The sequence below is a fragment of the Rhinopithecus roxellana genome, chromosome 1, assembly GCF_007565055.1.
Source record: "Rhinopithecus roxellana isolate Shanxi Qingling chromosome 1, ASM756505v1, whole genome shotgun sequence".
Classification (NCBI taxonomy): Eukaryota; Metazoa; Chordata; class Mammalia; order Primates; family Cercopithecidae; genus Rhinopithecus; species Rhinopithecus roxellana.
In genome coordinates, this window is record NC_044549.1 from 109,890,984 (window position 1) to 109,961,982 (window position 70,999).

At 45.0% G+C, this 70,999-nt stretch overlaps 2 protein-coding genes across 5 annotated transcripts; one reads left to right on the forward strand and one right to left on the reverse strand.

The window, feature by feature from the left end:
* Nucleotides 1–19,216: 19,216 nt before the first annotated feature.
* On the reverse strand, nucleotides 19,217–23,724 carry ZIC1 (Zic family member 1). Its single transcript, XM_010354622.2, has 3 exons — nucleotides 21,972–23,724; nucleotides 20,357–20,520; nucleotides 19,217–19,668 (listed from the first exon to the last, which is right to left on the reverse strand). The coding sequence occupies exons 1-3, from the start codon at nucleotides 22,951–22,953 to the stop codon at nucleotides 19,471–19,473; spliced, it is 1,344 nt and encodes a 447-aa protein (XP_010352924.1). The 5' UTR covers nucleotides 22,954–23,724; the 3' UTR covers nucleotides 19,217–19,470.
* Nucleotides 23,725–26,293: 2,569 nt separating this feature from the next.
* ZIC4 (Zic family member 4) lies at nucleotides 26,294–47,190 on the forward strand. 4 transcript variants are annotated; one of them, XM_010354620.1, is made up of 5 exons: nucleotides 26,294–26,746; nucleotides 30,301–30,385; nucleotides 36,724–37,341; nucleotides 41,994–42,309; nucleotides 44,387–47,190. In XM_010354620.1, coding segments are annotated over exons 2-5 (1,005 nt in total). In that variant the 5' UTR covers nucleotides 26,294–26,746; nucleotides 30,301–30,315; the 3' UTR covers nucleotides 44,388–47,190. The 4 variants fall into 4 exon arrangements, with proteins under 4 accessions (XP_010352922.1, XP_010352923.1, XP_010352921.1 ...); XM_010354619.1 differs by lacking the exon at nucleotides 26,294–26,746 and adding an exon at nucleotides 27,587–27,733; XM_010354618.1 differs by lacking the exon at nucleotides 26,294–26,746 and adding an exon at nucleotides 28,831–29,150.
* Nucleotides 47,191–70,999: the final 23,809 nt, after the last annotated feature.

The window sequence follows — 70,999 nt, forward strand, 5'->3', positions numbered from 1 at the left end:
TTTTCTGATTAACTTCACTCACTCAATCATTTGGTCAGTAAGTCAATCAACTATTATTTATGGAGTATCTATTATGTAACAGTCATGTTTGGGGCACTAGAAATATATCAGTGAACAAAACCGACAAAAATCCTCACCTGGCCGGGCACGGTGGCTCAAGCCTGTAATCCCAGCACTTTGGGAGGCCGAGACGGGCAGATCACGAGGTCAGGAGATTGAGACCATCCTGACTAACACGGTGAAACCCCGTCTTTACTAAAAAATACAAAAAACTAGCCAGGCGAGGTGGCAGGCGCCTGTAGTCCCAGCTACTCGGGAGGCGGAGGCAGGAGAATGGCGTGAGCCCGGGAGGCGGAGCTTGCAGTGAACTGAGATCCGGCCACTGCACTCCAGCCTGGGAGACAGAGCGCGACTCCGTCTCAAAAACAAAAACAAAAACAAAAACAAACAAACAAACAAAATCCTCACCTTCACGGAGCCTACATTCTTTTGTTTGTTTGTTTGTTTTGAGACGGAGTCTCCCTCTGTCTCCCAGGTGGAGTGCAGTGGCGCTATCTCGGCTCACTGCAAGCTCCACCTCCCGGGTTCACACCATTCTCCTGCTTCAGCCTCCCGAGAAGCTGGGACTACAGGCACCCGCCACCACGCCTGGCTATTTTTTTGGAATTTTTAGTAGAGACAGGGTTTCACTGTGTTAGCTAGGATGGTCTTGATCTCCTGACCTTGTGATCCACTCGCCTCGGCCTCCCAAAGTGCTGGGATTACAAGCGTGAGCCATGGCGCCCGGCCGGAGCTTACATTCCAATTCCATTGCATTCATGTTAAAAACAGGTAAATACAGAGATGGCGAAGAGTAGATATTTGAAAAAGATGAATATAGATAGTCACAGATACATCAACAGATGGGAGTGTTGATACATAATTATTCTGTATCTCCTAGGACACCCAGAATTATATAACTAAATAGTATATTTGGTATGAATCAGGCATATTGCTTTCCAGTTGTTTTCTTGTAACATTATGTCTGCATGTGATCTTCATTATGGGTTTCCCTTGGGCAGAAAGTATGTTCTTCACTTTCTTAGTACTATATTTGGGGAGCAAGTTGAACGGTGCCCGCAAATAGACTATGAGCTCATTAACTGACTGTTAAATAATACGTGGCATTTATAAAATGCTTTTTAACTTTTTAAAAGGCACTTTCCCTCATAGAAGTAAAAAGTAGAAGAGAGGTTACTGGAGGCTGGAAATAGTAGCGGGAAGGGAGGAATAGGGAAAGACTTGTACAGGGTACAAAATTACAGCTAGATAGGAGGAAAGAGTTACAGTATTCTATACTACTGCAGAATGACTGTAGTTAGCAATAATATATAGCTTCAAATAGCTAGAAGGAGGATATTGAATTTTCCCAACACAAAGAATTGATACATAGCAACAAAAAGAATTGAAATGATGGATATGCTAAAATTACACTGATCTGATCACTATACACTATATGTATTGAAACATCACTATGTACTATATATATATATATATGATTAACATATATCAATTTAAACTTTAAATATTTAGAGGCATGTTCATGTACATTATTATTATGAATAACATGTACATGTTCTCATTCTAATGCTAGATCAAAAAGAAGGCTATGGATTGCAGTAAGGGGCATAGTACAAGTAGTATGTTTGAGACAACCAACTTTGTTTGCTAAGAGCCCAACCAGAGTCTTCTTTTGCTTTTTCTGAATATCTAACAAAATTTAGACTGTAGAAAGTACAAGCATCAGGCAGTTTTAAAGCACAATATTAGGCAGGGAGCAGTGGCTCACGCCTGCAATCCTAACACTTTGGGAGGCTGGGGCAGGTGGGTCATTTGAGCCCTGGAGTTTGAGACCAACCTGGGCAACATGGTCAAACCCAGTGTCTACTAAAACATATATATATATATATATATATATATATATATATATATATATAGCTAGGTGTGGTGGTGGACCTGTACTCCCAGCTACTCAGGAAGCTGAGGTGGGATGATTGCCTGAGAAGTCGAGACTGACAGCACTCCAGCCTGTGAGACTGGAGTAAGACTCTGTCTCAAAAAAACATTAAATATAACTTATTAAAATGCAGATTTCTGATCACCACCCCTACCCCAGGCATTCTGGTTTATTAGACTTAAAGTGATGCCCAGGAATTTTTAACAAACACCTCCTAGGTGATTTGGATGCAAGTCCTGAGAAACACTGGTCTAGACAAATCTTAACTTGACTGCAAAGAATGGGCGAGGGAAGGTCAGTCAATTTGATGCCAAACTGGGCATGTTCAGATATAGTTTGGTACCAAAGCTCCGTTACGGCAGGCATAACACAGTGATAAGCCCCTTTTTCTGAGTTCTATAAGAAGAACCACTGCTGCTGGAGATATGTTTACCAGGATCTAGCTCCAATGAGGACAGAACTAGGATGCTTCTAATGTCCTAGTCTCATGGTAGGGTCTAGGGCTATAGACCTTAGAAGAGATTCAGGTCTCAGACAGTAAAACCTGGTTATAGCAAGTTCAGGGAAGAAAACTAAGACAGTATTACACTTTGTGAGCCAGAAAGATAATTTTGCCACTTTGCAGGACTTGCTTGTTCTCATCTCTAATATTCCATATCTGGTTATAAAATGGGGAACAACAATGTAAACTAAAAATAAAAGCCTACCATAAAAACCCAAATCCAAAGATTGTCATTTAATCCCACATTTCATAATGAATTATAGCTGAGCATATGAATGTGTTTTCAAACTCCAGCAGGAATGACCTGGAAATAAAGTGTAAAGATCAGCTATGTTATGGAAGAAGAAACAATGAAGCAGGAGTTAATTCTGAACTTCAAAACTCCACATTTCCCACCAGGAAAGTGAATGGCCCAGCATTATGCTATAGCAATAATCTCATTTCAAAATCTGTAACTATCATTATTTTTGCCACATACTGAGAGAAGTTTTGTCATAATCAATGCACAAAACAACCACTAGCAGAATGTAACAACTAGATATTTCCATAGATGTCAGAACAATTAGATAACAAACATTCAAGTAACTGCAAGTTTAAATTATTAAACAATATCATTTTCTTACAAGGTGTTAGAAATTGATATGTAATATATAAGAAGTCCTGGAAAAATATGAGTCCCTATGTAAACCACAGGGAGTATTTTTATACATGTGAAATTCAAGATTGAGAGAGGTTCACTGCTTTGTTGAACTACATATCTAGGTTGCCCAGGATGAGACAAACAAACTTGTAACCTTCAAATTTTAAAGTTCAAACATTTTCATTAAAACTTCTGACTTCTCTGCTGATAGATAAATGGATATGTCAACATTTAGGGGATTTTTCCTGTCTTTACATGTCATATTTAACAATTTTTAAGAAAAAATTTAAGCCTATGAAGAAGAGAAAATACTATCATGAATTCCCAAGTACCCATCACCTAGAAATGAAAATCTTGGTTCTTCTTACATTCACTCACTCCCTCCTCAACCGCACCTATTTGAGACAAATTCCAGGTATCATATCATTTCGTGCATAAATAGTTCAGCATAGCTCTCTAAAAGATAAGTGCTTTATTTCTTAAAAAAAAAAATAGCCACAACATATGGTTTTATATAATTTAATGAAATTTAAAAATTACATTTAAATCTCAGGCATAAACATATGAATTATTTTATTGATAATTGGGAGGTTGCTGTAGGTAGCTCAAAGCTGAAATCCAGTGGTTTTCAATGACAGTTTTTCATACCATAGTTTTCTTTATACCAGTACAAGTTCATATGATTTTTTTTTTCAAAAAACCCCACAAATTCTTATCATATCTTCTTACACTCAGAAACTTTTGAATGAATTATTTTTATTCTACCATACTTATTGGGCCCTGAGAATTATGAGATTTCCCACTTGAAGCTTCCATTTTCATTGATTATAATGATAATCAACTAAATTATCCTCTTCCTCTAGAGAACCACAGAGCTTCTTGATTCCAGAGGCTAATAAAGGCTCTGGTATCGAATGCAGCACTTTGTTAAAAGGAGTGAGAATAATGACGCAAAACCTCAAACCAGGCAGTGTTCAGAAAACATACTAGTTGTCTTTGAAAGCCATTTGCTTGGTAACAATCATTAACTATATATCAGTTAAATAATAAATAGTTGCATATAAATAATATGATATTTAGGATATGCTTCAAAATAATCTTGAAGGAGAATAGTGAATGGAAGTATAAACAAAATGAGATTGACCATAAATTGATAAATGTTGAAGCTGGATGATAGAGGTTTATTATATTATTCTCTCTATTTGCATATATGTTTAAAATTGTTCAGAATAATTTTTTATAAAGGGAACATGAATCACATGAAAATGACAAAATATACACAAAACAAAGTATTCAAACACTCTTTGCAAATGCTCCTGCCCAAATCCACTCATCTAAACAGCTAGCAAGTATTAATCAAACTGCTGTATGTTACACCACTCTCCAATTGAATCAAAGAACAGCAACAAAGGAGTGAAAACAGGAATTTATAGAATTTGAATGCAACCGGTTTCAGAGAACATGAATTATTCCCTGGTTTCATGAGGGTTACTATCGATGTTAAAAGCAGGACATAACATTTTCTTTAAAAATACTGCCAGAGAACAAGTCAGTCTCAGGGAAAGGAAAAATGTGACTTAATATTTCAGAATAAATTAAAAATTTATGAAAAATTTGTGAGTCCCAACACTTTTATAGTAAATACTTTAAGCTTAATAAAAATGAACAATTGAGTTATAATAAAAGTAAGAAAAGGCTTATTTGCTAGTGACAAGGAAATCTGTATTTAAATCTAACAAGTAATAAAAGGGGGAGGAATACTGCATAATTCTGCAAAGTTTAAGTGTTCTGATGGCCAAGCAGTGTCTTTTTTTCAAATCTTTTTCTGGAGTTGTTAGAACTTGATCTCTGGTTGGTCTGACACCCTTCAACCATGAAGTGGACATCCTGGGAGCAAAATGCTCTGACCAGCCCTGGGGCCCAGCATTCACAGAGCCTAAGCCCATCATGGGAGTCCAAGCTAGCTGACTGCAGATGGGCACGCTGACAAAACTGCCTCCAAAAGACAGAGGCCTAGCGAGGATTCAGACAGCGAGCTCACAGCACCTTTTAAAAATTTCATATTGCCTTAGGTTCCAGAGCTAGGATGAGGAGAAGAGAAGGAGGAAGAGGCAAGAAGGGGAAGGGAACAGGGGATGGATGAAGGAGAAGTTTGGGATATATTTTTTTGTTACTGAAAAGAACACGTGACACCCAGTATCTTCTAAAGGGAACCAAAAAGTTTAAAAATTCTAATTTCATGTATGCTTCTCTTATGGCAAATACTATATTTTACTTTGTATATGGTTTAACTATATATGTCTCTCCTGTTAAATTCCTGGAGTGAAGAAAGTATTTGGAATTTATTTTTGAAATGCCATAGTCTATATAACAATGGTCATATTTGTCTTTAATGTTTGTTAAGTTAATTAATTAATCAATCAATTAATCCATCCAGGTGCAGTCAGCTGATAAGTAAGTAACAAGCCACAGCTGCAGAACCTGTAGGTTGAATAATGTACTCAACATATTTTACTCTTCACACTGATCCAGCAGTGAGAATATGTAGAAGAGTTGTTACGCTTTCCTCTTATTTTTATTGGTTAACATAGTGAGATTTGTATAGCGTTCAGTGAATATAGCAAACATATTTCACATATATTTATGAATGTCCAGAACCTAAAGTTCACACTCTACCAAATGCATGCCCTTTAACAATTGAATTTAACATTGCTTCCGTCTTGTAGGTACATTATATCCCCGATTCGGAAAAATATTATGCATTATTATTCATATAAATAAAACATCAGGACAGTATTTTGTTTTCAAACTAAGAGAGAAAGGTAGGTTTTCTGTAATTTCCCTTGTTTAACAGAGTGCTTATTTCTGAAACAAGACTCTCAGAAAAAGAAAAATTTTAACAATGAGGTTTCACAGTATGAATTGTTAGTTAACTGCATTTATACCCAAGTCAATTAAGTAGAGTACCCTTATTTAAATGTTTTTATGAATAAAATACTATGTTTAAAAGTTTTTTTTTCTTTTAATCGATAAGCAAAATTAAGCCAAATCACTCCTTTCAGAACTGTACAAAAATTTAGAAAGCATGCTCTCCAGGAAACTGAAGTTCACAAGTAAAAAAGCTAAGAGCCAAGGACATCAACTGACTTGACCAGATTAGAGAGTGAAATCACAACTGAAACATCACCAAAAATCACATAACCCTGATAGAATATTGTCTAAATTGTACACATCACCTATTTGAAGACAAATACACATAATGACATTAAAATTTGGCACTTCCATTTAATTATTGGTGTAAATCTGTAAATATTTATTGATTTGAAAACCATAATAATATTAGCTGAATTTTTTAATCTAGTGGATTTCCTGGGAATTTTTCTGGCCAAAGTGTTATACACATATTCTGGAATATATCTTAGACCCATAAATTTCAGCCTGCTCTACCAAAAATATCAGAGTCCTCAAGAAAGATTTATAGTATGTGAAAGAAGTGGTAGATAAAATAGAAACACAGCACTGAAGTTACTGAATGCTGATTAACTGCTGCCCTCAATTCCAAATCTTTTTCAATCTCATTAACACATGTTTGGAATTTTAAATAAAAGTCTAGGTATTGCAAGCCATAAAAATAGTTAATAATCATTAAAGAAAAAAATTTGGATGCTGAACTTTTGCTTGTTTTTTATTTATCCCAAATGAAGTTTCTTTTCATTGTTCTTATTTTTGTGCAGGTATCTCTTTTTTTCTAATACTCTTAACATCTTAACACACCAACTCCTGAATGTTTTTATTGATGCATGTTTATGAAATTTTATACATGTATTATTGTGACCAATTTAGCTTTCTAAAATTCACCTTCATAAAGATTTAAATACCACAAATATATTATACTTTATATGAGAATGAGCTTCCTTTTCACTCCTATTTTGTAAAATAATTATTACACATTTCTGAGAAATCAATATATATGTGTTAAGTGTTTACCATGTAATTAATGGTTAAAAATAAGTCACTAAGTTAAGAATAAAATCATCACCAACATAATTCTGGATAAAAGACCATCTACAGTGATACGAAATTTCCTAAAGAAAATTAAAATTTAGTTCATTGATTTTTCTGTCTATTAAACACTAAACAAGTTGCCCTATAAAGTACGTTTCTGGATATTTGTACCTCCTATAAAATATAACTAAAGAGCTTTTTATTCTGACCCTGTAGATAACTGACAAATACATTTACATGCATACTTTTCAAGATAATCTTATATTTTCAAGAACTGCTCTTTACTGACAATATGCAGTGATACATGTGAGTTCTATTTTTTTACACAGTTTCTTCCAGGAGGAGTTTTTAATTCAGTCAGTTAATTTCAAGGAAATTAGTTATGACAAATGAGATAATAGTCAAGTCATTGGAATTTGCAGAGCATTGTTTCCACTTATATAAAAATTATCTAAATTTGGGTGGGTTTTAACTCTTAATTCTAATTTCTCTTTGTTCTTTTTCCAGCAAATCACTTTACTATCACCTGTGGAATTCCGTTATGAATGACATTTTTCTTTTTTTCCACTTTGCAAGGAAGAGCCCAAGAGAGAATTCACTTCACAATGACCCTGCTCTGTCCTGTATTCATTCGGCAATGATCCTCAGAAGAAGGATTTTGAAAATGCATTGGAATTAGAACCAAGAACGAATGTGATTTTGAAGACTTTATTGCTCCCTAAAATTCTATTTTTTAAGCTACTTCTTATAATTATTTTTAAAACAAAAGAAAAAAGGAAAGGTGCTTTTGCTGTAACAAATGAAAGGCTATGTTCCTGATGCCGAATTTCACTGTTCATTTCTTTTGGCCTTGTTGGTGTGAGGAGGGGCTGTTTTTGTTTCCTTTTTACTTAATAACAACAATAATAATATCAGATATTGGCTAAGGATCTGACCAAACGGAAGGGGTGATATGAACAAGATAAATCCAGCTTTAGGAAGCAAATACCCCTCGGCTGACAGCCTCTCGTGCTGGAATCTACAAGGAAATTGTAGCAATGCGGTTCCCACAAGAACAAATATTGACACTTCCACTAGGAATCCCCCACACCAAGTGGAAAGTGCGGAGCTCATACCTACAAAAGAGTGGACCCAAGGGGCAGACCTGGAGGGAGGAGGTTGAGAACTTAGTAACAACGCCTTAAGAAACCAAATCACTGTTTCTTATTGCATTTTACCTTTTCCTTTCCCGCTGCCTCCTGCCAGAAGAAAAAAATATATATATTTATCAGTTGCCAGCTGAATAGCTTGCGCTTTCTTTGCAACATTTCGTGTCTGATAATTAATGATGCCCACGCCGGGCGCCTGTGGCCTGGACTCGGGTTCCAGCCTCCGGCAGTCCCTGACGTCAGTGGCTGAGCTGTCTGCGTCAGGTCCCCAGCAGCCCCCGGGTGGCCTGGACTGGACCTCCGGGGGCATGCGGGGAGGGAGTCCTGGGCAGGGTCGGATAAAACCTCAGAACTGGCCAAAGGGTCTTTCCTCGCACTCTCCCGAAAGTCCTGTCGCAGTTAGAATGGCAGCGTTTGCTGCTCCGGGGGACTCACAGGCACTTTAGACTGCAACAGAGTCTGGAGGCCCAAACCCGTTATAGGCTCCTGGGATAAAACGGGGTTAAAGTTCTAGAAAAAAAAAGGACCAGGGAGAAGCAGGGCAAGTCTATGGACAGTGAGTGCTTCCTTCCCTCCACTCTTACATGGGTCAACGTAATACTGTTTTCCACTGACTCCAAAAACGTGGACCTTAAACGAAATGGACCCACCGTTTCTACCTCAACTTGACACAACTTGGAAGTTGGAGATCCCGGAGAGTTTCTCATCCGTGAGCTGGTGCTAGAACCCGCCACTAAGGGAAAATGAACTTGACCTCGCACTTAACTAACCACAGTCTTTCCTCTTTCCTTACTCTCCCACCCTCCTCCAACTTTTCCTTCTTTCCCCATTCTTCTCACCTTTTACAACCCTCCCACACTGGGGAGTTATCAAGATTACGGAAAGGTTTGATTTTCCAAGGGGGACCTTGGACTCTATCGTCTAGAAAAGTGTGTTCAATCCCCCGCAGTTGCCCATGTACTGAGAGTCGGGGGACCCGAGTTTGGGAAGCCATCGGCGCATGCTTGGGACTGACTCTACAGAACTACGTCTGGAAAAAATCCTGTAGCTCTCATGGGCCCTATCCTCTCTGGATTTCTTCAACGTAGGCTGTTGGGGAATAATTTCTCTTCCCTGGAATCCTCAGAGTATCTTTTTTTCATGATAGTGGTTGCCTTTCTCATTTAACTTTCCATCTTTTCATCTACAGCCGGAGGACAGGGGGGAGTGAGGCAGAGACTCCCTGAATAAAGATTTGAGACCACAACTGATTTTTTTGCGTTTTCTCTTGGAATAAATTCAGGTCCCAGGAACCGCGCCTGCATGGCTCCGGCAAAACCCGGCGGCAGAAAACAACACTCAGGTGCGGAAAATTGCCTCTGCCGCTGCGATCGGCACCCCAGGACAGCAGCTGAAGGAAGTCAGCCATTGGAGGGCTGCGGGGCTCAGAGCTAGAACACAATTTCGCTTCGCCCTCCCGCTTCCACCAGTGGCTGGGAACTCGGGCAGGAGTGAATTTCTCCCCTTCTCCTGTTGAAAGCAGTTAGCGGGCTCTGTTGTTGGGGGAAAGAGAATAAAAGCATTTTCTGCTAATGCGCTTTTAAAACTTAGTGTTTTAACGACAACTGAAGTAAAAGAACCCCTTTGCCGAGCCGGCCAATAAATACCGGGTGAGCCGCCTCACCCGCCAAGCAAGTGGCCTCCCAGTCCTGGCCGCAGCGACGTCTCAAACTCCAGCCCCATCTGTGAGGCCGAAACGCTGCAGGTTCAGCCGCAGAGCACCAGACCAGGGACTTAGTGGCCAGCCTGCCTTCCCTTTCTGAGCTCCAAAGTCTGGGAATAAGTCGAACCAAATTAAATCGAGACTCATCTACTTTCAAAAGGCTTTAAAAACCTGTGACTATCCCCTTTCCATGTGCCCCACTGCCTGGTGGATATAAATTGTCACACTCTAGTATCTCCAGCGTGTAAAACAAACACACAGACACATGAATCTCAAAAAAAGTATTGCCATAACTGTGACACTGTCTTCACAGTCTTGACTGGTGTTAGGATTTCTCAGAACATAATTCATTAAAAAGAGGTGATTAACCTTATTTATAAGCATTGCCTCAAAGTGGCGACGTAAAGGACTTTAGGAATTATTCAAAAAATGTTTCTGTTTTGTTGTCTTGCTTTGTTTTGTATGTTTGCTGTCGTTTTTATTTGGGGGGTTTTGTTTTGTTTTTAAGGAGCTAGGAATGTGTCTTTTACCCGGTGTCCTTCGCTGCCCTTTTCAGGGAGCAATCGGGCTGCCTCACACTTGAGTAAGCCTCAGGACTTAGAAAGATCATTTCCTCGAACACTAATTTGAGCGAAATCTGGATTGAGAGCGTAGGTTTACACGCCCAGCTCGAATGTCTAATGTATCAAATCCTCGTTAACGAACGGCCCGCTCCGTGGCCGTGTCAGCCAAAGGTCAGCCCCTTGCAACAGGGCACCGTGGTTCAAAAGCAGTCTTCCAGCGCCCTACCTCCCCCTCCCACCCCAAAATCCATCTTTCACATTTCAATAATAAAGCGTACGGAGCTCCAACTAGAAATGCCAAGGCTGTTTTTCTTTATTTACTTCTTTCTTCACATTAGTGACATGTAAACGACATGACCTAAGGTAACTATTGAAAAATTAAGTTTATTTTTTCCAGTGGGAAGGGAGTGCAGTTACTGGACAAGGTAATTGTGGAAGCATCCTCAAGAGGCACGTATATTTGAAAAGCTGTGACTCTTAGAAACCTTAACTTAAAATAGTAATACTAACAATTTCACAGAATTCAAATGGAAACCGCCCAGTAAACTTTGTTGGAGACCTTAGTGATTAGCAACTGCTTAGGGAAAGGGACAATTCTCTTCCCCTGCTCCCCCTTTCCTCTTTTAGAGACCAGCAGAAAGCTTATTCTTAAAAAATGGCTTTGGTGTCCACAGGACCAAGAGGATCCAGAAGAGTGGGCCTGCACTCTTTTCGCTCCCGCCTCACTGGGGGGCTCTGAGACAATCCTGACTACCCTGGAGTGTACCGCGTATAAACGTATACACCCCAGCGGCAGAGGCCGAATTGGCGCGGCAGTTCCAAATCAGCCCAACTTCTCGGCGCGCGCCTCAGGCCACGCGCGCGCACGCTGTCGCGGGCCGCGTCAGCTAGTAAGGTGGCGGGGAGGGGTAGGGGAGGAACGCGACTTACCAGGTCTGGGATCTAGATTTCGGGCAAAGTTGGTAGCTGAGAGACCAGCAGACAGATTCAGTCCTACCGGAGACGGGCAATTTGGGGAGGGCTACGGCGCGAGTGGAGGGAAAGGAAAGCACCAGTGCGGTTTGGGGGGGGTCCCCCTTCCCTTGGTCCATGCCCACGCTCCCGCCGCCGCCTCCACATACTAAGCTCGGCCTGGCCGGGAGAGGACCCAGAGCCCGCCTCGCCGCCATCGAGCCAGAGCCTCCGGGGCTCCCGGGCTCTGGCGCCGACCCTAGGGACGCCTGGGGGCGGGGGAGAGACGGCGCCACTCTCCAGCCCGGGAGAGGGTAACCGCGTTACCGGCACGGACGCTAGCTGCCAAGCTGAGCAGCCGGACAAGTCCGCTGCGCCCCGCCGCCGGCTTGCAGACCCCGACCTACTCCCGCCCCCGCCCCTCCCTTCCCTCAACCCCCTCGCCAAATGAAAAGGGTTCTTTGGGCCTTGGACTTTTGGGAAAGACGCGCGAACCCACGCTGGGTTTGAGTTTTCCGTTCAGAGCGAGCCCCACACAGGTCATCGTTAGCTTGGAGTCCGCAGAGTCTAAATAGCCCACTCCTCACAGTACTCAAACACAAAGGGACCCAAATCACGAATGGGTTTCTTCTGAGGTGGTCCCTGTGGCGGGGTTTTGGAGAAACAAGGGTTTCTGTGCCCCTGACTAGACGCTGGGAGCCCTGGCTTCCAGAACCCTGGGACAGAAGAACTCGAACCCTCATGCCCCGGTCACTTTCCTCCTAGTCATGAGTAGTGAGGGGTGAGTGGCTTCCGCCAGGCCTCTGTGGGCCTAGCACTCGGTAGCAGTGGGTGAGGGTCGTTGAGTCCGGCAAAGAGACCTGCAGCAGACGCTCTTCAGCCATCCTTGCGTTATTGAGCTCGGAGACTCGGGAGTTTGGGTAGGAAGAAAGGCACTGTCCTGGCAGGAACATTTCCAAAGCCTCCCTCCCTGCGTCCTCAGGTTCCACGCTGAAGGCTTGGGGAGTGCGGTTGTCAGGTGAAATGATATTGTGGTCCCCGTATTCCAGAACTGGCACAGATGGAGCTGGCCCTGGGATAAACTGCAGTGCGACCAGGACACTGACCTAGGCATCTCCTGTTCTCAGTAAGGGAAATGAAATGATAGCCTCCACAAAGTGGGTCTATCTCTTCAGTTGAAAGTAAAAATCTAGAGTAGGATTGGAATCTGTCGGCAACCACTTCTGTTGTTATGGGACCCAGGATGCTGACTAAAACACCCAAAGGTGTAGATGTTCGTCGGTCAGAGGTTGGAGTGACCCAGGGACCCTCCGTTGCCCCTCCTCTTTGTTTACAAGCGTTGGCCACTCCACCTAGACAGATTATACGCTCACTCTGGAAATGTCAGCACATTGGCCACAAAATACCATGCAGATCCCCAAGGACGTCACTAGAGAGGAAAGCAATAATCCAGCGACTGAATTCAGGTGTCTCTCACCAAACCCTACACTTTCTGGTCTCTAGGCCAGGGCAGATCCTCCAGTCCCGACGTTTGCACTACTTAAGCACGTTTGGATTTAACAGCACCATTTCAACTCCAAGACAGGCAAGCTGACTAGTATTATTTGCAAAGGGTCAAGTGGAAACCCTAGAACAGTCGTTCAAGCAAATGGCTTCTAGTATCCCAAAGGGGGCAGTGGGAGGCTGGGGAAATGCCAGAGAACAAGAGGAACTAGGAGAAAAGAGTGGGAGAAAGAGGCGGAAAGACAAAGACAAGCCGACACCCAGACTTGGATCTGGACAAGGGATGAGGGTAGGGCCTAGGAAACCTCCCCCATGCCGCTGCCGGGTCACCTCGGGCCTGAGCTCTGACTAGGGGCAGGCTAAGTCTTCTCCCAGGGGCTAGGGATATGAGAACAGCCATGGCGACAGCTCCGGCTTGGGAGAGGATAAGAGAAGAAGGCCTCCTTGGTGGGCCCGGTGTGAACCGGAAGCCCAGCCACCTGAAGCACTGCGGTGTGGCCGGCTGGGGCTCGAGCAGGCCGCAGCCCCCGGCCCTCGGCGAAGGAGAGGCCCTGACAGGCCCGCTCAAGTCGCCATTCCAATGGCAGCAGCCCCAGGTTGCTCTAGCCTGTGCTGTCGGCTCGGCATTGTGAACTCACTTAAACCAGTGCGGTTTGAAAACAAACACGTGCAGCTACCCCGCCGCACTATTTTGGGAGCCTAGCCAGCAACTTTCACAGGCCGGAGCCTCTGCGTGGTTCTCTCTCCAGCCCGCGAGGGCGGAGGAGTCTCATGCATATTCATCAGCACGTGGAACCGCGGGCCGCAGGCCGCGCATGCGCACATCTCGCCCTGCCCGGCCAGAGCCTGCCGCGACGATTTGGAAAGCGCCCTGCCGGGCTGCGGGTGGCTGGAGGCTCCCTCAAATGCTGACGACCCAGCTTTCCGTGGAGGTATTGTGGGGAAGTCTCGCTGTTGTACCCCCTACACCTACCCCCGAAGACTGTTTCCATGCTTTCAATAAATCCACCAATGCAAAAATTTCCCTTTTCGCACTTCATCTCACCCCTGTCCTTTCTCCACAACTTTCAGTTTTCTTAGAGGCTAGGATTTTCCCGGATGAACGGAACACGTTTAAAAAGGAATCGCGATGCGAGTTTCTCTCGCCGTCTACGTTCCCGCTTTCTGTAACTTAATGGACATTGATACACAAAGATGTAAAATAACAAGTTTTTAAAGTTTGCTAAGGTCGGACGGCTTGGGTTTGCTTGCTATTGTTGTTTTTAAAGATTGATTCCAATATGTTTAAACACACGTTCAATAGTTGATTCTTGTGTGTACTGTAGGTGAAAATGTCACTGTGTAACTTTCACAACACGTGAATTTTCCTGCATATGCTTACAGGGATGTCTCACAACCATCAGAGGCAACCAAAGTATTGTGGACAGTTGACACACTGTCAGTCTGTGGCATCTTCACTGCCAAATGATATTTCCACTCTAGATAGCTAAGTCCGGTTTTTTAAAAACTCACCTTTAGTATATAACATCAATTGGAAACTTCATACCGTTTTAGTTCTTCACTCTAAAATGGATATCAACTTTAGGAACTGATGACAGATCCCAGCTTCCACAGTAAAAATAGCCTCTGGTTTGGCCTGGTGTGTTTCCTCTTGCTAAGGAAGAGACTCTGGAGCAAACCAGCCTTGCATAGATTTAAGGAGAACATTATTCATATTTTGCACTTATTACGCCATTATATTTGCAATAAACTTTGAGGAAAAGGATTGAATGTGACATAAGAAGTTAACTTTTTTGTATTTCTTGCACCAAAATAGTGGTTATCATTTTTTAAAAATTGCTGTATGCTTACCCATAATAATCCTACTTTCTATATTTAACTAGTTTAAATGGTACATATTACAGAGGATGGACAGGGTGGTTAAAAAGCTGAAAGAGAGACTCTCATGGATAACTTGTACCTTTAGCGGCTTCACGGCACAGACAAGATCAATCCTTCCATTGCCACACTATTTTCAATAATTCTAAAACAGTTGATATCAACTGTGACTATCTTTATGAAAACGCTTTCCCCCCTCAAATATGAACACATAATTCTAAGAACTAACTACACTTGATGCTACAAGGAAGACAGAACTCTGTACCGAGAGAGGAGGAGATAAATTTGTAATCAGTATTTTAAGTTGGAAAAAGAAAAGAAATGAAAGTTAGGAATGTGTAAGAGCTGATGTCTTTATATCTAGTCCACAGCCAAGGGCACAAGTGCCTTTATTTTGAGTGTGCCAGACCACATAGAGTAACTCCTCATAACATCTTAAACTAAATCCTCTCTTTAAAGTCTAGGGCCTTCTCCAACTCACTTCCTGAAAAGCAGTATGCTCAGGTAACAACTCCAACAGCACTGACTCACAAGGGGTCCCAGACACTGATTTAATGTTGGCCTCGAAAAGAAAACTTCTGGAAGGTTTTGGGGCTAGGTGAGGTACTTGAGGGTATAATTCTCTGGCCAGCCCTTTAAAAGTTCTGAGAAAACTTCACAATAAAAACATCTAAATGCCAGGCCCATCAGCAAAGAAGGTTAGTGCTACTTTCATTGTCAGCAAAAAAAAAAAAAAAAAAAAAAAAAAAAAAAAAAAAAAAAGAGAGAGAGAGAGATAAGCAGATGGGGCAATTGAAAGGTTACATCTTTCTTTTGGAGGTGGTTTGCTTTTTAAAGGTTAACTTGAATGCTTGACTTTAAAAAATCAAAATCATCAGCTGCAAACGCTTAAAGCAGTTGGGGGTAGCTTTTGAAGAAGAAAACAAAGGATCTGAAATGTTTGAAAATTACTTAGCCCCCACATAAATGGTGCTTGTATATTTATATGCTTGCTCTATAAATGCACATACACACATACCACAACTCATTTCTCAAATATGATTGCTTGTACTCAGGCATTTTCTGTTGACACAACATAACTTTTTAATAACTTGTTAGCTGTTCTAATCATTTGATAGTATTCAGAATACAATGCAATTACAAAATGAACCAGGAAAGCATTCTGCCTAAGTCAGAATCTAGAAACAGGAAACAGGCCATTTGCAGCATCTTCAGCTCCTGCTAAACAGAGTCTAGCAATATATTTTGCTATTCACATTTGTGTATTTCAAAACCTAATAGTCCATGAAAAAAAGTATGAAGAATACATCTCAAGAAGCAAATATTAAAGGTACCAGCAAAATAATAGACTACATATAAGTTCGAAGCATTATTTTAGGCCACCTACATCATGAATGACTTTTTATTTGTGATAGGTGTTGGAAAAGAGAATGCACAGGAGGGTTGCCTTAAATGTTGGCTTCTATTATGTGTATTTGCTGTGAGTGAGATTATTCAAAAATGTTAACACACTACTCTTCAAATGTTTTCTTAAAAATTATTTGGCCTTCAAAGTCTAAATAGATATTTGAAATATGAAGTCATTTTGAGGTACACACTTACCCCTAAAATTTATCATTAAAATATCCTACTTAAATCATATGTCATAGTGTGATATTTAATTATTACACTATGATATTAAAGCAAAAGGGGCATCAGGTACATAACAAAAATTAGACACTTATAATTCCAAATTTGAGGTAAACTACATTTAGGAATAGGAATGTTCAAAGAAAAGATGAACTCATCATTTACTATTTTCTTTTAAAAACCAGCAAAATTACAAAAGTATCATTATTATCATGTTTGTCATTATCACACTCATATCAGGTTATCAGACAACCTGATCTCAATGAAAGTGGGCAGGATTATTAATTGCAGTGTTTTCTAGAGAGAAGAGATTTCTTTATTCCTCTATTTTTAACTCTTGTACTTAATGTCTGGAGTCACTTCAAATGCAACTCTGTTAATCAATTTCAAACTTCCAGACCAACTGGGACTAGCTTTTGCTTCACAAATTTTTGGAGCTAGCAGCAGTTCCTGGTTAGGTATTCAACTTCCATAAATCTCACTAAACCTTGCAAGGTGGCGCTCTTTTCATGAAAAAGCCAATAATATTGTTATAATCAGAATAACATTTTTAAAAAAGTTAAACACCACCCTCCCCAGTGTTTGATGTGCAGCAAAGTCCTTACTCAGCAAATAAGACTTTGTTGACTAACAGTGACAAATATAAATAGTAAGAGATGAAAAGACAAGTCAACAAAGGATTCTTAAAGAGAATTGAACATTTTTATCTTGTAATTGGCCAATGGTTTAATCTGAAAAATTAATTTCACTTTAAAATAGATGTATCCTAAGGGGTTATTGTACTTTGTGGGGTTTTTCCCCTTGTTTTCTTTCTCAGAGTCAAATATGGTCTGTGGCTTCCTGAACACATACAATATATTAAAGAATCAGGTCCACGGCCCTCCTTGCCCAGTGAGGTCAGTTTCTGCCGCCTGCTCTGCACCTCCACACCCTAGCAGCTACAGCCAAGGGCCTGATTTGTGATCCCCGGCTACGTTGTCTGCCTAATGGGGCGATCATGCAAGCTACAACCAGAGACAAAGAAGCCCGCGTTCCTACCAGCGCAGCTAACTTCATGGAAGCAGCATAGCTTGCAAATCTATCAAACTAAACTGCAAGAAAGACAATCTGATTTAGAGAAAAGGCGTTCTGCCACAGTCATTAAGCACAAGTAATTTAGATTTTTTATATTGTCTCCTCATTTACAAATTTACTGTATCAACGCCAACCAATGGAACGAATTTCTTAAGTAAATGAGAAATAAATAAAAGAGATAGAAAGATAATGAAATTACTTAAAATAATCTTCTTCCCTAGATGTATTTTTGAGAGAACTAATAACACTGGCAAAATCATAGGAATAATAGCATATCATAGGAAGTAATTAATTTAAATTAGCATCATGTTTGAAGAACATAAGTGAAACGCTTTATGGACATTTACTTTTGTACAAAGAAGGAAGGCCTGGAAAAGCATGCATCGACATCCTGAAAATTAGTTATGGTCATAAACGGTTTAATTGAAGACAGCAATTTAAAATATGATATTGTAAATTGGCAACTCGGTTTCAGCCCGGGGAATTTAATCTAGGGGGCAGCGGAACCCTCGGCTGCAAGTTCATTTGCAATGTTGCAGGACGAGCCCTTGAGCTTCTGACAATTCGTCTACATTAATATTGATGTCGCCTGTGCAATCTATTTCTGTTATTTTTATGGTTGTTATTCTACATCTGCAAAGGTCATTTAAATTATACCGCGACCGAAAATTTGTTTCATAAATTTTGATATAAATACTAATTACACTCTCTCGGAGAGCCAGCAGGGTAGCATTCATTTATCACGTTTATACGACCTGCAATGACAGAAAGGGAAGGCAAGGGAGACTGGAGAGCTTTTCCGGAGACCCTTTAAGACTGGCAGAAGAGGCAGCAGGTTGCTGGTTGGTGAAGAAGAAATTCCTACCACAATCACTGAGATTTAAGAATCTTTAATAAGGTACGAAAGGTTACCAAACAGTTCTGGAAACTAAAGTGTACATACGAGTTCTTCTAACCATAAATATTGAAGAGCTGTAACATGGATAAACCGGCCCTTTACATGCGGATAAATATGGAAACTAGGAATTATATACATTATGTGGTTGTATCTTTTGCCAAAAGTAACGGACAGTTATAGTTTATATCTTTTTTAATATCACTTTACAGAAACAAATGGAACAGTTTGACACGCAGATCCAGGCTCGTACTATACGAATTCTTGACAGGACGTGAAACAACATTTTACTGCACTAAAGTACTTAGACTTTGGGACGAAATGTTTGCACTTTATACAAAAAAAGCACATTAATACCAATAATATTCGGTTAGGTCGACGTGGAGACTGTAATCGTACAAAGTAATTCACATTTTGGTACACATTTACTAGAACATTCTTGCCATTCAGTACAAACAGTTGGCTTTCGGCCGCCTACCCCCTCCCCCTCCCCCCACCCGCCCGGCCCCTCCCCCCTCCCCCAATGCAAAGACCACAACGCCACAATCCCACCCACCCGCTCCAACCGCGATATAACTATTTACAGAATTCAACAGTACAGTTTTAAGCTAATAATTCTGTATTTACAAGAAAACAAAGGAAAAAAAAGGCCGAAGCCCCAGAGAGCCCGTACCGATCCGACAAGAAACTGGCCCTGGGGGTTGGCGGCATTTGGTCAGGTGGCCTCCTCCCCCTAGACCCCCTACCGCACCTTGGGTACCAAGCCTTTGCCAAAAAAGGAAAAATAATGAAAGCGAAAGGAAATTTTTAAAGGTTGATATTTCCTCTGTTACTCGTCCTGGGTCTATTGGCAGATTTTTTAAAAAGGATTGCGGGGTCTGTGTAGGGGGTTGTTTTGATTCGCAGGGTTCTTTCAGTAATGTTGTGTATACGTGTGTGATCAGTCTCTTAAATAGGGTTTTGTTCGGTGTTTTGTTTCTGATTTTAAACGTACCATTCGTTAAAATTGGAAGAGAGCGCGCTGTGGCCGGCTGTGTGGTGGACTGCGGAGGAGGAGGGAGATAAGGAGCTGGTGGTCGGGTTGTCTGTGGAGGGAGACACGATGGTGGGAGGCGTGGAGGATTCGTAGCCGGAGCTGGCGGCCGGCGAAGGCTGCGAGCCCTGCGAGGAGGATTCGTGGACCTGCAGGAATAAAGTCGCGTTTTTACGGACATAAAGAGCCAGCCAGTGTGGCGGCCGCCTAGAGTGGCAACGGCCGCGAGTGCCCTTCCTCCTGGACCTCTTGGAGCCCCCCAACACAGGAGAGTCCCGATCAGCGGGACTTTGGGCTTGGTTCCCCTTCACAGGCCTGCAGACACCGTGGTCCCGGGAAAGTCAGCGTCCCCAAGACTCAAAAAAGAAAAATAGGTCTCAGAAGGGGGAGCGTGGATTTGAGCGTGGATTTGAGGCTACAGACTGTACTTTCTTTCCCTGAACTTTGCTTGCCCGTGTTTAGGTGAGCTGGAGCTCAGGCCTGGGCGCAGGAGTCCAACTCTTGAGTCTCACCGGCCAGCAGCAAGGGCCGCAGTTTTGGCAGCTTCAACCCCCATCAAAAGCCCTAGCTCCGGGCCAAATTCAGTGGCGGCCTTGGCTCATACTCGCCTCTTTTAACTTTTATTATGAAACCAAGGATTTAAAACGGCCTTGATCACTCCCATCCCCTTTTCCAGGTCCCGCCCTACCCTCTCTGCCCAGCTCCACTGAGTGGAACCTTTGCCTTCCCGCTTCCTCTGGCTCCCGCCACCGCCTGGCTGCCACTCGCCGCTCGACCCCAAGCCGAGAGCCGAGAGAGCTCCTGCCTCAAAGGGCACGACAAGAGCGCGGCGATTACCTTCATGTGTTTGCGCAGCGAACTGGGATGCGTGTAGGACTTGTCGCACATCTTGCAAAGATAGGGCTTGTCGCTCGTGTGCACGTGCATGTGCTTCTTGCGGTCGCTGCTGTTAGCGAAGCGCCGGTCGCAGCCCTCAAACTCGCACTTGAAGGGCTTCTCCCCTGGTGCGAAAGTAGAATGAGAGGGGTCTAATTAGAAAAAAATCCCGCGGCCGTTTTTCAAAAACTAAACAAATGTAAAAAATAAAATAAAAAAATTTTAAAAAGCCAGCAGCCCAGGATTAGCACTTTTTGCAAGTTTAAAAACCTGGAACGTCAATAAATTCTTATATCTGCAGTTGAATTATAAATATTTTAATTCTATTTTAATCCCTAAGACAATTAGATCTACATTTTATTTTTAGGTTTAAAAAAAATAGTAGTAGGAGGAGTCAGTTTTTAGCATCAGATCTGGAAGCTCGTATTACCCAGAGTTATATACACGATTTCGAATTGCTTCCACCTGGCTCCCGGTTGCTAGTTTTCACGTTTGGGGCTTATTCTCCTGCCCTATTGCTTTTCTCTCCTCCCCCTGCCCCCTCCCCGACGCTCCGCATCCCCTCGTCGCCTCCTCCAACCCACCCCACTCCCTATATACGCTCGCATTTTATAGCGTAATCTGGGCCGTAGAGAGCTCAACGCCGCAAATTCTTCCCTGACTCGGGCGTTAAACCCGAAGTCCCAAGCACGGTTCTCAGACCTCACCCGGGAAAATCATAATAGGAAAGCAAACCCAATTCCTGGCCTCGTGGGGGCAGGGGGTCCAGAATTTTTTGCCTGATGCCAGGCTACAACCCTGAGCTCGCGGGAACTTTTTTTTTTTAAACTGTTCCGGCCCTGTGTCTTGATTATTTTTAAAGGCAAAAACGGGGAATCCGGTGTTTTGAAAACCACCCTCACGGAGTCTAACAAACAAAAAGGTCTTCCTTGCCTTCCTCGGACTTTCTCCACCCCTCAAGCCCACTCTTAAAACTAGTCACTACTAAAACTGAACTCTTCAAATGTGCATAAATCTCCAAAAGTCTCCTCAATCCCAAATTATTTCCTTTCCCCACTCTGTCTCAATTCTTTCTGTCTCTATTTTGTTTCTTTCTACGCCCTTAATCCGGCCTCCTCAATTTCCTCAGCTCTTTCCTTTGGCAAAGTCCTCAGTGAAGTGCACGGAGAGAGATGTTGGCAGCAAGCAAGCGTCTAGATTTGTCTGCAGCCTAAGCAGCTGGCGCCTCCGCGGCTGCCCGGAGCCAGCCACTTTCCCCGGCTTCGAAAGCACCAAGGTCTCCGCCAACAGGTTTGGCTTCCTGTTCTCCGACCTTTTATGTTTCTCATTTAAAAAATCTGTATCCCCAGATCCTTCTCGTCCGCCCTGTGTGGTTTTTTTATATATATATGATTTTTTTTTTCCCGTAATTTCAAGCCCCAAACTAAAAATCAGCGCACACTTTCCCTGCCCGCCTGCCGGAACCTGACGCCCGGGATCCCACCGAGGCTGCGTTTGTGCGACCTGGCCGCTGACTTTCGGTTTGGGTCCCAGGCCCAAGTGGGAATGGGTAGGGGTCCTGCAGCTGTTTCCGTACCTGTGTGCGTCCTTTTGTGGATCTTTAAGTTCTCGGAGCGCGCGAAGACCTTGCCACAGCCAGGGAAGGGGCAGGGAAAGGGCTTCTCGCCCGTGTGCACGCGGATGTGGTTAACCAGTTTGTATTTGGCTTTGAAGGGCTTGCCCTCGCGCGGACACTCCTCCCAGAAGCAGATGTGATTACTCTGCTCCGGGCCACCTACGTGCTCCACGGTGACGTGCGTGACTAGCTCGTGCATGGTACTGAAAGTTTTGTTGCACGACTTTTTGGGGTTGGCCAGCTGCTCGGGCTCGATCCACTTGCAGATGAGCTCTTGCTTGATGGGTTGGCGCATGTAGCGGAAGAAGGCGCCGGCGCCGTGATGCGCGGCCATGTTCACGTTCATGGGCCCGTAGCCGTGCAGCTGCGGCGCAGCATAGTGCTCGGAACGCGGGCTGGTCACCTGGCCGTACTGCTCCGGTCGCGGGTACATGTCCCCCGAGAAGCCGAGCCTCATCTGCCCATTGACCACGTTAGGCGACGCGTGGCCGGCAGCCTGCTCGTGAAGCCCGGGGAAGAGGAGGTGGCCCGCGGCGTCCGTGTGGCCGTGTGGGCCCCCGAAGCCCCCGGCCGATGCAGCAAAGAGGCTGTGCTGTGCGCTGGCTGCCGCCGCCGCGTCGCCAAAACCCCGGTTGCGGAACAGAAAGTCCCGCGTGGAGTTGAAGGCTGCGCTGGAATAGGAGCCGACGTGGCCCGGGTGATGGTGATGGCCCAGGGCCGCAGCAGCCGCGTAGCCTGGCGCCTGCGACGTGAAAGCTGTCTGGCCGGCCGAAGCCAGTTCGTGCGAACTAGGGTTGAGCTTGAAGGCGCCCATGCCGTCGGCGAACGGGTTGATGCCCAGGCCCACGTCTCGCTCGGCCACGTCGCCCGCGGAGTGGTGGCGGGACGCGCCAAAGGTGGTCACGCCGATCGCTGGGTACTGGGGGCCGGCGTCCAGGAGCATCGTGGCTGCTCGGGGCGAGCCCCGGCCTCCCCCGCCCCCCCCACCCTCGCCAGCCGAGGAGGGAAATTCGGGAGGAGGAGGAGGAGGAGGAGGAACAAGAGGAGAAGGAAGAAGAGGAAGAAGAGGAGGAGGGAGGGGGAGTCGACCCACCTCGCGAAGTCCTAGCCTGCAGGCAACGGCGCTGCGCGCCCGGGCGCTGGCCCGGCCAAACGCAAAGTAGCCGGACGGCTGCGGGCCGCGAGTAAGACAGGCTCCAGCGCCCGCCAGGCAGACCCTGCCGGTCCGGCTCGCACTTTCTCGCCGCTTAGTCTCTGCCGAGAGGGCCGCGCGTCAAGGCTGCCCGGGGAAAGGCATGGAGCATCTCAGCCCCCCAAAAAAACTTCCTCCTGGATTTGTAGCATAGAGGAATGTGAGCGCCAGAGCCGCGACAGCTTCGCTCTCTCTCCGCCTCGCGCCGCGCGCCCCTCCTCACTTCTCCACTAGCCCCTCGCTCTTTCTTTTCTCTCTCTCTCCTTTCTCTCACGCTCGCCTCCTCGCTCCTTCACTCTCCTTTTTTCCCTCTCTGCTTTTTGCAAAAAAAAAAAAAAAAAAAAAAAAAAAAAAAAAAGTGGGTGGGGGGAGAAGAAAGAAAGAAAAAGCCAAAGAAAAGGCGCAAATCATGCACAATATTGTCTTTTGCGGTTTATCTTCCTGGGGAGAAACTTTCACCTCCTCAGCCGGGCGGTGAGCGCGAGACTGATAGCAGCAATCATTCCTGCAGATAAATGAATTGAAAGGACGACACCGTCCCCCCCTTGATGAATGGGAGCAGGGGGAGGTGTCACGTGCTGCCGACGCTGGCGCCCATTGGTGCGTTCCCACTCCCCCCCGCCTGCAGCCGCCGCGCCAACGGAGGGCGCGCCGAGCCGCCGCGCGCAGCTCATTGGCCCGCCCGCCTCATCAATCCCAGGTATTGTAAAGCGCTTGACATCCCCTTTTGACAAACCAGGGCTGCCAGGAGTAGCAACTTTTTTTTAGCCAAATTTTTTCCCTCTTCTCACGGAAATTTTTTTTCCTTTCCTTTTCTTTTTTTCTTTTTTTTTTTTTTGCCATGATTTCTTTTCCTTCTCACAGTCATATGCATTCCTCCTTCTCCCTTGCCCCCACCACCCCGGCGTGGCCCTTCCCGAAACCTACTCTTCGCTGAGCGATTAGAGACTTCGGACGTCTCCGGGTGCAGGAGGCGGGGATGGGGCTGGTAAACACAGCAAAGGCACTTCCAGAATGTCCCGATTCAGCAACTTTCTTTTCTTTCTTCCCCCTTCCCCCCGCTTCAAGGGCAGCAAAAGAGGCTTTTGTTATTTGCTCCTTTTGAAGTTTGTTTCCCTCTTGCTTGGTCCCCCTCCTGTTTATAATTTAAGATCTTGGGAGCACACGGGCACTATGCTCTCTTTACAAGAAATGTAATTTCTCAGTGTAACCGGTAGCCTCTGTATTTCTCGCTTTTATCTAATCAGACTTCCTGCACCACCGCACCCCCTCCCAAAACACACACACACACACACACACACACACACACACACACACACACACACACACACAGGTGGATGAACGCTTAAGTTCCCAGGTTGTTGAGGTTTGAGTTTTTTAATGGCAAATTTGAAACGTTGTTGTCAGTGTCCTTTACTTTTTCCCTGTCTTGCATTATTTTTCTCTTTTCTCCCTTTCCGTTGTCTCCTTCGACTGCCCCCGCTAACCCTGTCTCTCCTCACTCCTGTTCCCTACTTGGGCCCCTTTCATTCAGGTAAAACTGTAAATTTCCCAGTGCGCCATTGTTCCCTTGGGCTGCCCAAAGCTCCCTAAAGATCCCCGAATACTTTTTTGGTATTTAAATCCCCAGTAGATAGGACCAATGTAAATTTTGTGACATTCAAACCTTTTCTAGTTCACAAATCAGTCACCCTTGTCACAGTTATTGAAATTCCGCAACTCGCCACACCAGGACGGTGGAAAAAGCGGGCGCGGTCTTTGTTGCCGACCAGGCTTTTGATCGCCAGAGAAAATTTACTTACCTTCAGATGAGTGAGCAGAAAAAGAAATAACACTCCCTTTGATTTAGTTAGGAAAATGCAGACATTTGGATTCAGTGCAAACATACAACACTCGCTTGTTTTCGCGATGCGGCCCTCGATTAACCTGTCTTTGCCTAGCGCAAAGTCTATTCAACAACTGCGCGTAGTTTCTTTTTGTCCCTTCCACAAAGAGCCATTGACTATATATTAAAATGATTGTTGAAAGGTAGGGGAGTATGGTACTTAAAAGCAGGAAAAAAAAAATCCCTGTGACTCAATCAATTAAGCGGAGCAACATTTATGCATTTCAAAAAATGCACGCGGATGCGGGGGGTTGTGGGGATGAAGGTTGCATTTCTCCGCAGCTCTGTTTAAAACCCAGCAGTCCTGGCCGAGGGTTTAGCTGAAGCGTCTGCATATTCATTAGGTCTAATTATTTTCTAGTAAGGAAAACACAAAAAGCCAAGAGTCGGAATCCTTCAATTTACCCTTTGTTTCTAACTTCATTTGGCTTCTTTGCAGCTGAATCAAAGCCCTAAACTCTTTTTTCAGACAAAGAAACCTCAACTCATCCTTTCACAGGCGGCCCGGTTAGGAAACTCACCAGTGCCCCAGCGAGAGGAAAATGAAAATGAATATATTTTTTGCCCTGACGCCAGCGCTGACTTCACGGGCTGGAGGAAGGCAGGGTCAGCGTCCGCCGCTCCTCGCCTTTCTGGTTTTCTCGTCTTCTCACCGACTAGATTCTCGCTTGGGGCTGGCCGGCCGGACTGCACTTTCCATGGGCCGTGCTTACTCAAAAGTCGGCTTGGGTATCCGGGATGATTTCCCGGTGCCTGAAGGGACCTGATTGAGCATTTGTGCTTGTGGTGGGAAATAGAAATTCGAGAAAAAAAATCAATTGTCCTGTTCCCATTAACAAGTCTGAGTCTAGCAGCCCAGCATTTCCCACCAACTTTGAGTGGAATGGAATGAGGAGTGGAGGTAAAGAAAGGACTGAGGCATTTTTTTAAATTATTATACACTTCGTTAGAAAAAAACTATATATATATATATATATATATAGGAGCAACTAAGTCTTTCTACCTACAAGGGGAATTTGGATCCTACTTCCCCTGGAGTTGAGAAAACCTCATCTGCAAGAAGTTTTCTCTAGAGGCTGTATTCCTCTCACTAGGGAGTACAGATATTGAACCCACCTCGCCCGCCTTTCAGGAAACACACGCGCGCGCATACACACACACACAAGGGAGGGGACCTAAGGGGGAAGGGTAGCTGTTGGGAGGGGGAGAGGGAAAATAATTCTTCAAAAAAGAAAAATCAGTCTTCTCCTCTCCAGTCCGTGGAAAATCCAACGGGGACGTTTACAAGAGGATATATTTAGGAAACACATCCAAACATACAGGGGTAAGAGTGAATGTGAGAGAAAAAAAAAAAAAGTTGTGGGTTGTAGAAGTTATCAAGTGGGATTTGCGGCGCTCTCTGCAGGAAACGCGAGCGGCTCCAGTTCAAAGCCACATGCACCAACGTGACATATAAGCCATTAAAATATCATCCTGACGGCTCATTTCTGCTTCATCATACATTCCCTAACTGCTTCCCGAAAGCTGGAAAAGGAGAAATGAAGGATGACCGCCTCGCTGGAACCACAAAAGAGAGGCTTGGAGGGGTTTGTGGTCCCCTCTCAGCCACCCCGAAATGATGTGCAGAAATGAGGCGATCCTGGCAACAGGTGGAGTGGGGTAAGTGCCTGAGTCCAGGGGGCAGACAGATGAGACCTGTACCTCCAGCGACTGGGTAGCAAGTTCCCTCAAGCGGGCCACTGGCACCCAAACCCCAGTGGGGGAAGAGGCCCAGCCAGTCTTTCTGCCCCATCTCCTCCTTCATCCCCCCCCACCACAACCGTGGATACAGGCCCCACCCCACTGACAATGAGGGGAGGAGGGGGGCCCTTCTGCAAAGGGGCAGCGCCTAGGATGAGTCCATCCCTTCTTCCCAGGAGGAGGGAAAAGGGGGTCAAATGGGGCTCCCACTGGTACAAGAACCAGGAGCAGTTTGTTGCCTGCCTGTCTTCCCTTCTTTCCTTGTAAATTGCCTGGGTGCCCCACCGTGGGCACAAGAATGGAAGTCGTAGCCCAGAGCTTCCCTCGCGAAAAATGAACAAGGCGGGTGCCGGGAGGGGGGCTTTACAGGCGGTATCTCTGCTCTGCCCCCAAGGGGATGGCTAGGAGGGTCTCTGCTTCCCCTCTCCAGGGTCAAAGAGCCAAGTTAGCCCAGATGGCAGCAAGACGACGGAACTTCTCCGCCCCAACCTGATGGCAGATGCCGCCTGAGTCCACCTCCGGGCGGTTCCTAGCCCTCCCTCATCCTGGTCCTGCCTCAGGAAGCTGACTGCTGGGATCTGCTCTCTGCGCGCGGCCAGCAGTGGGTTCGGGACTTGGCTTTCTTTATCTCCAGTGCGAACAAGAGCAGCAACTAGCTCTCTGGGGAGCAGGCCGCAGCTCCTAGGATTCTGGCCCCTAGCCTAGGCCCAGGGATATTGGAAATTAGGGGCAAGTGAGGAGGGAACAGAGCTGAGCTGTGAAAGAAAGCTAGGACTGGCTCAAAGGTTGGATCTGAAAGTTGGGGTTGATGGATGGCCCATGGCAAAGTCTTAGGAAAGCGGAGGGGCTTTGGAGGGTTGCACTTCGACCGTCACCGTCTTCAGGAAACTCTCTTTGGATTCCAAGGTTATGTTTTCCCCGCTTTCCGACAGTATTGGCCTCGCAGCGACCCACACCATTGCACGCCGCTCTTTTTTCTCCTATCTCAGCCGCTTGCAGGTTGGGGGAGGGGTGATTCAAAAGGAGGGCTAAATGCCAAGCCTGATCCTGCAGGTGATCTACTGATACAAACTCTATTCTGGGCACCCGGAGGCTGCCCACACTTACTTCAGCCCCGAGCTGGGAAACCCAAGCTTCTCCCTCTAGAGAATAGGAGAATGAGTAAAAGCCCCTGCACAACCCAGTCTCAGCAAACTCCTGGAGCTTGAGGGTCGAATGGAGGGAAGCCAGGATGGTGCGGGGTGCAGATGGGGAAATCAGGCAGCGGACAAAGGCCGAGATCAGTTTCTTCTCTGGCTCGGAGCTCCCAGCCAGCTTTCAGGGTTTTTGCTCTGCGCCCGCCAGCGACAAGTTGCAGCGGAGAGGTGGGCATGCCTTTCCCGCTGCCGGCTAATCAGTAAGGAGCAGCTCGGGAAATGAAGTCTCTAACTGCAGCTGACCTCTGACCTTGGGTAGTCCTGCGCCGGCTAGGTCAGCCCCACAACTTGCAGCTTCCCTGGCTCCCCCAAATAAAAATGTGCTTTTTGCACCTACCCGCTGCCCCACCTTCTTGGCTCTCCTCCGGCACTATCAATCACTGGAACTCCCTGGCACCAGTTCCTCTTCTCAAGGTGGAGGCAGAAGGGCAGATTCCAAAAAGTCTCCAGGACGTGCTATGGACTGGTAATTAGGAGGCCGTGGTTGATTTGGGGTGCAAGCCTTTGGGGAAAACGAAACTGAGTTTCTACATTCCGTGGTTGTTTGAGACCTCAGGTCCAGGGGCCTCAGGATTGCTCCCAAATTTTCTCACCTCTCCTTCAGCAAGATGACTGGCTGGTTTGCTAAGCGGTGTCAGAGTTTGCACGAAAGGAGATGTTTACCCTGGTTCCCTGTGTAGGCTGGGTGATGGAAATGCTACAGAGAGCCTCCTAAGGTCCAAGTTGCCTGCCCTAGTCCGACCTCTGCAACATTTGTTTGCATGTCTATGGGTCTGCAGTGCACAAAAGGCTGACAAGACCTGGAGCAGAAGTGATCCATACCTCTTAGAAGTTGGGTTGGGGCAGCCCTATGGGTGGACAGAGATCTCTAGGGAACCTCACACCCATTTCCCCCAGAAGCAAAAGAGTAAATTCTATTGTTGCCAACCAACCAGGACTTTTCCATGCCAGACATCCTGCCATGAGGAAATTTCAGAGCGAGGACGCCCAGCATGCCGCCCTTCTGTAGGAATGCAAAGTTAGGCCTCCTTTCTTTCCTGATTTGCACTGGAAGGAGCTTATTACCTTTGGGGAAGAATGCCTTTTGGTTAGAAATAATTGAAAATAATAATACCCTCTGGGAAAAGGTGAGTCTACCCCCCTGCCTCCCAGGCCTGGACCTAGAAAAGAGGGGAGATGGAAGGGTAAAAGCTGCCAAGCTAGTTGGAATTCTTGTTGGAGGTTGAGGGGGAGAGAGAGAGAGATCTTTGTGCACAGAGAACTAGATACACTTTAAGATAACAGAGTCCCACTTGGATTTGGCCTGTGGTTCAACAAGTTAAACAACTGCTTGTTCTGTGGGCAGACATCCCCATTGACAGAGGACTTGCTGTGTTTGTCCAGCCTGAGACCTTTTCAATGACTGTTTTTCTTTCTAGGCCAAATTGAGGGTGGGGGCCGGGTAGATGCTTCTGTTTGGCTGCTCATCTGCCTCAGCCTTGCCTGACAGATGCAGAGGTCCTCAGGATGGCTTTAAGTATTTAAGGCGGCCAATGGCTTGGTAGTTTTAGCTGCAAAGTGAGTCTGATAAGTAATGTGTACATCATATGGGAGGTGTTATTTCTACCCTTCTCAACTATGAAATGTGGATGATTTGAACCAAATGATTAAAATTATACCTTTTTAATCTGACAAATTTTGTATTAACTTTAAAAAGTCAACCGGTGATGAATCCCAAATGGGTCTGGGGTGTGGGAAATGTGAGGCTAAGGAATTCTGCACCACCACAGGCAGAGCAGGATTTGAAAACCTGCAAAGAAATTCCTCTCTTCTTGGTTCCAACAGCTATAAATCAAATTTTAACTGCTAACCTCTCAGAGTTCAGTAGACTCTCCCCACCACACCTCACTAAATTTCAGTTAATAAACTTCAGAAAAATAATAAGATTTCTTATACAATTAATTCAAATTCGAGAAGCTACAGGTTTTTGAGCACTGACTGAAAGAGAGCTTACTTCTGATTGCAAGGCAGAACAACAAAGGAGTTTCAAATAAAAACCTAGCTGGGAAGTTATAATTTTTCAATGTTTTTATCACCAAAGATATATTATTTTGCAAAATGGGCAGTTCCCAGCAGAATCCTTTTCTTTAGCTTCAAAATTTGAAAATGATCAAAGAAAGACCGAAAGATCTTCAGATCAACACCTTCTTTCATTCATACATTCAAGCCACAGAATGTTGTCACACAGATGTATAAAATTGTTTAACTAGTGACTGTCACTCTTTTCTTCCCAAACAGGCTCAAAGTCAGAAAATGAGATACAAGACATCCTTGGTGATGAGGAAACGATTACGGCTTTACCGAAACACTCTGAAAGAGTCAAGTAAGTTAAAATCCTCCTTTGAATATTGGTTTGCTAGTTTCTTTTCTTCTTCTTCTTTCTTTCTTTCTTTTTTTTTTTTAAGTAGGAAGTTTTGTTTTGTCTTTCGTTTATGTTAGGTTGAGAGTTTGGGTGGAGTTTCTTGAATTCAAATGAAACTTAGAACACCTTGGTGTTCAATACATTTGCACACAAATCAATGACACAACATCCCACCAGCAGCCGGCTAATCCCCCTCAATGCCTACTCATCTGGACGTTCCAGAATTAATATTTGACGATTCTCTCATTGAAACAACCACCCCTGACCTTCTGCAATTCCACTGTCACGTTATTCTATGACATATTCATCTTGAATTCATTTCCGGACAATTTGATTGGAATGAGGTTTGACATGTATTGGCTTCCATGAAAGAAGCTGACTTTGATCTGGATGATGGGGTTTACATGATATACATCATCTTTACCAGGGATACCAGCCTTGTGCAATGTGGTAGCAACGAGGTTTCCACAATGTGGTGTCTGACCAGGGAGTGACTGACAGCTGCTCTGTCAGGAATACCTTCATTGTGAAGAATTTAATTTAATATTCCATTTAGAATAAGCATATGATTTAGGGTTGGGTGTTTTCCCTTCCAGGCATCTAGTTTTCCTCATTTCAACTATATCACTAGCTGATGGTTGCCTCCAAAGATGTTCCCTCATTGGTAGGCAAAGGAACTTTCTTAACCAAAGTCAAATAGACAACTCAGAAAATGGCTCTCTATATTATTTGGGGATGATGTGATGGCAAAAGTCTCAAGAGAGGTATGAGTTATTATGTAAATTCAGTTGTTTCAATTCCTTAATGCTGTTTTGGAAGATCCAAAAGCAATGTTTCCTAAGCTTTTGTCACAGGATGCTTTGTAGAATCCTTGCTTGGAAATTAAAGCCAATCCAAGCATATTTTCTTCCATACTCAGTTCCATTAATGATGTTTAAAACTCAAATTTCCATAGCAGAGGAGAAGAATATCCTCCTTTATTGCCAAAATCCTAAAAGATCTCATCTCCTTTGCACAATTTGGGCTTAGAAATATGGATGGGCTCCTGGGGCTTAAGTTATTTCTTTGCATAAGAATAGAGACAACCTCCCTCTGTAGGAATCTTGAAGTCTGTCTGTGACTAGCCTCTAAAGAAATTTACTTCTGTGTAGGATTGCAACCTGGACAGAGACAGGGAAGAAAGAACTGAACAAGTGACAATTGATTCAGATGCAGAACATTCAAATGATAAGACTTGTTTCTAGCCAGGTTCTATAGAGTGGCCCTCAGCTGAGTAGGGCCCAGCTGCTGATCTGGGCATAACTTACAGCAAATAATCATCATTTAATTTAGCATTGTTTAAAACATTAAAATGGAAAAATAGCCGAGCTGTTGATTTGAAATATGCTCCTTTTTTTCCCCCCCTTTCCAAGAGAGTGAGATCAGACATTCAAACCAGCAATTTTAGGAGCTCTGGCAGATGGTAGGGCAACCGAATGTTCTGTTTCTAGAAAGTAGAACTAGGAAATCACTTGTTTATGCCATTATATTCATCTGGGAAGGGTGAGCAAAAGTGCTTAGGGCATGATTCTGGGCACTGGTTTGCAGAGGCTCTGAAGATTGAGAGATATTTGGGGTCTAGTGATGGAATATACTCCAAATAGGTCCCCATGAAAACAAGCTTCCAGTGCTTCATTTTGACATCTGCTAAAGATCTGTGGGTTGTGAGATATTCTTTTTCTCTACAAATGAAGCAGAAAAGTAGACTTAAGAATGCTATAGCTCCAGGCATGGGTAGGAATAGAATGCATCAGTCAAACATTTGGTGCTGGGGACATGTATAGTGAGATGTTTCTGGAAAAAAAAAAAATCTGAAGACCACTGAGGAGACACCATTCCTTAGCCTGCTCAATTGATAATATCTGTAGCCTGGGTTCCCTGCTTCCCGGGCTCTGGAAGACTCAAAATAATATCTCTAAAGACTAAACTATGCCTCTCAGATGTTGATGCCCTATCACCTTCAACTAGATACTGCTTTGGGGCTTATTTCAAAGATATAAGGAGGTCCTTGAAGACCCTTATGTAATTGCCCAAAGTTCCTTGTCTGTAAATATTAGTTGTACAATTGGTTTTCCCTTATTGCTGTCTCTGGGGAAATGTCCTTCTAGGAGAATGTCTGGTTCCATTGCTGGGTTTAGCCAACCAAGATATAGACCATATGCCTCTAAGGAACTTCCAAAGATCAGGCAACCTCAGTGACCTGCAGGTCTACTGACCCCTGGCTACTCAAGCAAGAAGCAGCTACCCAAAATAGGTCCAGATGTTTTCAGCTTTCAAGAGAAGGCTGCATCTGGGAAGGAGCTCCATGGGGCCAGCCTACTCTCCATGATTTTGGCTGAATCAGATGTGTTTGCCCTTTTGCTGCTGGCACAAAAAAGTCATACACAAGTTCAAAGCTTTTCAAAGGCAAAGTGACTAACAGAGAGTGTGTAGTATGCTAGCAGACTATGTGTATGAAACCTCTGTTTCTTATCCCTGGAGTCCAGAGAGTCAGTGGTTAGAACTCCAGAGGGCCCATAAACTTGGATGAGAAAAAAATGCATCTTTATTTTCACAACCTTCTATTGGAAAGTTAGTGTTTTCTTCTATGATGAATATGTGCAGCAAATACTGGACTATTAGGAGTTCAACAGACTCACCAAGCTTCCTAAGGGTTTCACAGCCTCAAACAACTAAAAACCCTTCTTCTCCTGTCTGTCTATACTGTTATTCAAAGCTTTTAATGGAGGTGGGGTCACAGTGTATATATTAAAAAATCCGGCGGGTGCAGTGGCTCACGCCTCTAATCTCCCAGCATTTTGGGAGGCTGAAGCGGGCAGATCACCTGAGGTCAATAATTCAAGACCAGCCTGGCTAACATAGTGAAACCCCGTGTCTACTAAAAATACAAAAATTAGCTGGGCATGATGTTGGGTGCCTGTAATCCCAGCTACTTGGGAGGCTGAGGTGGAAGAATCACTTGAACCTGGGAGGCAGAGGTCGCAGTGAGCCGAGATCACGCCATTGCACTGCAGCCTGGGTGACAGAGCGAGACTCTCTAAAAAAAAGAAAGAAAGAAAAAAGTCCATGTTTGTGCAAATTAGAGTCTTAAAGCTAAAGTGAATGAGTTTGACAAACATTCTGAACTGTTAGTTGTAGATTACCTAGGTTCCAGGGGAGAAAAAATATTTTAATTGCCGGACTATTGCAGAAGTGCCCTGCACTTAAACCTGAATACCACAGAAGCTGAATACGTTCAGTATTAAGATGTGGATAGTAAAAACAGCTGGGCAAGGAGTCTCAGAGAAGAACACACTCTGTCTTTTGTTTTGCTTTTTGGAGCCCTTCATGGGTTCAGTCCAGAGTTGCCTAGACAATTGCATCATTCAACATACACCTGTGAGGTGGGGAGACGTGAAATGACTCACTGAGATGTGGAAACCTTTCACTGGAAACCTGGCCACACCACTGCTTGGATGAAGGGAAGACAGGGGAAGGATCAGAGAATTGGTGCCTGGTGGTGGAGGAGTAAACCATGGGAGAAGGTGAAAGCCAGAGAGGCATATCCTGAGAGTCTGGTCTCAAAACTGCTGTGTGGAAGTCCTTGGTTTTGAGAGTAGGGAGTGGGGGTCTGGCAGTCAAATACTCTTCTGTTTTTTGTTTTGTTTTATTTTTAATACTGACAGAGTATCTATTGGTAGAGTTATCCAAGCTCTTCCTGTAGGAGGAGCAGAAAGACCTGGACGTGTCTAAGTGGAGAGAAATTGTTGTGGAAGTTAATCCCTCCCTAAAGTGCACCCGAGGGAGGAACAATGCATTAAATGAAGGTCTCAAAGAATCTGCCAACTGTTATACATCAGTTAATTATTTAAAAAAAAAATTTTTTTAACCCTTATTTACCGACCAGGAAATGTAAAAGAATAATCCTTGGTGCTGGTGATGGGGGGAGGGGCAATTCAGTCCATTTCTATTCAGCATTGCTGGTAATCTGCCGGAACTTCTAGCCTCTGCTAAGGGGTATGGGATATTTAACTCAATCTTTAAAACTTTTCTTAAAAATACAAGCCTTTCTCTGTTTGGGGAGCACTATTTATGGCCGTCAGGGAAGCCCAAGCACTTAGGCTGGCATTTTCGGCTGCAACGACAAGGCAGGAGTCCAGGTCAGCAGCCCTTTAAATCGCCGGACGACGCAGCTGACCTTAGCCGGTCTGCTCAGACAAAGGACTCCCGCCCGCCCCCAAAGCCCCCCAATTCCCCGCCCTTCGGCTTTTGCCACACTCGACTGGGCCAGAACTTAAGTTTTATTAAACCGACCGCCCCCCCTCCCACCAAAGTGGGCCCCCTAGCACTGGAGGGCATCTTGTGGGAGGCGGCCTGCAGGCCCTCTCAGAGCCCGGACGGGGAAACGCGGTGTGCACTCTCTAGAGAGGCCTAAGACGAGCTAGGAGGAAGCAGAGGAAGCTTGCTGAAAGTGGAAGTCACCCTTAAACCCCCTTTCCCAGGGGCTCCTTACGACTGCAGGGTATAGCGCTCAGGATCCCTAATTGGCGCGGGGAGATCCCGGAGCGAAAACCTGTTTCTCCTGGATGCACGCCCGACTCCTTTGTTTCTTTGGAAAGCCGGCCCGCCGGTGGGTGTGACTTGTGGAGGGGAGGGTCCTTTCAGGAAGGCATGGGTTCGAGCCCAGCCTTTCCAGGCCGTCACCACTTCCCGCTTAATCCCGTCCCTGGTAAGGGCCAGATCCTTGGGTTTCGCGCGCCTTTGAGCTCTCCAACACCGGGGAGGAGGGGCCTGCAAGGCTAAATGGGAAGAGAGTATAGAGGAAAAAGAGGGGGAGGGGAGAAGCAAAGAAGACGAAGTGAGGTAGAGGGTTTGGGGAAAATAAGAGAGACGAAAAGAGCCAGAAAGATGAGGGAAACGAGACATTTCGGAGAAAGCCAAAAAATAAAATTAGGCTCAAAGACTGCTAGCCTAGGAGTTTCTCAGCTCCTGGCCCCCGAGTCAGCAGCTTCCTTTGGTCCTTCGATCCCGACCCCCTCCTCTTGCAGGCTACAGGGACAAACTGCCCAACCAGACCGCCATCTCTGCGCACACTATGCTAGCCATCAGCCCCGACTGAGGTCCCGAGAGGACTTTAGGAGCAGCGCAATGCTCCCTCCCCAAAGTTGTGGTGAATGGTGGCATAACCCAGTCCCGAGTACTTCCAGGAGCCCTGAGTCAAAACTGATCCACTCAGCTTTCCGGAGAGGATGGGGAGGAGGCTCAAGGAGAGAGAAAAGGATTTGTGCCCAGGTCAGAGCGCATGAGCAGTAGAAGCGTGAGATGCTGTGGGGGTGGGGTGAGGGAGGGAAGGAGGGTGTGTGTTTGAGGGAGAGGTGTGTGAGGGGGTTGGGGGTGGAGCGAGGAAGTGAGAGAGAGGGAGACAGACCGCGTGCGGCAGGACCTGTCATCACTGACGTCGGACCCGGCCGCTGGCCAATGGGCGACCCAGGCAATTGTTCCTCTCTGTGGGTCCGGGCCACGGCGCTGAATCTCTATTGACTTCCTAACGCGCCCTGCTGCTACTTCTGTAGTGTGCAGGATTTCGCGTTGGCATTAATAGCCAAGGGGGTAGGCGCGCCCAAATCCAAACCTTGAGAAGAAGGAGAGAACGAAAGAAAGAAAAAAAAAACTTTACAGAAGTTTTTTTGTGTGGTTTTCCTTTCCCCTCCCCACTGTCAGGTGGCAGTGGTGTTAGTGGCCCGGTAAAGGGAGCTCCGGTCAACCTGGGCCGGCATGCAGCCGGTCGCTCTCTCCTAGCCAAGCGTGGCACTGAAAATATATATGGCTGGGGCGCTTCCGAACCACTACCACCTCCAACACCATCATTTCTATCATCTCCACTCCCCGGCGGGGTACCGTGCCCCGGAGCGCCCCGGGGTGTTGGCCGCCAAAGTGCGCTTGGGGCTCAGGTCCTACCCCTCTGGAGCAGAATCCCCAGCAACCCACAGACTCAGCCCTGCGCCTTCCATTACCCCTTACATCTACTGTGCCGCTACCATCCCTCTCCAGCTCATGGCACGGCAGGGGACCTGGCCGAACAGCAATCCGGCCCAACGGCGGCGAAAGTGTTTGGCCTTGCTCTGTCCACCGGGTTCACTGCTGGCGCGGTCTGGCTCTGAGTTCCACGGCTGACTGCAGAGTCCGTAGTGCGTCTGGGCTGGGCCTGCCCCCCGGGGCCCAGGGAAGAGCGTGCAGCCCACCCCACCGGTTCTCATGCGTGCTATTTGTTTCGACAACAGGTAGCAGCTCTGGACACCATGGCCCCCAGCTCACCGCCGCCTCCAGCCCCTCGGTGTTCCCGGGCCTCCATGAGGAGCCTCCCCAGGCCTCCCCCAGCCATCCTTTGAATGGACTCCTGCGTCTGGGGCTCCCTGGAGACATGTACGCGCGGCCAGAACCCTTCCCGCCAGGGCCTGCGGCCCGCAGCGACGCCCTGGCAGCTGCCGCAGCTCTGCATGGCTACGGGGGCATGAACCTGACGGTGAACCTCGCTGCGCCCCACGGTCCTGGCGCTTTCTTCCGCTACATGCGCCAGCCCATCAAACAGGAGCTCATCTGCAAGTGGCTGGCGGCCGACGGCACCGCGCCCCCGAGCCTCTGCTCCAAAACTTTCAGCACCATGCACGAGCTGGTCACGCACGTCACCGTGGAGCACGTCGGCGGCCCGGAACAGGCCAACCACATTTGCTTCTGGGAGGAGTGTCCGCGCCAGGGCAAGCCCTTCAAAGCCAAATACAAACTTGTAAATCACATCCGCGTGCACACGGGCGAGAAGCCCTTCCCTTGTCCTTTCCCGGGGTGTGGGAAGGTCTTTGCTAGATCAGAAAATCTCAAAATACACAAACGAACTCACACAGGTCAGTATTCGGCGCTGTCTGTCGCGTGTGGACCCTCTGGGGAAGCAGGCCCTCAGGTCTGGATTTCCTCAAGTCCCAACTGAGGGGAGGGGGAAGATATTTTGGTGTTGTTACCATGAGCCAAGGCCATAAAATATTAATTATGCGCTTCTATTCTTAGAATCACAGAAGTTTCCAGAGGCTGTGTGTAGGGAGGATAGTGAGGGATTTCTGTTCTGGGGGGACAAGGGTGAACGTGCCTAAGACCCTGTGTGTGCAGACATGTGATCTCTGCTTAAGAGCTTGATTTTGAGATATTTAAAAACAGCATTATTCCCCAAAGTCGTAAAGACATAAGAACAACTGTCTAACTTGTTTCCTGGTCCCTTTGGAATTGCAGGGCAGAACTCTTCCACCTGTCTTCCTGATAACCTGGCCCACCTGGTCTGAGGGTTTACCAGTCCCTGGAGCCTTCTTTAGGAGTTGGGAGTCGAATGGGCTAACTTTGTGCCTATTTTTGAGCCTTGGTGGCCAGACACGAGGGATGTTTGGTGAACCCTCACTTTTGCTTTAGCACAGACCTAATAGGACCTAGCCACCTTAAATATCATTTACCAAGTTGTTAAGGGAAATGGGGACATGTGTCAACTACATCTGCTATTTCTAGTTAACAGAAAAAAAGGAGTCCCGTTTAAGAGCCTGCAAAATTGAACTCCTCTGGCCAGAGCATCTCTAATTAACGCAACTGCAAGGAGAAAGTTTTCACACTTCCAGGATAGCCTGTGAAGTTACATTAATTAGTTTAGCAGCCATTGTTTGTACTCTCCTTAGTTAGGGTTTTCTCGCTCCTCCTCCCTGGAAGTTTAAGAAATCAACATTTTCTCCTCTTCCCCATTTTGGGGGCAGGAGAAGGGGACTAGTGGAGACAGGAGAAAATAAAATAAATTCCAGCTTGGTGCCCCACTTCTCCTACTGCCCGGTGCCGTACCTTACTCGCCCCTATTCTTGCTGGAACGTCGACAATTGCTGGAGTCAAAGAATTGACTAAGGCTAGTTGTGCTAAAGCCTATCTTCTCCCCAAACTCTCTCTTCCCGGGGAAGGTCCATGGCCCGGACACTGGCACACGCGGAGACCAGACCAAAGTCCACTTGGAACCTGACACTTTATTTCTAAAGCTTGTCTGGAAGTGTACAGTTTCCCTGAGCTCTTTTCAGGGTTTCCCACAATGTCACAAGGATCTCACCCCCTCACCCGAAGTTTTAGCTCCGGGAAGGGGTGGTAGGTCACTCTCGAATCCTGGTCCCAGGCCTGCTACTCCGGGAGCTGGAGGAGGACACCCGGAAGGTAGATTCGCAGTCCTGAGCTGGAGAAGGAACTCATCTTTAATGACAGAGTTGTTGTTTTTTAAAACAAACAAACTTTTACAGCTCTTTGCCGACCCACTGTTTGAAGTCTGTGAAGCAGAAAATGGTTAAATTCTTAGCACAGTCGACCTACAGCAGAGAAGCAAGTTCAGTGCGCCACGGCTGGCTCAGGTTTTCGTCTTTTCAGGACAGAATTTTGTGCGTTCTTTCGGCTCCCCTGATTCATTCCTGGTGGGGGTGGGGGTGGGGGGAACAACAAACAAAAACAAACAAACAAACAAAAACACACACCACCAACAACAAACTACAGAGTCTGGCCTGCTCGGGCATTTCCCTCAAATCCGCCTCCTAAGTAATAAAAAGAGGAAAGAGAGAGTGAGATAGAGAGAGAGAGAGAGAGAGAGAGAGAGAGAGAATGTTTCTCAAATGGCAATAGACCTCAGTACAAATAATTCATGAAGACAGTTCTCGATTCAACAGGAAAATAATTGCCTTTTCAAATATTAATGGCGTTTCATTTCCTCGAGTCGCGGAAGTGGCAAACAGGAGCAAATTTCTCAGGAGTTGAGATTCTCCCTGACCTGAATCCGGGGCCTGGCTTTGAAGGCGACTGTCTGCACCGAAAGGATTCACTTTGCGGCGGTCACAGCGATCCCGGAACAATGGTGCCTCGAGGAGGGAGGCGAGGGCCAGCTACCGCGGTCTGCCTGGCCACCGCCACCCAGCTTCTCTCCTGGGACCCCTCGGCCGGGGCCGGGAGCTCGTCACACCTTCCCCGGCGTCTGAGGGCGAGTCAGAGCTGGGGATCCGAGGTAGAGGAGAAGAGACCGCGCCGGGGCGCAGTCGCCGGGACAACCAGATCCAGCCACAAGTGCGAGAAAATGGCGCTGGCCCAGCTGCCCCGAGCTTCCGAACTTTGTCCGGTGGACCCGGCGCAGGGTTGGAGAGGAGGCCTTTCCGGGCTGCAGAGCCTCTGGGATGACAATCTGGGTGTCTCACAGCTCAGCCCCAGGCCTAGGACGCTCCGGGTGGGCTGCAGGGGCCTAGCCCAACGCTGCCTCTTCACATTCACCCACCCACCCAGGGCGCAGTGCAGGGAGCTGGAGGGAGGGGGAAGGACTGGAGGCCAGGAGTTGGCGGGGGGCGGGGGTGATGTCAAGCGCGGAGACCAGGGCGCCTCCTGCAGCTCCGGAGCAAGCTGGGGCGCAGCCTCACCTGGCCTCCTAGGGGCCTGCGAACTTCCCGGCTGCCAGTATCACTCATTGCACTGCTGTTGTCTCCTCTGCTCCTCGTCTGGAGCGAAATAATTGTTTTTGTTTTACGTGAATGTCCAGCGAGGCGCTCACCAGATCGGATAAGCGTTTGGCGGGATTTTTGTGGCGCGGGGGCGGGGAGGGGTTGTTGGGGAGGGGCACCAACTTCAAATTCCATTTCACCTCTGTTTTCTTAAACTAGCCTTGGTTTCTCTTGCAGGCCTTGAATTGTACGTTTTTTTTTTTTTTTTTTTGTTTTGTTTTTGTTTTTGTTTTTGTAAGTTTTTTTTTTTTTTTTTGAAAGAGAAGGAAGAAAGTTTTGGGTTTGCAAATGCTGGCAGGAATCAGAGGAGATAAAACGAGGGGCAAATAGGAATACTGATTTATTCCGCACCTTTCTCTCACTGTTTTATAAAATGGTGCCTGTGTTCTGCTAAATGGCAGGTGCCAACACCTTCCAGAGGGTTCAGTGTACTAGCTGTGCTCCTGTAGGGTGGGAATCCAGTGACCGGGTGGTGCCAGAGACCCGGGCTCAGGAGGCGCTGATTGCGCAGAAGTGCGGGTTGTGCGCAAACCTCTCTGTCCGAGCCTCGACAGGGCTCGGAAACTGGGGCTTTGTTTGTTTTAACCAGCCCCAGGAAAGCGCCTGTCTTTCCTGGATGCGGCGGGAGAAGCAGCTACAAAGGCAGCAGTTCTCCAACTGTGCGTCTTCCTCCTCAGCTAGATGCTAGGTAGCCGGTCCCTTAACTCATAGCGCTGGGAGGCAGCCATTTGTTTAAAGCGCCCAGGAACCTTCTTCCCCCATTTCCGCAGCACTTGCAGGTCCGGCAGGAATCTAGGCTTCTGGATTCTCGGGATCCTTTCCTCTCCCACACGTCAGCGAGTTCAGGTGGCCGTGAGCTCCCCGACTGGGGCTCAGTCCGGCCAATATTATCACTCTAACGTGCACTCGCGCCTTCCCTCGGCTCTACAGGGCATCGCAGCCACCGATCTCAGCCCCTCCCAGGCCTATCCCAGCCTCCCGGTCGCCCTCCAGTCTGCAGAGCCGGGCCTGCCCTAAGAGCTGCAGCTGTTCTCTTCCCGAAGCCTCAGCGCTCAAGGGCGTGGTTGCGGTAGAGACCTCGGATCCCACTCGGCCTGTGTGGACCCTACTGCGCCAACCCCTCGTCTTAGGCCCGAGAGACCCGACAGCCAGGTGGGGGTGGTCTGGGGAGACTGGTCGACATCGCACGTCATTTCGGACTGGGAGGGCCAGCTGCCCACAGCAAGGTCTCCAGGAGGCCTCTGGAGCAGCGTAATAAAATATTATTGCTGGCGAGCGTATCTGGAGGGATCCCGGACGGTTTAGGCAAGATTTGAAGAATGCTGCTAAATGTTTGCCCTCGGGGGGTAGAAGTGGAGAGGGAGGGGGCTCCACATCCAGTAAAAATCTCCTCTGAAGTGGATCATTGCTCAGAATACCTTTCCCTGCAGCACGAATCCACTTTATGCACACACCATGTGCATCGGCTGCGCATCCTTAAATTATCTCATCGCTTTGGCGTTTGCGCAAAACCTACTTTAGTAAACAATTTGGGCCAGGATGTGAGTGGGGGCGGGGGGCGATGAACGGCTGGGCAGGGTAGGGGCAGAGACGTTTGGCTGAAACGGCAACTTTAAATCGAGCAGATGTGAGCTTCCCCGTTAACTATATTGTGAGCTCCTCCGTTAATGTATTTCCAAACAGAGGTGCTTCTGGTTCCAAGTGGAGAAAATTTGGAGGAAATAATCAGAGTGGAATAGGATTTTCGAGGATGAAAACTCGACTAAGATGGAGTCACTGTCGCTCCTCCTCCCTACCCTCCCCTTGAGCCCAGACCAGGAAGGCGGAAGGGATGCAGGAGCTCAGGAGAGTGCACCGGGGGCGCTCTCTGCACGAGAGAATGGGGTGCTCGACCTGAGCACCTGGAAAGAGATTTCTGAAAATCTTTTGCAGTTCTTTTCCAGAAAATGAGAGACGAATTGGGGGGAGGGGGAGGGTGGCGAGCACTAATGTCTCTGCGTTGCCTCCGCCAGGCGAGAAGCCCTTCAGATGCGAGTTCGAGGGCTGTGAGCGGCGCTTCGCCAACAGCAGCGACCGCAAGAAGCATTCGCACGTGCACACTAGCGACAAGCCATACACGTGCAAGGTGCGGGGCTGCGACAAGTGCTACACGCACCCTAGCTCGCTGCGTAAGCACATGAAGGTGCACGGGCGCTCGCCGCCGCCCAGCTCTGGCTACGATTCGGCTACACCGTCTGCCCTCGTGTCGCCCTCGTCAGACTGCGGCCACGAGTCCCAGGTGGCCTCCTCGGCGGCGGTGGCGGCGCGTAGCGCCGACTTGAGCGAATGGTACGTGTGTCAGGGCTTGTGCCCCACCGCGGCTATCCCCGCCGCGATCCTCAGCCAAGAGCTACCACCTGGCCCTGCTGCTGCCGCCGCTGTCCCCGGTATTAGGGCTGCCTCTGTGGTTGCTACTTCCGCACACACCGGATGCAGAGTAGGCCACGGTTCTGAGGCATGAAGAGGGAGAGGGCGGAAGGAAGGAAGGCCGGCCGGCCACCTGTAATAGTTGCTAGAGCTCACTGAATACGCTAATATAATGTCCATTATTTTAAAAGATAAATATGGTCCCCCTATTTATTCTATAGTCACACTCAGCACCATCACCCCCACACGCGCCTTCATGATTGAGTATCATAAAACCAGTGTTAGGGGTGAAAAGAGACAGGGAGATGGAAAAAAAATTGGAGAATTTAGGTGCAATCCTGGCCACTTCAGATGACAAAAGTAAAGCCACAAATTTCCCGCATGTTTCGCAGGATGGGAAATATTTTTCTGGAGAACTGGGCCTCTCCCACCCCCACTCTAACACTTCCCTCCCCCACATTAATTCCAACCTCAGAAGTTCAGATAGATGGAAGGAGGCAAAGGGAATTCCAGAGCCGTTTTCTTGACTCCAGTTTCTTTCCTCTTTGCCTTCCTATGGTTTCCCCGTCCCTAGGTATCCTTTGAAACAAAGTGTACACAAGTCTTAATTTTTCCGACCTCCTCTATAAAGGAGATAAGGAAGATTCATCCTCTTTTCAGCAGGGGATGGGTGGGTGGTGGTTACACGCTGCCACCCCTATGTAGTGGCCTGGGCACACAGATAAATATCTGCCTGTCATCCACAGACTCGATATACATTGTATACGTGGGGTGGCGAGTCAATTCAAACAACAAGAAATACAGACAAAGGAACACCAGAGAGGCTTCAGGATTCAATGCTGTGAGGCCTCCCCGGGTCCTTTTCCCACCCCATCCCCTGTAGAGGCGTTGCCTGTGAAGTCTTGTAGGTTCTTGGGCTCCGGGTGTAGAGCGAGCTGATGACGTCACTGAGTCGCGGCCTCTAAAGTGGAGGGACCTGACCTAGGCGGCCGTGTCTGGGTGAATCGCGTCAATTCGCTGACGGTCTTTGTCAATAATTGCACAATGTTGGTTTTATTTTTAAAAAGGTGTAGAAGAGACTAGAGAAATGATCAACAGTAATAAATATTGTAAAGGCAAACAACCAGTGAGTCTAGATTGAATGTGTATTTGATATGCTGCGTATGAAGTCTCCAGAAAAAAAGAACCAGATGTTGAAGGAGGGGGGGAGAAAGACCTTTGCAATTGTTGCCAAAGGGAAAAAAAAATCAGGTCCTGTTCCCCCCCCCCCCCCCCCGCAGGGAGAATAGGGCTGCCCCCAAATCCTAGCTACGATTTGAAGAAGTAAAATAAAATAAAATAATAAAGCTATGGCAGACTCATTCCAGTTCCCTAAGAATTTGAAAATCAGTATGTGTGTGCTGGGGAGGGAGGTGGGTTTTCTCTCTGGGGAGGGCCCCACAAAAGAGCTCAATTTTAAAATCTGAGCCCAACAAACAAGTCCTGGCCCTGTCACTAATGAATTTTCTTCTGCTCTCTCCTCTTCAGACACCATTAGACAATTAGCACTCCTGCTCGCAGTCCCCACAACTTTCATCAGATGAAATAACATCCTAACTGGAGTGGAACTATTTTCATGACTCCAAATAAAAAATGCCATCTTCCAAATACACCCTTAGTGAATCCGTCCTTGAGAAAGGGGGACTGAAATTCCTGCCTCCCCCTAATACAATAGGGCCCAGAGGCTGCCTGACCCAGCGCGAGCAGTCGGCAACAAACAACTCTTTCCCATAGTCAAACACCAACCCCACCACTAAGGTACAGAGGGCATTTGCGGAACTTACTGCTTCTGCCTATGTTGAAAAAGTCCCCCTTCCTGAAGTAGGACTCTTTCCTTTCTCTTCTGTTTCTAAGCCCCTCCCCCCCATTTTGCCTTCTATCCTAATCTAAAATAATGAAATAAAACAAAAATGTTTGGTCGGCCACTAATCGCCTTTAATTTTTCATTTGCTTGTTACAGATGTCCATCGCGTTGCTCGCAAGGTAATCTCGCTCCGCGCAGCTGAGCGCCCCGCATCTTGCGCCTGCTACATCAAAGGGCCCGCGCACAAAGCAGTGTTTCTTCGCCACGGTGCATCTTCATGGTAAGTTAGGATTTCTATGGCAATGGGCAAGTCGCACTGAAATCCTGAAAGGCCAAGCCTGGAGCCCGTCCAGGCTTTTCATTAAGGACATAATATTTACGTCTAACAGACCTTTTTTCTTGTGTATACAAGTATATATTTTTGTTTGACGCGGACTAAATCATTTTCATTTAATTTCCGGTAAACAAAACCCACGCGAATGGGCACTTGTACCCGATCATAATAAAAATGGATAATAATGTGAAGGAAGAAAAGAGCCGCTTGAATCGCCGCTCAGCCCTCTTTGTTTCTGCTTTCTGCGGTGATCAGAGGGCGCATTTGGGTTTGATGGCGAGTTTCTAAAGGCGAGGAAATGGTTTGTAAGAGGGGAAAGAAAAGGAGAAAGGTCTAATCAAGCTTGGGTTGTTCAAAGAGTCGGGTTTTGGGGTTGAAAGTGTGAGTTTGACGGTGCATCAGCATGCCGCGTTTGGCTCGCCATGGAAATACGCGCGGGGAGCGGCCGCTTCAAAGGCGGCACACTTCACTGCAGACACTCTATTAAGATACATTTGCGCTGACCTTTGCTTTCACGCCATTTAATACTGTCACTGCGCTCTCCAGTATATACTTCCTTCCTAGAACCCGACTTGCCCGCTTTTAGGGATTCACTCTGCACCCTGATATGGGAGGCTTTGGAGCAGGGGACACTTTCAGGAAAGGGAGGAGCACAAGGACTGTGCATCTTGACTGTCCACCAAAGAGGCTCCAAGATCGGGAGTGAAAGATTTTAAAGCAGCCTCCGAAGCTTAACAAATGAGCATTCCAAGCTCAGTTTTGTGCAAATCGCCTTTCTGACTCTTGAGTAGGATGGAGGCTTAAGTTTAATGGGGACTTGTGGGGAAGGGAGCCACCCTGGGGGAGTCTGAGGAGTTCAGACTGTGCCCTTGGGACATTTCCACTCTGGCTTTCCTTACCACTCTTCTTCCTCTCCATCCCATAAGTCTCTTGCAGCCCCTCAAACTTGTTTCTTTCTAAGGCAGGGTGTGTGGTACCGTTAGGCCTGGACTTGTCCTAGATGCAAACTCAAGAGCCCAAGGCCAAGGGGATATGGGGAAGATGGCAGGAAAGTTAGAAGGCCATGTTCCCTTAATTGTCTTGTTGTTTATTTTATCCAAGTACCCCAGTGAATAGGGGAAAAATAAACACAGTGAAAAAAAAATCAAACAGTGGAGTCTTCTTTAGTGCCAGTCCTTGTGGTTAAATAAAAAGGATGGTCCGCTTTCTATTGAGCTGAGAAATCTTTGAAGTGGGAGTTATTATCTGAGACATTCCTGCTTGTCGTCCTAACAACGCTGATGAAACGTAAAAGGTTCTTTGTCAGCGATTTGTTCTCCTCTCTGTCAAACTCCCTCTGCCCCGTTAGTTTCAAACCGTTTCTAAAGAGATAAAAATCAAATTTCTTTTAAAAAAATATCCACACACTCCACCAATACATAACTTTCAGACTAAGTCTTGCTAAGTGATAAGCAAAAGCAATGCTAGACATCAGGGTCAGGGCTTGGCCTGGTGAAGTATGCAGAAGTTGGGGGACCCTCGGGACAAGCTTTGGGACATGAGGAAAAGTATGCAGAGAGGGTCCAAGTAGAATACATACCCTAAGTCCATAATTGTGTGTCTGCTTCCTTCTGCTCTGACTTGCACTCAATCAGCCCAAGTTGGTTCACCTGGATGGGTTTCCTTTGGTACCCCTCAGGCTGCTATATTCTTGCCCAGGATCCTTGGAACTTAAGACTGCAGCCAAGCAATTGTTAATATCTCCTGCTCCTTCAAAGCCACTTCTGCTAAAAATAGACCCATTGTGTATTTCTTCTCACTAGCAGCAATCAACAAGCCCTTTCTGCCATTAATAAGAAGGAGAATAGCTGAAGGAGAGAGATGTTTTATTAATTTCCTGTTTCCTTCAGAATCTTGGCAATTGAAGCTTAGAAGGTTTGGTCTACAATATAGTGATCAAAAATGCATGCAAATGCCCATCCTTCCCCTCATTCACATGTGCAGTTGTTCATTTTATATTGTGCCCAGGAAAGAAACTTTCACCCAGTTCAGGTTTCCCCAAAACTCCTGTTGTGGTTTTAAAAGTGGTTTAAATAAATAAGGATGTGCTGGTCCCCCTACACTGTGTGTGCTGAATAAATGACTTGTAAAGTTTTTCCAAGCTGTAACCCATGCTGTTACTATAGTTGCTGCAAAATGTTGTTTCTGATATTGATTTTATTTGTTAACTGGAGGTCTCCATATGTTTGTTTATATTGCTAATTTATGAGAAAATGTAATAATCGCAATGAATGTGAATTATACAGACAGGCAAACATTTTGTAATCATAATTCACATATACACAAAAGCCTGGCCGAAACCTTAGACTATTTGTACCCTCTCTACCCACACTGTCTGTGATTTATCATCTGTCTCTTTAGTGTCAGTTAAATTATGAACTAACTTGAAGATAAAAAGTTGTTTGACTGAAAGTGATTGTTGAATGAACAACAAAGTTGAAAGCCATGGCTTGATCTTGTAAATATGTAAATATAAATGATATTAAATCTGTGATTCCTTTTCCCTCCAAAGGCCTTTGTGTACATGGCACTCCATTTGGCTATTTTCTTTGGAAATAAATTATGTGATGTTTCCCTTCCTCTTTTGAATCCTGGTGTCCTGTTATTGTTTCTTCATCTTGGGAGAGATTTGAGGCCCTCCAGAAGCCTCCAATTCTCTCCTCAGTCTTTCTTCACTGCTTCACACAAATATCTCTGGGGGCTTAGTCTCAGGACAGCAAAATGGAGGGACCCCCTAAAGAAGCCATTGTGACAAAAACTTCTCTCATCCCAATTTCACCCTAATGACACTGACATCATCAACCAATTTATTAATACATTATAGAATGGAAAAAGTTGAAAAGATGCTCTCAGTGTCTGCCAGGAAAGGCTACCTTTCTGCATTTCCAGCTCAGAGCAACATCTAATAAACCACGTCTGAATTCCCAGAGAAAAGGCCAATAGCTGGTGGGAATGAAAACAAGGAAAGAAAAAGACAGGACAGTTCGGCTTTAAGACCTGACTAAGCGCTGGTGGAGTGTCTCAGGCACAGTTGCCCGCAGAGATCTTCCTAGCTAGACCCTGCCCCATCTGGGAGAAGTGATTGCTCAGACCTCAAGGCTCTCTTCAGATACCTGCGAAGGTCTCTATGCCTGAAGACTGGGGGGCTACAGCCCACATGACACTTCCCTGGGCCGCGATTGAGATATCTGGTGAGTTTCAGCATCTGATACACGCACATTGTTACCTGGCCCAGCCACTGGGAAACTTATTTCAAATGAATCACCAGAGCCATTTTCCTTCCTCCACTGCGTGGCCACTGGACCTCTAGATACCCGCATACCTTGTTGCCCCTGCACCTACCGCTCAGGAGGCTTTCGCCTGACACTTTTTTAACTCCTGAGAAGTTGGTTCCCGTGGGTTTGGTTGGGGCAAGCGGCTGGATGGAGTGGGAAGACAATGACTCCTAGGGTGGGAATGCTGGGTCTCCTTAGAGAACACCTTGTAGTCTCAATTCGTAGGGCAAAGGCTGCAGTCCTGGGTAAAACACTGGGAGAAAGGACCCCAGCGCGCAAAGGCGCGAGAGAGACGCACGGGTGTGATAAAGGCGGCCACGAGGGGAAACCAAGACGTGTCCCAGTCAATGGGATCCCTGAGAAAGGAGGTCCCTGGGCGTTAACACTGGAGTTAGCTCCCCCTCCCGTTCCTTTCGCGGAAGGGCCCCCTTCCTCCGTCTCAGGGACGGATTAGAGGGGCCTCTCCTCAACCCGGCCTTTTTGAGAAAGAGCACTCATTAAAGCCCTTTAACCGACTGAGCATTGTGGTAAGGAGCAAGTGGGGATTAGGAATGAACTCGGGACTTCCAGTCAAGGCTTTTCTGGGGCTCGGAGCTCTCTGCTCAATCCTGCTGCCTGGAGTCTTCACAGCTGTTCCTGCCCATGGTTCCAGAGAGGATCCCAGCCTTTCTACCCACACCTTCCCATTTCTCCCAGGAAAGCCTTGCATGAGAGGGCACTCAGGAATTGAGGTCCGAATCATTCCCTAGAATGCAGAGAAAAGACAGGGTGCCCAGGAGGCTCCGCTGTCCTTGACATTCCTTGAAAGGGTTTTGGAGAAAGAAAGGCCTGTCTTCGAAACTTTCAAGTTCCAACTGTGAGGCAGTAGAAGAGGAAAGAGACAGTGCTCTTAGACACCTCAGTGCCCCAGCCACTAGGAGAGCTGAGATTTCCTTTGAGTCATTATTGTTTGGCAGAGTTGAATAGTGTAACCTTTGACAGAGGGTTGAATTTACTGGTCCCCAAGTGCCCTTGGCTAGCCTCACCCTAGAATTATCTCACTTGCTCTCTGGGGAAGTTACCCACCTCCCACCCTGAACTGACAATGCTCAGAGAAGCTTGGGTGTGCTTTAGTCATCTAATGATCCCTCCACCTCATCCTGCTCTCTTCTTCGCTATTCCTCATTAGAGCACCAGGTAGAAACTGTGCTGGCCTGGTGAAAAGATCTTGGATAAGAGGACGCAGTCTGCCCACTTGTCCACCTACTGGCCCTGTGCCCCTGGATAAATGATGAAACCTCTCTGTGCTTTAGTTCCTTCATTTGTAAAATGAAATTAAAATGTACCTCCTTTGCAAGTTTGTTTTGAGTGTTAAATAAGATAATCCTTTAAACATTTAGAATGTACTTGCTAGTGCTAGTTGCTATTACTATTACTTATCTTGGGATTCTGTCTTTCAGAAACATTCCCCTAGCTCCTCATTGAATCAGGTGAATATTTTCGGTCCCTAGCAGAAATGGTGGCACCCTCAGGGACCCTAAACTCTATAGCAGTGTGCACCTCCTTCAGGCAGTCCGAAGGATAACAGAGAGCCCCGATGTCACTTTGTTTTCTGAGATCAACTCTCTAAGAAGTTGATTCTCTGATAGTTCCAGAGCCCAGGGCACCCAGGCACTGAGGCAAAAATGTAAATTAGTTTTTAAAGACACAAGAAAAGTTAGAAAGAATTGAGTTTATTTTGGAGAGGAAAAAAGCTGAAGAAACCAATTGCCTTAATGTCACCTCTATGACTTGTTAAGACTGGCATTGCAGTAGACACAATGGTTCAGTCTGCCTTGTGTCAATTTATCTTATCATAAGCCTCTGCGGTTTGGGCTTTTCAAGTCTTGGGTGTGTAAGGTGGGAAAATGTGAGTTGAGAGAGGAGACAGGCAGCTAGGGGTCTGAGGACAGGGTGTTTGGGCAAAAGTCACACAAAAGTACTTTTTTCTCAAGAAGACATCAGGACCTTTTTCACAATCATGATTTTTTTCTTATTAAATCCTCATTTCAGAAAAATTAATAATATCTTGATCAACAAGTGACTGAAGATCCCCAAATTACATACTTTACCAACTTCATTTCTAGGCATCAGGATAGGTTTGCCTTTTCACCCAAATATCTCCAATGAGAAAAACAAGCGGGAGTTTCCTAGGAATGTTTTGGAGCTCAGAACCCAAAGTCCTTCAGGAAAAACAGAAATTCAGTAGACACTTTGGGGAGGTGTTGAGTTTTGTCCCTGAATTGTCCAAACTGTCTAGTGGCTTTGCAAACATCCAAAGCAACTGCGTGGATAAGAAGAGAACAAAAAAAAATACCTTAGGACATGGGTACAGGTCCATCTAGTGTAAATGTGACCATGAGGATACACTTTGAAACTTGTCCTGCCTTCTTTTTTTTTTTTTTTTTTTTCCTCATTTAGAGCCAGTGTAGACTACGTGAGCCAAAATGCAGGGCAAAACAAGGTGAGCAAGGCTGTACATGATCTTGAATCTGAACAGCCTTGGGAAATGTCTACAGAGAGAATAAAGCAAAATTAGAGAATTGTCTATCATTATAGCTGTGACATGTAGTTGTAGAATTGCAAAAATAAGAAAAAATAATCTACCAATAACATTAGATGATGTATATAGGCTATCAGAAGGATGATTTAGTTTTCCCTTGTCTATGACTGAAGGCTAGCCCATGCAAGACCAGATTAGCCACATGAGAATAGTATTCTTTGCCAAAACTAAGGAGAAACTGCAGACACCTCAAGGTCCTTGCTTTGTGTCATTGCAAGGTCTTACTTAGGGTTTAACAGAGGCCTCTAGCTTTTGAACTGATTAATGTATTCATTAATCCTCTAAAGAGTACACCCAGCATCTTGGTGAAAAACATTTTTCCTGAAATGTTCATATTTCTAAGCCATGAAAAATAGGCATCTGCCCCCAAAAGATTTGCTTATTTATTTCCTCTGAGAGAAGTGAGTTGCCTGATACACATAAGCAGTTCCTCATCACACTTTAGCCACTTTCACCTGAGAAAATAGTTTCAAACACACCACAAATTTTTCCCTACATTTCCCCACTGCATTTAGTGAGTAAGAAATTTATAGTGAAATGTTTTCTATTGCCCCCAAGGCTGGAAAGCTTTCTTTTATATAAAAAAAAATTAAATAAAAACCTGTTGTAGAAAAACAGCCTTTTAAAAAGTGTAAAATATCATTTCATTGTAAAAAGTAAAAAAAAAAAAAAAAAAAGGAGTGGTAATCCAACTTCCGGAAACTGTTGTGAATTATTTCACCAGACCCTTTTAAAAGGGGATTAGCAGGGCTTTGGGAGCAAAATCCTTCTGTTTTATTCAATCTCTGATTTTATGTTATAATTACAAGCTGTAAAGACTCTGGAATTAGTATGCAGGCACTGTCAGGACCGATGCAGGTGCTATTCTAACGGTTCAGCTTTTTAATTAAGAAAAGAGGTAAGAAAATCGAATCATAAAAACACTTTTGTGAGAGCTGAGAACATTGCAGCAACTGCATGAATAAAGCCTTTATACCTTCCCCTGACAGGTCAGCTACTGAGGCTCTGACTTACGACCTTTTCAGGGCCAGACAATAGTTAACAGCTTTCTCACCTTGTCCCCACAGAACCTTTTCTTCTAGGACGGATCTTATGGAAATTGCCTTAAGTAGCTTCACTTTCACAAAAGATATTGCAGTTAGAATGGATAGAATGGATACATATCCATATTGAAATGCCTGCTCTTCTGTCCCAACTACAGATCTCTTGTTCTCTGAATCTCTTCTCATGGGTGGGGGAGGGTGGTGTCTAGGAGGCACAGAAAGTAGATGAGGGAATAAAATCTGCCCTGAAATAGGCATACAGGGGCACACAGAACCAAGGCCAAAATGAACACCCCCACCCCTCCACTCCTGAGAAAACAAAACAGAAAAAACTCAAAACAACAACAGCAAAAACAAATTAAAAAAAAAAAAAAAACACCCAAGTCATGGGATGCAGGCTGTTCTGGGCTTTTCTGAAGTGGACTCTTCTTGCAGGAAGTAAATTTGGCCTGAACACTCCATAGTGGTTTTGGAGGCAGCCAAACCCAGTGGGGGTGGCTTAGTTCTTTGTAAGTTTTTCGGCTCCTTAGTTACCCCGAAGTGTTCTTCACCTGTGAGTAAAATTATTCTTACTCACAATACTTCAAGGCAAGTTCCCCAGCTGTTCCACCATAGTAAACCTAGAGCTGCCTCAGCCTTGGAACACTTGACTGTGTTAGACCTGTGGAGGCCCTAGAGCCCCCACTATTCTCCTATCTCCGATTTTGCCAGAGTTCGGATCCCAGATCAGGACTCTCAGGGAAGACCTCACTCTGCCTTCCTTGGGCGTCGCTAAAGCAGGCCCCACCCATCACCTTTTCTTCTCAGACCCTGACAGGGTGTGTGATTGGGGACCTGATCCACGGCCAGCAGCCCAGGCCTTGCCCTTCCTAAGGAGGCTGGGCGCGCCTGGGCCAGGCCCAGACAATGCAAGTATTAGGATATCAGCCGCCCTCGCAATGATCACGCGTTCAACGATTTTGCTTTCACTGCTGAGGGGGCTTTTTTCCAATGTAAATCAAGCGCTTTAGTTATTAGGGCCGAACACTAATCTCCAACAACCTTGACATAATGTGGCCGGGCGCGCCGGCCCACTTCGCACCTGCAGTCTGAATAGGACTCCTTGTCAATGGGGGACACGCTTGTTGCCCTGGCTTGCAAAGGAGGGAAGTGAATAAGTCAAGCTTTGTGAATGTCCATGCGTGCTCTCCCTCTTTCCTTTGATCACGGAAAATGTCTTCTAATTTGTCCCTTTTTCATTGTAACAACGTTTTCAAGGCCCTTTCTATTTTTCCAAACCACATTTTTATAAAGGACATAAATCGCCCCCCGAAAACAAAAGGGGCGCGCCCTGGCCAACTGGCGCTATCACGCTTCAGCGTTTCAGGGCTCCAGAAAGATTGCTGGTTCTTGAGGCTTCCATCTCAGCAAACACTGGGCTGGAAGGCCCCAGTTCTCCAGAGCTCCAGATCTGGGCTTCTGGGAGGAGGATGGCGGCTGGGCTCCTTAAAGGGAAAAGTAGAGGGGCCTCCTTTTTAGTGGGTGGGGGATGTAGACACTCAGAAGGGCAATGGGGCTAAGACTCATATACTAGGAACCCAGGGGAAGATGTGTCTTTTAGGAATGTGATGCAGATCCCCTGGGCTAACTGGAACTCATCAGGCAGTTTCTGGACTTCATGAAAGTGGAAAGGAGTGATCCACCTTTCTTTCACAAGGCAGGTGCTGGCACTCACTGCACTCTGACCACAGCGTTTTGTAAACTTTTCTTCCTATTTCACCTCACTCCCTCAATTGGCTGTAGTCCTGCATTCTCCAAAGAGCCAAGGGAGTTGTGGGGGCATATGGAGGAGCTTCCTGCCCACAGACAATGCCCCAGATCTTTTGTGGGGGGCCACAGAGTATTTTAGGAAAACTCTCACCCCATACAAATCCTACAGGAAAACAGAGGATTAATACGATTTTATACTGGGTGGAGAAGCAACCTCTGTTAGATCTGGCTTTCACTCCGGATGGGAATTCACTCAGTCTCTCTCTAGGAACACAGGGACATTAATGACGTTGATGTCTCATTTGGTGGATATTAATTATCAGGTTGCAAATCAATGAGCAACCACTGCTCTTCCTCCCTCACCTCCACTCCCAACATTGATTCAGTTTGGATTGTCACATGTTTTAAGGACCCTCTTGCCAAAAACACTTTTCTCCTAGTGTTTTAACTTCTTCCCTTTATCATAGAAGATCAAATAATTTTTCTAGTATAGAGATGTCTAAGACTTCTTTTTTTTCTTCCTCCTTGGTTATTACTTTAGATCAGGCTCTGGGAAGAAAACTAACATAACCTACTAATACAGTATAAAACACTTTGATGTCTTGCCAAGAAACACACTTCCTTCCAGAGAGAAGTCAACATTTGTTTTTCACATTAAATGGCATGAGTTGCCAGTGGAAAAAAAAATTCTAAGGACCACTTTTTAATTCGATGGATAGCAACCACAGGGGTCTAAAAGAAAATAACGAGGATAGCTATAGACACAAATAACTAAATTACCAAAACGTTAGTATATCTCCCAGCTTCATTAATATGTAACAGACTCCCCAGTTAATCTCCAAAAGCTAGTGTTCCCCCTGTAAAATAGCACTCTGGGACGAATTGTACATGAGATCAATCACTGCTAATGCAGGAAGGTTTACTGCAGGAAAGGAAAAAAAAAAGCTATTTACACCTTCAAATAGAAGCTTTTCAGATTTAGGAGTAAGAGCCATACATCACCAAGAATAAATGATTATGAATTGGTAAATGCGCCCTCCAGCGATTAGCTATGCGATGCTATTTATCATTTCTTGGGAGGTGATGATGGTGGAGGGTTTTTTCTTCCTCTCCTTTTCCTTCTTCTAAAACCATCTGACTGTTTGGAAGGAAAGGATTGACAAGTAGAGGGGAAGAAGAAGAAGAAAAAAAAAAACACTGAGGGAAACTTTGTTTTTGCATATACTGTAAATCATCAAAGCATGGAGGTGCAGATTTAGGTGGGGTCACGTACAAAACTTAATAGGAAACAATGCAGCCATTTCATTGTTTCATTTATTATTAGGAGATTATTTGACTATTGGTGTTGACATCTCAGCAGGTATCATTTTTCCCCTCTCCTCTTCTCCTTTTACTCAACACTCCTCCCCACTACATTTCCCCCTTCGTGGGTAGTTTACCAACTGAGAAATGCATTCTTGTATCTATTATTATTCTTTGCCCCCTCCTTCTTTTTCTCCTTCTCCTTTTCCTCTTCCTCCTCCCTCTCCCCCATCATCCTTCCTTCCTTCCTTCCTTCCTTCCTTCCTTCCTTCCTTCCTTCCTTCCTTCCTTCCTTCCTTCCTTCTTTCTTTCTTTCTTTCTTTCTTTCTTTCTTTCTTTCTTTCTTTCTTTCTTTCTTTCTTTCTTTCTTTCTTTCTTTCTTTCTTTCTTTCTTTCTTTCTAGAGGGAACTTTCCTTTGTATGCGCGGGGCGCTGTGTGTCTGAGCTGGCGTCCTTGCGCGTGGCAGTGTGTCTGCGCAAGATTACTGCCGGGAGGCCAGCTCAGCCACAGTCGTCCAGGGAAACGGCGCTCCAGCCAAGGCACGGGGTCAGGGACTCCTGGGGACCCTGCTTGCTGTTTGCAACACAAAAGCATATGCAGCCCCTAAACATTCCAAGAGAGACAAAGGCTGGAGCCGAGGACTGACTTTAGCCCTGGTTAAAACTAACTCACAGCTCACCCTCTTGCCCGATAGAGCTTTGCAGGGTAATGTGGGGACTCTGAGACCCTCCTAGGGTCAGGAGCTCTCATACTTACTTAGGCCCCTGCCTCTGCTGGGCTAGGGATCGGTGGTGGGGCAATTTCTGGTGGGAACGTAAAAATAGGTTCCAATGCAAAATAGAAAGGTGACCCACGCCAATGAAAGGCAAGAAAGAGGGTCAGTGATCGCATCTTGGAGCTCAAGCCCTTCGAGATGCCTGTCTATCCGCCAGGAATGCCGACTTGCCTGATCCTTGATAGGAGAGGGGCGCTAGCTTTGCCTAAGGGTGATAGTAGCGTGAACAGCATGGCCAGTTGGGTCGCAAAACACCTAGCAGGAAAAGGCGGGTTAGAGCAAGAGTCTATAGTAAGGACTTCAGGAGTCCGGTTCGGTAGATCTGGGACTCACCTGCCCAACATCTTCAAAGAAAGAGTTGGCTACCTGAACATAGCGATGGTCCAACTTTAGCGATGGTCCACCTTTGGTAGCTGAATGGGCTCTATGGGCACGGACATACTTCAAAGGCTCCAGTCCCTTTGCATCCACACCCACACTTGAGGATGTTGAATGTTTGAACGGCAGAGGAAGGTGAAGGTTTGGAGGCCATTTACTGTGGGTTGCTAGGATAGCCAACTGAAAGAGAAGAAACCAGTGCAACTATCACATGCTTCCAATGCCACTGTAATTTGGATCTAAGTTGGGTCTAGGGCCTGTTTTTTAGGTTGAAGAGATTTAATACATGTGGGAGGGGGGTTTTAGCTTAAAGTCTGTCACAGCAGGTAATGTTCCCTAGGGGATATTTCAGATAAAAGTACAGAAGGCCCAGTAGGTTGTCTCAAGGTTGTGAAACAAACTCAGGGCAGTGCCCCATAGGCAGGAAAAGGTCCCATTTCAGGCTTGCATTAGGATTGATTTTTAAAGCTAAAATATTTAAGAAAAGTATTGTACCTATAAATACAGAAGAAAGGAAGATTCTCTCCTTTCAAAAAAAAGTTGTTAAGAATAGTTTGAGACTGAATCTCTAGTATCTTATCATGCACTACCAGTTTTAGAACATATTAAGGAAACACTACAATATAAATTTTGATCTGGGGAGTAGGAGGAGATATTAAATATTTCTAGTTTTCATTTTGTGCTTTATTATGCAAACTTTTCTTTCCTCTTCCTCCAGCAAATGTTCTCCCATTTTGATAACTCCTGACAGGCTGGTGTGCTTGAAGGGTTGGTTCACACAGTACTGATTATAATGGAATAGATATCTCTTTTAATTTTCAAAGTTAGCACAGCCCTGTACTTTAGAAAAGAGAAGTGGAGAGAAGAAATCACCTCACAAATTTGAAAAGGGAAACATATATTCACCTTGTATCTCCCTCTCAAGAAGCCTGTAATACTTTTCACCTAACAACTCCAGAAAAGAAAAAAATAATTGAAAACGCACCCCGTGAAATAAGCAAATTGGCATCATGAAGATTTATTTTTGCAAATCCAGCAAAGCATAGTATTCATTTACTATTGTTCTTCAAGATTTTATCTAAAGTTTTGATTTTAATGTCATTATTTTCTTCCGTACAAACCATTTTTTATATAAAAGATTCCCTTTATGATATGTTTTCAATAGTGAAAGTCTCTAAAGATCTATAATATTAATATTTATCTGAATTTTGTAGCTCTGAGTGCTGTATACACGATGTAATTGCTTTAACATGTTTTCATAAATTACATTCAGAAATGTGTCATAGTAAATTACCTTTGTAATAAAATGTAAAAAATGCAAATGGCTGTTGTCTTTATTACGTTTTAAACCATTGGTTTATCTGCACTATTTCACTTGTCACTTGCACAATATGTTGGCTAAAGGGGCGGCACAGTTTGATAACAGAGAGCTAGGTCCTGTGTGTAATCTTGCAGGCACGTACAGTTTGGGTCATTTCCTCATCTCCCGCAGAAAAGACATTATCCAGCTCATATTTACATACTTTTCAATATTTGTCAAACAATCATAAATTATAAATTAATGAAATGTTCGACAGTCTTCAGAGATCAGACTAATGAAGACATTTACCTTTTTAGTGATTTTGAGTCTCATCTTTGTAAGTTTAATGACATTTTGGTGCTCACGCTTTATTAGGCTTTATTAGATTTGTCCTTCACTCCCGCTGTCATTCAGATGTCTCTACAGAAACATCACCTGCTTCAGGTATAAGAACAAATCGACTTTGACCAGGAAACATTAAAAACAGGGACTCTGCAACCTTAGTTTTACAGAATTAATGCCGAGTTGGGTTTAAAAGATTACTGGAAAATTTTACCCTTCTTAAATTTTTTAATGAGAGTGCTGTTGTATTTATTTCACCAGCAGGCAATAACATAAATACTTCTGCATATGTGCAGACTGATATACTATGATTTCAAAGTGATTTACAACAGCATTGTCAGAAATGGTGAAGATCAGCCCTGATCCTGATTTCACCTTTTGGAATTATATGAAATATCATTTGGGTTAAGGTTGGGACACACAGTTGCCAAATTATCTCACTAGTCCAAAGGTGGGGAACTAGTTAAGAACTGATTTAAATCAGACAGTGGGACACCATCTCGTCCAGTCAAGGAAAATAATAACTAAAAAACCCTCCTCCCAAGTGCCACCACCCATTGGGTGCTGCATTGACCTTGGATCTTCAGAGGAAACCCCAGGTACATGCCTGCTCAACTCAAGATAGAAAAGGGACGGTGGAAGCACCATGTGCCAATGAAGTTGACACATTTTCCTGGAAAATGTTGGCTCCCCATGCTCCCATTATGATTGATGGCCACTGGGCTTTTTAATAAAATTATAGGTGATGAATTTAGTTCAATCCAGAGAGGTCAAATTATCAACCTTGACTTAAGATTTAAATAGTTAATCACATGGAGCAAATGCACATCGTCGCCACTCATCCCCAGACAGGATGGAAGTGAGCTGGGGTTTTGGAGCCATCTGACTCTAAACAAAGGGCAAGGAGCCCAGGAAGTAGGAATGTCGATGTCTCTGTCATCAGGTTGGGTAATTTTATTAGCTCTCTTGCAAATTTCATCAACCCATGTTGGTACACACTACCCTGTGGGGCTGCCAGACTCCGTGCTTTCCTAAGCCTCAACCATGAGGAGTTTTGTAGCATTTGAGATATTGTAGCATTGGTGAAATTGGGAAAGGGGTGCTGGAAGGAGCAGAGCACTTCCAGTCCTCACTTATCTTTAAGCTGAAGTGTGTGTGTGTGTGTGGGGGGGGGGGGTGGGTGTTATCTATCTATCTATCTATCTATCTATCTATCTATCTATCTATCCATCCATCTATCCAGAGAGAGAGAGAGATGGGGCCAGACAGACAATTTTAGAGGCAGCGGCTCAGCTGCATATTTTTATTCTGCTGCACTACATCCTCTTCTGCCAACCTGACATCGAGCATAGGTGAGAGGCATTCTCTGCATGGAAGGCAAGAGGAGAACTCCCATTCCCTCTCAGAGCAAGGACTTAGAGTTTAGCCTTTGCCCCTTTATAAAAAATACATCAGGAATAAAACAGCACCCCTTTAAAAGCCACAATAAGAATGTATTCAAATGTTGGGAGGGACTTCAAAATACGTCCAAACACTACTTTTTTTTAAAATATGCAATGGAGAGTTATTAAACGGCTTCTTGGTGCAGGGGACACGGCTTCCGCAATCATCAAAAATTGATATGTACCACTAGTAAAGTAATTATGCACCATTCTGAGGATAAGGAAGCCAGCAATTGTTAATCCACTTGCACACCCGTTGACTTGCAACATCAAGTTGCTTGCAAATAGCTTAATTAAGTCATACATGTGGACTATAACCATATTGCTCCATTGCATTATGCACAGTATATCTCAATTTATTGGGACAATTAACGCCGGGACCCCACCTCTGGTGGGCAGGAATGTTAGCCACCCAATGCCCAAGTTCCTTTCCATTGATACTGCCCAACATAGAAAGTCACAAACAAGTGAGAATTAAGAGAGAGATGGTGGGTTGGGAGTGGGAACATGATTTGTCTTGTGCAAACTTTTGGGGTCTCTGGAATTGTCCAAGTGGAGCGCCACAAAAGCTGAGGTGAAGCAAATGAGTGCTTTGGATATACCACAATTTGTGAAGTACAAAACTGGTCACGTATTTAAGTGGGTATAGTTTCTGATAGTTCCATGAAAATTGTAAAGCACAAAGTAAAGTTCATTAGTCATAGAAATCTTCAGCTCAGTAGTTCAGGGATCTGTCAGGACAGATATTTAAGTCAGCTTCACCCCACTTCCACACACATCTATTGGGCACAGACAGATTGTTTTTCTGAGTTTAAACTATGGAAACCTTTGGGTTTAAACCCAGTGGATTTTTTTTATCTACAAACAACCAAGACACCAATTTCTGTCCATGAATTTCTCTCTGTCCTATCTCCATTCTTCAGGGTGTGAATATTCCGATGGCACTTTCCTGGGAATTCCATCATCTACAAGGTCAGGAGCCTTAGCAGTAGGGGTGGGGTGGCTAGCAGACCAACTGCTGCAGCCTAAGCAAGCAGCTCTTGGCCCTAGCTCCCTGCAGGTGAGAGAGTCCAAAGCCAGGGCTAGCAGTATTAGACTCTTGATAGTCCCTTCTCTTGAGGACGCTGAGTACTGCTCAATTTCTAACTTGGGTGACAGGCAGGGCTCCAATTTGAGTCTGAGGCATGAGACATCCTGGGAGTCGTTGTGGCAGTCAATATTGGGAAAATATTGACAGAAAGTTTAGTCCTCACTGAATCCTCAGTTCTGGTAGATACCATTCTGCGCTTCAAACCGTTCTGCACTTCAAACACTACAAATAAGTGGGGAAACTCCAAGCAGCGGTCAAAGCATCTCTCCTCTACGTGTCACTAAGTGCTGGTTGAAGTAAACGGGCCCCCAAATCTTGTGGGTTTTGTTTGTTTGTTGGTTTTTTTAGTTCCTTTGTCCTACAATGTGAGGTCATTAATTTTGGCAGTGTATTTTAAAAGTGTGTCTTGGGTTCCGAGCTGCAGTTGTGCCTCCTTTCCTCAGGTCTGGGAGCAGCTGGAGGTCGCGACTCCCACTCAGGAACCAAACTCTCCCTACCCAGACCCCCAGCAGTCCTCCTGGGAGAAGAGGTTTCTTCCCGGCATTCTCTGCAAAAAAATACTTCAGTGAGAATACTGGAGATGTGAACCTGAAGTAGGCTGTGTGCGCTGGTGGGATCCTCTCAGTTGCCGCGACGCCTTCCTCTGGTTCTCTTACTTTACTTCCCAAAAGTAGAAAAGTGAGCGCCTTATCTTTTCCAAAAGAGCTTCTCCAGTCCATCTTTAAAGGTTTCTTCCAGTGTCGGGGCATCTTTGAGAGACCAGGTTGGGGATACCCTCAGGTATTCTAGGGGGCTCTGCAGCCCAGCGCAGGGAAAGGAGGGAGTTGCCCAGACCACGACTGAGTCGCGGCTCACACCTCTCAGCTTGTGGGCTTGATCCCAGTCGGGGAGAGGCTCTTATCTTGTGAGTGTGATTCCAGAATGGTAGAGGTGCAGGAAGGGCTCTCGGTGTCCAACTCTGGACACTTTTCAATCTTCAGAGCTAATAGAGTGAGGGCATGGGTCCAACGAACCGCTCGTTAGGAACCTGTATTTTGTGGTAGTATAGCGGCAAAACCTACTTCAGCATTCATAATCAAAACAACAACAGTGTCAACACCCACAACACACCAGTATTTACCGTGGATTTGCTGTAAATGCTTTGTACTCACAGCCCTGTTTAAAACAAACAAAAAACTGTTTTGAAACAGATTTTATTTTATGACTATTTTACAGATGAGAAAATGGAGGGTTGAGGTAGTGGTTAAAAAACTTTGCTGGGGTCACTCAGCCTGAAAGTAACAGAGCAGACACTTGGAGCAGTGCACTGCCAAAGGGTCCACTGTTTTGTTTCCTTGGACTGCCTTCCCTTCCCCGCCCCGCGTAGAAACGCTGGGGCTCAGAAAATCCAGTTCAGAGTGGTTACCTCCCCTTTCACTGCAGCAGGTTCTTTGAAGCCAGTATCACCCCAGTGTTAACCTTCAACCTGCAGGATCTCTCTGGCCCCCACTCCCACCATACCCCCAAATCCTTGCCAGTGGGTGATTGGCGAGGAGTGGTCTTCTGGGCTGAGGGTCCTCAAATTGCCAAATCCTTTTGAAAACCTGCCCCTTGCCACACTCTGTTCCTTAGCCTGGAGAGCTGTGGTTACATTTGGGTAGGGTTCATTCGGAGGACTTCCTGGAAGTGGCAGCAGAACTCACACACCAGACTAAATCCTGTCAGGGCTGGTGCTGAAAAGTGGGCTCCTGGGTGGCTTCCAATGTCCCCCCACCACCACCCAACCTCTCCCCCCTCCTTCCTTTCCAGAGGAAGGGCTTCAGGGTCTAAGTTTGATCTTCGTTTAGACTTTCAAAGTAAACTTCCAATTTCTTTACCTCACTCTCCCCCCCTCCACTTTTTTCTGCTTTGCCAACATCCGACTCCAAGAAAGTGGCTCAAATAGGATGCATGTTAAGTTCTTAATTCCCATTCCAAAATCTGAGAAGCCACTGTGATCACCTCAGTTTGTGTGTCCCTCACTTCTAAGAAAATTATGGGGAGAAGTGCTGATGACTTTGCCGGGAATACAATGATCTGCAGTTGCGATTACAGGAAAGGGAAGGATCCATGAGCGTGTAAGGTTGAGGGTGAGCCAAGCTCTTCGGGTTTTCCCCAGTTGCGGTGGGGAATGGGAGGGGTTGGAATGAACATATTTGTCCTTATATTCAAAAGCCACAGGTGGCCTGAGACGTCAAAGGCTGCGGGATTTGAACCCGGAACCAAATGGTGGCCTGCAATGAACCCACCTACCGCCTAAGGGGTTCGCTTCACTCCAGGCTGCTGGCGCTGGAAAGTTTAACTTTATCATCAAAGGGGAAATTGAAAAGTGACTTCTGCAAATCCCAAGACAGGGTTTCACCAGCAACTTCTAGGGTGGGAAACCAAAAGTGAGGTGGAAAAAAGAGCTGGTAAATCAATTGGAAAAAAAAGAAAGAAAGAAAACAAAAAAAAGATACACGCGGGATTAAATAAACTAAGAGACTCAGCCGGTGGAATTCTAGATCTGGGGTTTGAAACCGAGAGGGTCCCTCTACCTTTGGCCATCTGGCTGTTTTAAGCTCTGCCCCATGCTGTATAATTTTAGCTGAAAATCTCTTCTGTTGCAGCTTTGCTTTTATTGAATTCATCAAAAGCAAACTTTCCCTGAGTTTTTTTTTTTTTTTTTTTTTTTTTTTAAGAAGGGCTAAAATAATACGCCGACCACTGTGACATTCTCCGCGCCCAGGCCATTTTTCATAACGCCGCAGATCCGCTTTTGTGCCTCTGAGGCGACTAAACAGATGAATAACGAGCAAAGTCTCCCGAAAGTAAGCTAGCAGCTTTTCTCAGCTCGAAAAAAGTTAACTGAAATGAGAAGTGCATGTAAAATCCCCACACCCAAAGATGGGGGCTACACTTTTATTACTCTGAAGGACAAGGATGTCTTTTTAAAAGCAACTAACTGCCCCCATCCGCACACGCGCGCGCGCGCACACACACACACACACATTTGCTCACACAAACCACACAAACTTTAAGCCTTGTGAAGCTGCCCAGGTGGTGTGTAGGAAATTTTGGTAGAGAAAGAAGTAAGAAGACTTTGAGGCAGATTCTAGCTGGCAAGATATGACAAAAGTAAGATCTGGTTTTATTTATTTATTTTTTTATTTTTTGTTTTTTTTCGCAGCTAGTTTGAAAGTTGGTTTCTGACAAGAGGAAAGAAAAGGCTGCAACACTAAAGGAAGACTCAAAGTGTTAAAAGGACTCTCAAAATGTAGTATTGTGGCAGGTCGGGGTAAGTTACATTTTCTTCTGTTTTCTCTTCGGTTTTGGAACGCAGTGAAAATGCACTGTGGGGAGAGTTTTTCTGTTGTTTTTAAGAAATGAGAGAATACTCCAAGCTCCTTCCTAGGATGACTTCCTCCTGCGACTCTGCTCTGTTTTTGTGGGTGTTCCGCAGGGAGGCCCCTTTCTCCCAGAGCCCTGTCGTCATAGACCCAGAGGCCCTCAAATTCTGAGTGGCCGGGGTTTGGAGAGCCGCGTTCGGGTCGCAGAGGCAACAAGTCGTGGACTCTTTAGCCCCAGGCAAGCGCCGCATTGCGCCGCAGCTGAGCCTGTGGCTCGCCTGACTCAGGAATGAATTTTGCACATGTAAACTACTTGCCTGTGGACGCGCACAGCTGTGACTCTGGGGTTTATCAAAGGAAAAAACTATTGCCTTAAATGGACGATTTGCAAAAACTCAGCCATTGGTTCTTGCCAAATGACTATTGATGCAGAGTAAACCCTACCGGTTGGTGCGTGCGCACGTTTGTTTAACCCTAAAAATATTCCACTTCCGAGTTGCTCAAGTTGACATCCACTTGAAATCATTTGTATTTTTTTCTTTTTCTTTTTTCTTTTTTTTTGGGGGGGGGGGCTGGAAAAATAACTAGGCATGATCTGTGGGAGATGACTCAGATATATTGGTGGGGGAGGCATATTTCACTGGAAAGTGATGCCCTATATTCGCTGAATATAGGAAAGTGTCCCAAAGAAACGCGGCTCCCAGTGTGCGCGCATACCACATTTCCACAAACGTCTATTACAAATGCACTTTTCTGCCACTAACCTGAGGCTTTGAGATTCGATTCTGCTGTTTGAATAATATTATTTTTCTGCATGGCATGGATATTCAGACGCCAGCAATGAGCGGTCCTTCATTTGAGTACCTGCAAGCGTCTGTAGCAAGCTACATTTTATTTATTATTATTAGCTTTCTGCTACCAGAAACGTGGAATAAACATGTGCTGTCCCAGAAGTTGGGCGGAGCTGATCCAGATGTTGGCAAACACGTCTTTACCAGTTGTATTTTTGAGGAAGCCCAGAGACATGGACCAGAGAGCGGAAAAGAAATTGACAAGGTTGCTGATCAGAGGCGATTTTGTTCATTAGCAGGAGCGACTCCTGCGCTGGGTCTGGCGGGGGCGAGCATGTAAAATGCAACTTTTGCCCCATTGGTTCTCTAGGTGAATTAGCACATACTGGGACTGAACAGTCCTTGACCTTTGCCTTTATGTTTGCGCAAATGTTTGCCTAAAACACAATCGGCCTTGACAAGAGAGCATGCTACCGTGTGACACTGCCTATTCACCAGATAGATGTTCCCTGCCACACACGACCCAGAGAAGCCTTTTAAATAGCTTAGGTATTTGCACAAACTGTATAAATTAATGTCGGATGATTGCTAGTTGCTGGTTAAATAGGAGAGAGATCATTTAGATGAGGAATACATGTATCTCTCTAGCCTTTTTTTCTTACTAAAAAACTCGGTAAGATAACTGATAGCAAAGGGAAGTTTATGTTTGTGGGAGTCAACAGGTTCTTGTTTGATCAAAGGGCACATGAATGTAGTCTTCTCACAAATGGCTTTTCCACAAAGATGGGGAGTGGATGAAGGAAGAGGAGAGATAGAGAGTGCAGAAAGCTGTGAGAAACTAATAATTAGGATAACTGGTAATGGGGAGGTTTGGAATATGATTCTGGAGGATTTATTGTTCCTGAAGGAGCGATGGCCAGCCAACAGGCTCTCAGCTCTCCGGAAACCCCATGAAACTTGCGGGGGAAATTATCCCGATTACTGAGCTTTATGACTTTGAACACTTCCTCCAGTAAAACCAAATACTTTAGCAGGAGGAGAAAAGTCCCTTTTAAAAATCTAAAATTGGTTTAAGTCCTTTAAACCTCTCACTGTAGATCTGAAATTATTTAGAGAATTGGGCTGCCTTTCCCTGAACTTTGACATAGGAGCAAAATAACTTTCCTCAACTGTGGTTTCTAGCTGAGATCAGAATTTTCCACATTCCTTTCATTATCTGCAACAAGGTAAAACCTCACCAATTTCCATGGCTCAATTGTATTGGCAGATAGGACTACCAAGACAGGGAGAGCAAATTAGGAAAAATGAGGATATTTTCAATATTCTTTCAGGGAGTGTCATTCCTTTGAAAGAGAGGAGTATTTACTTCTTTCAGTACAAGGTATGCAGTAGACCAGGGTAGCACCAACTCATGCCACAGCCTGGGAATGCAGATTTGAATATGTGAAAGCCACTGTGATTTCTCCAAACATTTACAAGGTATTTTTCAGGTTTGCATGAACTGTGTTCAGGTGGAGAATAGGGAGGGCCACCAGTTCTCCCTTGGAAGCCCTTTCTCTTGATTTCTGGGCAAAATTTGCCTTCTCTCTGTTGGGCTATGGAGATTTTCAGGGTAGAAGAAAGTTTGTTTAAAAGCCATGATCCACATTGACTTTAGGTACAGCACAAAAGTAGCAGAAAGGTAAAAACAGCAATCTTAGAATGAAAAAAATAGTATATTTAAGAACAAGCACCTAAAAGAAAATTAAGGGGACTCTCCATTTTTCAATAATCTCCATAATAATTTCTTAACTAACAGAAATAATTTGTTAAGTTATTTTCATTTCTTGCTTGATTAACAACGTGATAAAGTATGAACTACTTCAAAACACTTTTTTAAGGCAGATGCAAAACATAAATGTCTGTGCATTTTGGCTTTAGGTTCAGAAATATGGGCAACTAAATATACATAAAAATCATTTCAATTCTCAGGGGGTATTTGTCCATTTTATTAAGTGTATGCTCAACTATTTTTTCAAAGTTGTTTTATTTTAAAGTAAAATGGCTCTAAATTTTCTCTACTGTCTGCTACTTACTATATCCTACAATCTTCAGAAAATTTAGGAATGAAAGACATAGAAATGCAAATATTAGTGTTCTATTCTCTGAGATATCCTATAGTGACATAGTGTAGGCAAGGCAACAATATGTTTCTAGCCTTTTCTTCCCTGTACCTGGGGGTGTGATGGGTCAAGTTTATTCAGGGTAATGGGTAAATTGGGACCTAGAGTCTACAATCCATGATGATGAACACAAGGGACTTAGATTTAAATTTAATTATTACAAAAATCAGCTTAGGAATTCAAGAAATTTCCAAATTTGCACAATTTGATACAGATACATTTTTAAAAAATCATTAGAAAAAATCTGTCTATTATACAAAATGTGTCTCACATATATTCTAGTATCAAAAATTCAAGTACTTACTCCATTCATTCACTTATAGAAACTAAAATTGAAGATGAAATGTGGTTAATTCCATTTTTTTGCTGACAGACATCTATTAATAGAGTTTGTGCATTTTACTGGCCAGAGCTAAGAATATCATTAAATGTTTATATTATGAACTCTGTCAATGGTTTTACCTAGAAGTGTTCAAGAGAACATATAGTGATTTATTGATATCAATAAAGACACAGCACAATTGCCAGAAGTATTCTTATTCAAACAAATAACACAACTTAAATGAGGAAGAAATGAGAAAAAAATTTTTATGTTTCATAAAATATAAGTATATTCATAATTGAAAAATTAAGGTAACTGATTTATTCTTATAAGAGTTGAGTATGTGATAGTTGTCTACTGAAAAATTGTTTGCATATAAAATTAATGTTTCTTAAAGGTAAAATGTTTGCACTTACAGGACACCGTAAAATTTGTTGGATGACTCTAGTACACATTAACTTCTGTATAAATAACATTCTTACTGACTGGATTATAAAATGACACCTGCTATAGTCTGTGAAATTTTTACATTTTACTATGCAGTGAAATTAAAGTGAAGAAGTAAAGTCAGATTATAGGGCTTGGAAGTACCTGAGAGAGCAGCCTAGACCCTCTTTGCATTCTATTTCTTCCAAGGTAGTTGTTTCCCCCTAATTTTCGTAGATGAGGCTTGTATTGTTCTAAAAATCCTCAACAATTATTTGCTATTTATTTAACTCCACTTTGTACGCAAAAATTTAGAGATGCTTTGGAGGCATGTGTTTTTAACTAGCAAGTACTGAACTTAATTTGGAGTAGCCCAGATATTCCACTTCCAGGTCCTTTGTCTGTGCCTATGAGTAGGCAGGCCATGCTAGAGTCGGGGTTCAGACAACAGACATTCTCTGGTGGCTTTCTTGATACAGAGAAACATAGTTCTCATCCCCCATTTTGATTCACAACCTCTTACCAATAAATTGTGCTCTGATTTCCAATGCCTATTGCATCCACCACCACCAAGCCCAAATCACCTGCTTCTGGCAAAGAGAGTGCAGAAGCTGAGGCAGTATAGTTCAGGGACTGGATTCCAGAGGGGCATTTGGAAGAAGCCACACAAGTTTCGGCAAGCAAGTGAGATTTATGATCTTGATGCTTAGAAATCTTTCCTATGGTCAGTCCTGGAAAATCTGGGATTTTGAGAAGTCCTCTTTGGTGTAAAAACTGTGAATTCAGAGGTAAAGAAGGGGGAGGGAGCATTGCAGCTTTTAGAGAAGGGTGCAGGGCCTGAAGAACTGAAAAGCTCCCACATTTCACTCTCACCTGACATTTCAGGGGCCCCTTAATTTAGTCACAGAAGTCAATGCCCACAGGGAGTGAGAATTTGTCAGGTACCAGGTGCTTCAGGAGGACTTGGACTCATTCTCTGATTTAGCTAATGCTGTCTCATGAGGGAACAAGGGGCCACAAGTATGGTTTGTTGTTGTTGTTGTTGTTATTGTTTTTTTTTTTTTTTTTTTTTTTTTTTTTGGTTTGGTTTGGTTTTAGCTCCTGACTCTCATTCATATATCAGATCCCCATTTCCTTTTACCCTTCACTGCTTTCGTCCGTGCTTGGAAGACCTGGAGACCTGTTGCTTTCTCCCACTCCCCCCTCCTCTCACCTTCCTCCACCCTCTTTTACTGCTTCACACCACCTCACCTTTTCATACTCCCTCAACCCTTCTTAAATCTCACCTTCTCACACTCATAGCCTCTCATATTCTCTTGTATCCATCTCCCCCTCTTACTCGCTCCTACTACTCATCCTCCACTTCCACAGAATCCCACGAATCCCTCACATCTACTTCATCCTCCTCACTTCCCTCAGACCCTTTACCAGCTCCATTCTCTTCATCTCCACACCCTACACTCCCACACACTCTTTCAGAGTCCCCAGACTCTCCTTGCCCCCTCACAATTAGAACCTCACTCACTCTTTCATATCAGTCACCTCCCCCATGCCTTCATATCCCCCCATGCCTCCAGGCATCCCTTCCCCCCAACTCTTACACCCACCATATTTACATCCTCTACACCTTCCACACATACTCCACACTCAGATTCCTACTCCCAGTCAGGTACACAAGTCATCTCCTCCCCCAGCCTTTTCATGAGTGGGATCTCAACTCCTCGGTCTGTTTGTGTTGGAGAACTTTGCCTTGAGTGTCTTCCCCTCTGACTCCTCCTTCCAGAGCTTTCTTCCATACCAGAGTGTCAGCATATCTGTCTCTGGTGTTCTCTTTGGAGAAGAGAACATGGCTATCTCCCTTTCACTTTTTTCACTCACCAGGGCTCACAGCCACAGCAAACTGGGACTGGGAACCTAAAGAGTTGTTCCCTAGATCCAGTGCTGGGCTAGGTGCGGGTGGGAAGCCAGGGCCTCTCATTGGCTGTTCTGTTCTCAGCCCTCAGCTTCAGAGGGCTTGTCCTTGTCTCTCCTTCCAGATTTGTCTTCAGTGTTCAGGGATACAAACTCCTATGTTCAACATTTCCATTAGCAGGGTAAGTGGGTAGGAAAGATTCTTTAAACTAGAGATTCTCCAATTTGATCGAGGTTTAGAATCACCCAAAGTTTGTTTAAAAACAGACAAAATAAAGCACAACCAGAAATTGCTTGGCCCCATTCCAACAGTTTATGTGAATTTACCTTTCTAATAAGTTCCCAAGTGATGCTGGGACCACATTTTGAGGCAATTTGAGCGATGTTCAGCAGGATGAGGTGATTCTATTTGTATAGTGAGAAGACACAGGGAGATCCACAGAACTCAGAAGTTCAAGAGGAGAATGACACTCAATGGATAGATGGGAACAGTTTCCTAAAAATGTCCTAAATGAGAAGGTACTTTGAAAGTATGGATTTATTCTACAAGGTTAGGGCTTTTTTCTGTGAGAGGAAGGGAGGAAGAAAGAAGACTGTACCCAGGATATCTCCTTTCCTAAGCTTCCGCTGACCATTTAAAATGAAGCTAAGACGTTTAGAATTTGTGGGGGACTGGGTCTTGAGTCACTGAAAATGCTAGTTACTCTGTATAGGTTTATTATTTTTGAGCCTGGGGATATGTGTGTGTGTGTGTGTGTGTGTGTGTGTGTGTGTGTGTAGGCTTGCTCTCTGCCTTTGCATTTAAGTTTCATTCAAAATGGACGGCCCTACAGAATCACCTTTTCCAGCCTAGGTAGTGGTTGCTATGGTTACTTCCTGTTTCCTTTCCATGTACCTGTGATGAGACCTCACAGATATCTCCCTTCAGTTCTCCCTGAGGGCTAAAATGTGGCCCAGAAACTTTCGGCCAGTTAACATTCTGCCTTATCAATTGTCTAGGGAGTAGTTTTCTAAATTTATTTGGAACTGCAAAGGTAAATAAATGAAGGAAAAAATACTTAAGAGAGAAAAGGTAAAGTTCTTCAAATTGGAACTTTCTTGTGTGTGTGCATGTGGATATGTCTATGGTACATTTAACCAGTAAGAGAACACATACCATAAGCAGTCATGTTGCTAGACAAAAGTTTTCTTTGATTTTATATTTGAATTTACTTAACAACATAAATTTTAAATACCAATCCTGGTCACTTGGGCCAAGAACATGTATATATTTTTCTCCTAGCTGATTTTATCAACAGTTTTCAATCTCATTTTCTCAAGACTTTGAGGCCAAGGCAGAATTTTCCAGCCTTCCTTTGGAGAGCAGGATCCAGGGATTAGAGTTCTGGGATCTTGGTAAGGGTTTGAACTACTTTTTCCATGATGTTTGCAAATCCCTAGCAACAATTCTGCATTCTAATTTTTTTCCTCCTTTCTTTTTGTATCACAAATAATTATGCTGTTCAAACATGGCTTAGAAAAAAACACAGTTACATTAACATGTTTCTTCTACAATTTTGTTTTAGAAATGACTAGAATTTTCTGTTAATTCATAGTTTTTTTACTGGTTTGAAAAATAAAAATATTTAAAATTTATCTTGCCAAATGTCTATCATTTGTTAGCACATTTTGATTCCTGTTCTTCAGCCTCTGAAGTATATGGACATTACTAAAATGTTCGGGGGATCATCAGCACACCAGTTCCTTGAGAAAATGTTGGGATAGGCTTTACTCTACACAATCCAGTTGGTCAGAATTTAAAGGTGTTCAAGTTGAGTCTGCTTTTCTTTCTCTTACTTTACAATCCCCTTTTGTATTTTGTATTTTATTTCAAATAGAAGCTTTTCCAATGTTATTTTTAACATAGAAAAGGTAGCTAAAAAAAATTGGATACTAAATGTTGAATCCAAACTAAGTAAATTTTTGAAGTATGCAGTATCCACATTTCTCATCGACTTAAAATAAAAATGAATGTAATGCAAATCTACTTGTGTTTTTTTTTCTTTTTCTTTTTCTTTTTCTTTTTTTTGCTGTTTAAATGGAACATTCAATGTGGCAAAATGAATCTATAAATGTGTGATCTGCGTATTAGACCCAGACACAACCAGTTCAACAGTGAT

Bases quoted from the DNA above. Each gene is read 5' to 3' on its own strand.
- ZIC1 (XM_010354622.2), bottom strand. From the start codon at position 22,953: ATGCTCCTGGACGCCGGCCCCCAGTACCCAGCGATCGGCGTGACCACC. The intron at 20,521-21,971 runs GTACGGAAACAG...CTTTCGCACCAG, and splicing joins CCACAAAAGGACGCACACAG to GGGAGAAGCCCTTCAAGTGC. The intron at 19,669-20,356 runs GTAATCGCCGCG...TTATTCCTGCAG, and splicing joins CGCTGCGCAAACACATGAAG to GTCCACGAATCCTCCTCGCA.
- ZIC4 (XM_010354618.1), top strand. From the start codon at position 29,016: ATGCCGCCCTTCTGTAGGAATGCAAAGTTAGGCCTCCTTTCTTTCCTG. The intron at 30,386-36,723 runs GTAAGTTAAAAT...TTTCGACAACAG, and splicing joins AAACACTCTGAAAGAGTCAA to GTAGCAGCTCTGGACACCAT. The intron at 37,342-41,993 runs GTCAGTATTCGG...TGCCTCCGCCAG, and splicing joins ACACAAACGAACTCACACAG to GCGAGAAGCCCTTCAGATGC.